This window comes from Centroberyx affinis, unplaced genomic scaffold (assembly GCF_046629955.1).
Source record: "Centroberyx affinis isolate AG114_WGS23_722 - 3 ecotype Tasmania unplaced genomic scaffold, CSIRO-AGI_Caff_v1 ptg003533l_1, whole genome shotgun sequence".
Taxonomy (NCBI): domain Eukaryota; kingdom Metazoa; phylum Chordata; class Actinopteri; order Beryciformes; family Berycidae; genus Centroberyx; species Centroberyx affinis.
In genome coordinates, this window is record NW_027281476.1 from 73378 (window position 1) to 128658 (window position 55281).

General features: G+C 42.5%; 4 protein-coding genes across 4 annotated transcripts in view; 1 reads left to right on the forward strand and 3 right to left on the reverse strand.

Moving 5' to 3' along the window:
• Positions 1-12449: 12449 nt before the first annotated feature.
• Positions 12450-15905, reverse strand: kcnj4 (potassium inwardly rectifying channel subfamily J member 4). Its single transcript, XM_071539919.1, has 3 exons — positions 15883-15905; positions 13596-14094; positions 12450-13544 (listed from the first exon to the last, which is right to left on the reverse strand). Exons 1-3 carry the CDS (start codon positions 15903-15905, stop codon positions 12450-12452), a joined length of 1617 nt encoding a protein of 538 aa, XP_071396020.1.
• A 12547-nt stretch (positions 15906-28452) lies between these two features.
• kdelr3 (KDEL endoplasmic reticulum protein retention receptor 3) lies at positions 28453-32773 on the forward strand. The gene is made up of 5 exons (XM_071539927.1): positions 28453-28842; positions 29390-29490; positions 29745-29903; positions 30228-30480; positions 31048-32773. Exons 1-5 carry the CDS (start codon positions 28752-28754, stop codon positions 31089-31091), a joined length of 648 nt encoding a protein of 215 aa, XP_071396028.1. The 5' UTR covers positions 28453-28751; the 3' UTR covers positions 31092-32773.
• A 363-nt stretch (positions 32774-33136) lies between these two features.
• LOC139661484 (GTPase IMAP family member 7-like) lies at positions 33137-35030 on the reverse strand. The gene is made up of 2 exons (XM_071539926.1): positions 34680-35030; positions 33137-34212 (listed from the first exon to the last, which is right to left on the reverse strand). The coding sequence occupies exons 1-2, from the start codon at positions 34711-34713 to the stop codon at positions 33140-33142; spliced, it is 1107 nt and encodes a 368-aa protein (XP_071396027.1). The 5' UTR covers positions 34714-35030; the 3' UTR covers positions 33137-33139.
• Positions 35031-41835: 6805 nt separating this feature from the next.
• LOC139661490 (ankyrin repeat and fibronectin type-III domain-containing protein 1) overlaps positions 41836-55281 on the reverse strand; it is a 14288-nt gene continuing 842 nt past the window's right edge. Inside the window, exons 3-18 of the mRNA XM_071539937.1 lie at positions 54750-54950; positions 52814-52927; positions 52345-52442; positions 51873-51963; positions 51055-51162; positions 50407-50506; positions 49738-49867; positions 49359-49478; positions 49003-49109; positions 48537-48651; positions 47990-48156; positions 47562-47739; positions 47173-47335; positions 46274-46440; positions 45371-45575; positions 41836-44976 (exon numbers count right to left, since the gene is read on the reverse strand). Coding sequence (XP_071396038.1) covers positions 44216-44976; positions 45371-45575; positions 46274-46440; positions 47173-47335; positions 47562-47739; positions 47990-48156; positions 48537-48651; positions 49003-49109; positions 49359-49478; positions 49738-49867; positions 50407-50506; positions 51055-51162; positions 51873-51963; positions 52345-52442; positions 52814-52927; positions 54750-54950 — 2825 coding nt within the window. The 3' untranslated portion in view covers positions 41836-44215. The remainder of the gene's footprint in view (positions 44977-45370; positions 45576-46273; positions 46441-47172; positions 47336-47561; positions 47740-47989; positions 48157-48536; positions 48652-49002; positions 49110-49358; positions 49479-49737; positions 49868-50406; positions 50507-51054; positions 51163-51872; positions 51964-52344; positions 52443-52813; positions 52928-54749; positions 54951-55281) is intronic.

Here is a 55281-nt window from a genome sequence, read left to right on the forward strand (position 1 = left end):
TCTGTTTTGTTGATTGATGTTGTGGATCGCTTGGTTTACCATGGCTGCAAACCCAATTTCCCTTAGTGGGACAATAAAGTTGAGTTGAGTTGAGTTGAGTTATCCACTTTGAAAAGCATTATTAAGCATTAAGGATAAAGTATTATTTTGTTGACCAAGGACTGAGGTTACTTATCCTTCAAAAGGTGACATACGTTGTTTTAATTTTGTGCTATCAATCATTTTGTAAGAGTAGCTGTCATTTTTTTCCTTTAGCAATAAAGTTCTTCAGTTGTAGCCTTCAGGAGTATGAATGTAATCTAATTTAAAGGCACCACAACCTATAGTGTCTTTAACTGTGAATCTACACAACTGGCCATAATAAGCCTGACTCTGTCATGTTATAACTGTGAATAATCTGTTGAGTTATACATGACCTTTGACCTCTCACACCATTTATTCAGTTTGACATCCATTATTTCTCCAGGCACAGATACATACTCTTACTGCAGCCACAGTGCCAATGTTTTCTGCTCCTATGAAGCAGTATATTTCTTGTCTTTTAAATTTTCATTCTTTACATTTTCTTCACTATTCCATTTCTATTTCTCTCTCCTTCCCTCCCTGGGTCTCCCCCACCTCTCTCTCTCTCTCTCTCTCTCTCTCTCTCTCTGTCTCTCTCTCTCTCTCTCTCTCCCCCTCTCTCTCATCACAAATATCCGAGCCCTGCTGCAGCTGTGACTGCGACAAGAGGAGAAGGGGGGAAAAGGGAGAGACGCAGGAGGAATAAGAGAAAGAGAATTCTCAATGGTGCCTTGTGTCCCTCCCAACTGTCCGCTCTCTCCCTCTTGGAGCAAAATCACTCACATATTCTTCCGAGTCCATCACCAGCCACCGCTCTCTCCATCTATCTGCGTCACCTTCCAAAGGCCACGCAGAGCGAGTGTGTGTGTGTGTGTGTTCATTGTGTTTCTATATGGCACTAAAACCCCTCACACTTATGTACGCGTATGAGCCGATTTCATGGTAAGCTTTGGAAACTCCCAAACAACCCATCCTTGTAGGAGGAGGGTACATGCTTGAGAAATGATAATTGGGCGGAATGAGAGGCGAGGGACGTGGAGATTGAGTCATTTGCAGGAAAATGCAGAAAATGATGTTCAAGAATTCAGCGGGGAACAAGGCTGTCCTTTGTTGGGATGTTTCTGCAGTATGTCTGGCTGCTGTTTGGGACACCGGCGTCACACAGCGATGATCTGCCCCGCTGAAAATGTTCAATTTTGATGACCGTCTATTGGTCTGTTTCTCCTCGTGGAGCACGGTGCCAAGACACAAGACAAAATCCTCATTAAATATCTGATTTAGCTCGACATGCTGCTGGCTGAGTCTGGTGATGTGCATGTCAGGTGCTTGTAATTGCATGGGCTGGAATATCTGCATTTCTTAGAATTTCACATCTCTACATACTATATTCTTTTATCTGCCACAAACAATAAAGGAATGAAGGAGGTTGACCAGAGGTGGAAAAAGTACATAAATATTTTACTGTAGTAGCAGTACTGCCTGCAACAGTTCAAATTTACTCAAGTCAGAGTGTGGAAATTCACTCAAGTGCAAGTAAAAGAGCAACTGATGAACAAAATACTCACCTATACTTAGTAGTTACTTTAAGTGAAAAACATCAAGATGTTGTGCTTTCTCCCCATAAAGAAAACGTCGCCCAATTTGGTCTTTGCAAATTTAATGTCTTATTATCAGCCCAAGGTTTGATAATGGTTCCCTTTCAGCTCATATCAATAGTTATACTGATTATGGGAGCTTTTTGTGGAACTAGTCAATAGGCAGACAAAGTGTTCAGTATTGTGGAATGCAGTGGCTGCAACGGGCAGTAAGTACATTTCACATGCTTTGTGCTTTCTTTCTGATCTATTTCAATTTGAATACTGTTGCTTAGTCTCCATTTTATTGGCTCTAGGGCAGAATGGGTTTTTGCACTAGGACTAGAGCTACAGTGGGTGCCATTGGTGTGTTGCACCCATAAGAACCAACTGAGGCACTTGTTGAAATGTACCACATCACAGATAAACAGATACGGGTGTTTTATATTTAGTCTTGTTATAAGCCAGTCTCTCTGTTATATGCATTTACATTTGGTTGAGGACATTTGGTTGGCATCAAAGTTGTAGACAAGGTTCATCCGCAGGGTTAGGGTTAGGGTTAGGGTTAGGGTTAGGGTTAGCCCTAACCCTGAAAAGCAGGCTTGGCTACTTCCAATTTCTGACGGTACTATGCTCTATGCACCTTTACAGAGAGATTGAAGTTGCATTCAAAGTGCTCTATATTAGGTGTCAAGCAGTGTACAAATGCTTTTTTCCATGCCAACAATGTCAGATTCTCTATGGCTGGCATCTTAAGTGTAACCGTCATTCAAGAACACTCTTTTGAAGGAAATTGCACTTTCTGTCCAATCCAGTTCTGTGCTATTAACCCTTGTGTGTCGTTTTACATTCACCATAGTGGTTTGACCTAAGCATTCCTTCCTGTGTGTTTATAGGACAGAAGCTGTTTTGACGTGAGGGGAAAAAACAGAGAGAGGAAGAGCAGGGAGAAGGGTGATGCTTCTTAGGAGGAGATATGGAGAAGGAGGAAGAAAAAAAAAAGTCACTTTCCAATCATGAGTTTTTCTCGGAACATTGAATTAAGCGGCGTGAACGGGTGGGGGCCTCGGGGGTCTGGGGGCGGCGCAAAGACGCCCGAATGAAGAGTCCGTTGTTTGATGCTGGGAGAGGGAGATGAAAGGGGAGAGGGAGATGGGGAGTTTGTCGGGCATCAGTCCCCTCTCCCATCGCCTCCTCACCCTGCGGCCCTCCCTCGCTCTGCCCATGTGAGCTGGAGTTCAAACACAGGGCCCACAGCTGCTCCCCCCCCCCCCCCCCCCCCCCCCCACACACACACACACACAGACACAGAAACACGTGTGTGGGTGAACACATAGGTGTGCACACACAAACACTTGCTCATCCAATAGGTATAGGCATACGTGCAAACATACATGCAGACATGTAAACCTGCCTATACGTGTGCTGCATATTCAAGTGTTCACATGCACACGCATGCACACACACACACACACACACACACACACACACGCAGACACGTATGCGCACCACATGTAGGTGCACACTGGTTGAACGCAGACACCAATGGAAACTCGCACAGAAAGAACACAACCTGCCAAAAAATGAAACATACTTTATGAGCTCAGGTAGACAGACCCAGCAGAGATATATACACAGACATGAAGTCAAGACACACATACTTAAACAAAGACTAAGGATCTTCCTCCCATACTAACAACAGTCAACCAAAAGACACTAGTTGGCTGCAAACGGAGCTATTGTAGAAATCCCACTTGTCCCATGCTTACTATGTTGCCATATTGCTTGGAAAATACTGCAGCACTAGTATTTGTATTGCAGGCCGTTTTGTCATTTATTTCCTAAAATGCACAAGTCACTAAAAATGAGCCACTAGTGCTTATCTTTTTGTCACTAATCACTATTCTGCCAGCTACTAGTCACTATTGTAGTAGTTGCTATATAATAGATAGGCTACTAGTTCTAATTTAATAGGTAGGCTACTAGTGGCTCATTTGGGTTTTACTAGTCACTTCCCTATTTTTATTAGTAACAGTTTAATAAGTACTAGTACTTATTTTATAGTAGATTACAGTAGCGGCTAATAACTGGCAAAATAGTGACTAGTAAATAAAACAGATACAAATAAATAAATACTATTGGCTAATTTTTAGTGACTAGTGCATTTTCAGGGAATACGGTGTGCCATACTGATGCACAGATGTGTGCAGGGTGCAGGGATTCTGCAGCAGCTTACACTGCAGCGTACATTGCTTCATTGATTGTGAATTGTGTCAGTTTGAGTAATGGCCATTTTTATTTTCGCAAAGTCTGTAATCCCATTACTTGCACACAGCATGGAGCTGACTTGCATCGACAGCAGAAATGACATCAGTGTGAATGCATTACTAAGAGTTCAAGTTAGCAGGCCCAGCAACAAAGCCGCCCTTGTAGCGGTCAGCAAGAGACGTTTGTTACTGTTCAGTGTTGTGTTTGGTCAATTCTATTTCATGTTGATCAATTGAGATAATACTATTTACTCTTCACCACATTACAATAGCCTGACTGTGGATATGTTCAGTGAGCACACTGACCTACATTACATGCCATGAATATGACCAATCCTTCATTGGATTGCATCAACATTGTAAAATCAAAATTGTAAAAAGTCCATGAATCTGACTGAACAGATTTGAAATGAAAATGGTTATCTACTGTGCAGCTGCATTTTTTTTTATTTGGCTTTCACAGAATAAATCAATTCGTTGTTCATCGTAAAATTCAAGGGAGTTTTTTAAGCAAAATTCAACAAAATGAAAAACATTCACTTCACACTCGTCACGCTCCCATGTCTAAGCTTGTCAATGATTTTTCTCTAAGTACATGTCCTAAAGCAGAATTCAACAATACATTTCAACTGATTTGAGATGGTGACGAGACACACAGGGGCATATTTCAGTTTCTTGGCTAATTTTGCCTCCCATGGTTTTGCAAGGAATAAATCAATTTCTGCCTTGGCTGCCAGTCAGCTCTCTCACTGTCTGTTAGAACAGGATGCACAGTCAAATCAGAGGGAAACACTGATGCTTTGACTCTACAGTTGAAGAAGAGCTCAGACTGCACCCTGCACAACTTCAAGCTCCACTGAAGATAATGAAAAGATATCTTGTTTAGGGCTTGGTGACAAATTGTAAAGCAAGAAGGTTTACAGAATGATTATTGCACAGACTTTTGGCTTTAGAAATGGATGAGTCCGCCTTAACCTTATCTGTACAAATCTGGTTCAAAAGAACACAGTCAAGCTTTGTAGTGACTGCAGATTTAGCTTTTTAGAGAAATTATTTTGACTAAAAATTCGGTTCACAATTGTGCATTGAGCCATACTGAATGGTCTAAGTAACCAGTTTCTAAAGACATTTTTTTGTGTTCATCTTCATTGCATTCAAAAAGCATGCAATCCTATCACAGGAAAAATGCAGAATAGATGCAGAATATGGACATTTTACAAAAGCTACCACTCTACTATTTCTACACTCTACTATTCAAACCTAAATTCTAAGCTTGAAGGGTTGAGAAATAGTTGCAGCTACAGCAGGTAGCCTGCCTCATTCTTTTCCCATCCGGCATGGTCTTCTCTGGCCAGAAATATTTTGGGAATCTGTAATCGTACACCTCTAATCCAGCAGCAGCAGAGGAGACAGGTGGAAAAGGAGCACAGGCTCAAGATGGCTGGAGAGTCTGCAGCGGGAGTTGTTACTGATGAAAGAGATGCATGGCTGAAGAGATGCTGTAAGTGAATGTGAGGATAATGTACAAGGCGTGTGAGAGAGAGGCTTAACGTTTAAACACTGGGGTGAAGCACAGCAGAAGTTGTGAAGCAGCTGATTGTTGAAGAGAGGCCAAACAAGACCTTGAGAACAGACAGAGTTTGGGATAAAGACAGAAAAGAAGAGAAGAAAACAGAAACAACAGGAAGGAGCTTGGAAAAGGGTCACGACTGTGAGGCAGAGATCACAGTGGAGGGTTTGGGGTTGGGGAAAAGATAGAAAAGAAAAGATAGAGGAAGAGGAATTAGGGTAGTGGAAATCCCGGAAGGAGAGAGATGGAGAGATGGAGAGATGGAGAGGAAGAAATGATGGAGACACACACACACTCACACACACACTCACGCACACACACATCCCATAATTAGCATGCTAACAGGCAGTTAAATGTCCGACACAAAGGCTCACTGTTGAGCCCCGGCTGCTCACTTTGGAGACAATGCACAATAGGAGTCAGTAGGAGCCCCCAAATCATCCTAATAGCCGACGCGGCCCACCACCGCGTCTTCTTTTTTATCACCCCACCGATCACACTCATTCACTCACTCACTGACGAACTAATGAAAAAGCGATAGCCTCGAGGCCCGCAGTTACCAAACAGCTTGCCCCTTCCTCCTCGTTTGCCTCTTTTCATCTTTGCACCCTCTGACAGAAATGCCTCTGCGGCGCTCCCAAGGATCAGAGGTCCGACTTGTGGGCCTCTTTGCTGTTGGATCGGGTCAGGCTGGGACGGGCCTACATGGGAAGAGCCACAGACAAAGAGACGGGGGGTTATAATGAAAGGGAGATCGAGGCAGGAGGGCCGCGACGGGCCGAAAGGGGAAGTGGCTTATTAGCCTGACAGAGGGTGATTTTAACTTGATTAAAATCTGGAGAGAGAGAAAAAGAGAGAGATGAAGGAAAATAATTTAATTACGGGGTAGGGACATGGAATGACTGAAAAGAATTGGGCATGCTTCACATGCTGATATAAGGACAGTGTCTTTTGTTGCATAGCGAAGGAAGTTACCCGCTGGTAAACACAGCTGTGAGCGGTTTCTGTCCAAAGCGCTGTCTCAGTACCGCTGATATCCTCGCCGTATCAGAGATCAGGACACGCAGCGTGCTTCCTGGCTTAACTGCAGCGCTGTATTAGAAGGGAGATCCCTGACAAGCGCTCCTGTGTGCTGCTGCGTGTTCGCCGCAGCAGCATTTCAAAGAGGCTGATGGTGCGTCAACGCTGGCGATGAGCCTGGGTTTGTCTGCGCCGGGGTTTAGCCTCGCTGACCCCTGGTCAAATTCCTCCGCGGCACAACAGGCCATCTACCGATACCTGGGAACTGTAAGGGCCTGCGTGTTCAGGAGCCGTTTTGCAGTGTAATTACTCTAAAGGAGAGGTTACAGAAATTTGTAGTTTTGTTCACTGGCTCCTGGCCAAATCCCCCTGGTAGATATTTATCCAGCCATCCTCTGAGAAAAGGTGACTTCTCTCTCAGAGATTGGGAGGCTGTTTTCATTTGAAATGTATTTGATAGTGTGGTGTTCGCAGCAAAATTGCCTAGTAGGGATCTATCTCTGAGATATGTATACATATAATTATGCATTTAACTACAGTTTCTGGCTAATAACATCTGGCCACAGGGACTACAGTTGAAAATTAGACAGTTGGCTAACAATGGCACATTTACAGGTCAATTAATGTGCACTGTCCCTGTTTATAAATAAATACATAAATGAAATAAACTTTTGATCTTTGGTTTGCAGTCAGATTCCCTTGCTCTCTCTTCTTCTGTTCATCATCTATTAAGACCAGGTGAATGCAGCTTCAGAGATTTGAAAGCCTTTATTATTTTATAGTTATTATGCAGTGCTGTGGTATTTCCAATATTTCACAGATGCAAGAAATGACTGTATATCTGCATGAATGGTATTTGGCTACGTACACACTGCAGGCTTTTCAATTCCGATTTTTTTTTTGCTCAGATCCGATTTTTTTGTTCACATTCATTTTGAAAGTGATCCATATCTGATATCAGGTTAAACGGACCTCCATCCTGAAATGACCTGCATGTGCAAATGAACAGCAACAAAAGACGTCACGTCTGGACAGTCTGGCACGGAAGCCGGCGGAATTGCAGTCCAGAAAAGACGTGTTATGCATGACCATGACCGCTCCGTTGTTCAGTCTTTCACCTCCTTGAACTTGGCGTTGAGGCTCTTCATTTCTCATTGACACTGCAGCCAGGTTCACTTGTGGCCCCGCTTGCCTACTTCTACTTGCAATTGTTTCGAACACTGGTCGATTACGATATGTCCCCTGTAGTTTTGGCTGAATGGAGGCATCGCTCCAAAAACTAATTAAATTTGCGACCTCTCCTCCCTGCCTCTCCACTGGCTGCTTGAATTGTTGTCCTCCAAGTTTTTTCTAGTCAAATGGATGCAGAGTTATGGTGGCAGCGGTCCGTCCCATGCAGAGTGACGTCAAAACCACATTTCCAAATTCTAATAGGACAGTTCAGACTGCGGTCGCATGGCCGCAGATCAGATATGTGATTTATAATGTGGTCCTAATCAGAAATGAAAATGAAAAGATCAGATTCCATGTGATTTTTTTCTTTCACATTGCACTAAAAACATCAGATTTCTGTCCCATAGGAAGGAAAAGAATTTGAACTGGGACACTTTCAGCTGCAGTGTGAACATGGCTTTAGTTCACTGGTTTCTGGTCAAATTCCTGTGTCTATTTATCATCGTCTGTCCAGATCAGGTTGTTTGTTACTTGATATTGGTCAGCAGCAGACCTAAGTAAGAGGCAGCTGTGAGGTTAGAGAAGTGAAATAGAGTGAGCAAGGCTGTCAGTTTGAATCTGGGTGGCTCGACGATCTCTGAATGTAACAGTGTGGGTGTGTGGCAGGAAGTCACTGAGAGAGGCAAGAGTGCTCAGTTTAGTTTTAATGGTTTTAATGAATAGATCAGATAGTGGAGTAGGAGGCTGTAGGGTAGAAAAATACTATGACGAAATACCTGAACATCCAAAGTTGTTTGAAAAGGCCTTGTGCTGAGTAAAAAAAAGAGTGCTCAGTTAATAGACTGTGGGTGCTTAAAGGAAAAAAAGAGGAGAAGCCTTACAGTTTTAGGGTCCATGTGATAGCTTGTTTGTCTCTTGTCATTATTATTACGTGCATTTGAAAGACAGTAGTTTGGCATAATATACCATTTCATGCTTTCAAACTATGCTATTAAGCACAACACATCGTCTCCCTGTTGCTCTTCTGCCTTGCTCCGTTTTCGTTTGGACGCAGACGATCTACCATGGTGACAAACCACAACAGATACGTGACTGTGAATCATTGCTTATTGAAGATGCCTTTGAACATCCAGAAGTCACTTGCATTATGATTTATACCACAGAGAGCTCTCTTTAATGGTCATAAAAATTAAATGCTTGCAATGTCTACAGCGCCCTTCAGTTTTTGTAGTTTATTTCCCCTCATTTGTTATCCATTGTTGCTTGAAAAGGAGTTTTCTTAAAAAATCCTTTGATAGGGCATGAAAAATCAAATCAGAAATACTACTGTGAATCTACAGGATAACATGGAGACTGCCTGAACAAACCATTACCCTTAGCTTCGTTCATACTGCAAACAACCAATAACAACTTACATAGAGGAAGGAACCTTTCTAGACTATCTGAACATATTTTTTACTGGATGTAGGAGTCAAGTGGGCACCTAGGGATAGAAGGAAGTGAGACTAAGACATGAGAATATAGACCTGAGCAAAAATATATGAGAATATGGTTGCAAATATTTGCATATGAAGGCATGACTCCTCAGACGCATGTGTATTCTCACATTTTAGTCTTATTCTAGTGTATTAACCTGTGGAAATTTGTTATAAAGATGAAAAGGAAAAAGCAGGCAACTGGTTGTGCTAATGCAGTTCTAAAAGAGTATTATTGCAAAACTTTTTTTTTTTTTTAAATAGTTCTTTGTATATAATGTAATTCTACCAATTCTGAAAGATTTTAAGCGGATAAGAGATGCAGCATAAAAAAGGCATAATACTTTTGTTCTATATGATGTGAAAATTGAATGCTCCATATCTTAAAACCTCTGAGAATGCAGATTCAACCTTATTATTCAAAGTTTATGATCTAAGTTTTAACTACAACAACATGTTGTACCTCATTTCCAGTGATGGCTGCACACTGGACCTCATGCACCACTAGAGGGAACATATGGTTCAGTGTTTCCCCTGAAGCCTGCGACGATAGAAGAAGCTTCAGAGGCATCTAGTGGCACCAGATGAGCACAGCAAACTGTGAACAGCTTCACATTCCTTAGAGGAGTTTAAAAAGCTCAAACGGTATTTTGAAAAGAGACCATTTTTGTGCTTTTTTTTCTTGCTGTTTTTTTACCAGGATGACAACAATTTCAGTTTTAACAATGACAGAAACAACCAAAATTATATAAATATTTATTTGCAACATCAAAAGGTATACAAGGAAGAATAAAGTGCTTTGTACTTTTGATTTCTTTTCAAGCTTGTTCCAATCAGGACAATAGTTTGTTCAGTGCAATTTTTTTTTGTATCTCCAAGCAGGGGGTTGAAAATCACCAAAGGTTTACAAAGCAGGAAGACTTAGCAGCAAAGAACAGATAACAAAATACTGTACCATATTACAACTTCATCTGTTACACAAAATGGCATTTACATTGGTTGTTATCCTGCGCTCAAGTTGGCTGTCCTTCTGTGCTCATGTTGATGAGTTCAGTATCAACTCCTAATAGATTTAAGAGCCAACATAAATTATGAATTATGAAAAGTGTGACTGTTATATGTTTGTCAATAGAAAACCTTTTCAGTATGCTTAATAAAGTTTTGGATATTTAGCGAATCGCAGGTTTGCACTGAAAAATTAGACAATGTAAATTTAAAAGCTATCAATATCGAATGCTCGATGCTCAGATGCCCACATTCTCACTACAATCACTTATTCTATTTCTCTCTCTCTTTCTCTCTCTCTCTCTGTCTCTCTCTCTCTCTCTCTCTCTCTCTCACACACACACACACACAGATACACACCTGCTGAAGCGATATAATCAGCAAAAACAAATTCACAAATGACAAATTATGGGAACAGGTGCAGTGGCAGAGGTACACCGTTCAGGAAGCCCGTATATATATATGAGACGAGCAAAACTACATGAAATCTAACAGGGGAAAAATCTACATATAATCCCAATTGTTGCTTTTCAACAAGTAGCATTTATACATGATACTTGGAGTTTGTTTCAGTCAACTTAGAGTACCAGATGGGTGGGGTTTGCCACATAGGGCAATACAATGAATATGGAAAGTTTAAATGAGCACAGGTATTTAGTATACCTTCTCTGTGATTGACACTTTTACGGAAATTACTTGAATTGTACCATCTGGTCGTCCCAGCATGTTGACCCAGCTCTGTTGCCCTCCCACTGGGATAGAGAGCAACTATACTTTATCTTATCTATTATACAACCAGCATAACATTCTTAGTTCACTGCAATCCACAGGATATAGCTACACAACTTTTAATTCATATAGGCTTTATCCTCACTATCCCTATTGCACGTTTCCGGAGATTGTATTCCTTGACCTGGCATTGTACTACAGACATTGCCTTCATCCCTTTGTTTCCTGTTGTGCTTTACAATGGCTTATATCTTTCTCAGTCAAAGACAACGAGTGCACTTAGGCTACATGCACCTCGGTATCCCAAATATTAACTCAGACAGCAGAGGTGCTCTGCATCACACTTTCCGACTCCAAACCTTTGGCGAACAACAACAGCACAAACATGAATCAAAGCCACTTCTCAGTCTTGTTTCTGTTATCCCTGGTGCAACCTCCACAAGAAACAAACAAACCAACAAAAAAGTTTTGAAGTGATCAATAAAGTAAACGAAAAGTCTACTTGACTTCAAATTGATTGTACAAAAAGGTGAATATTCAATAGTTTCAACGTCTCGAATCCATGGGTTACTAAATTAAATATGAATATTCAGTTCTGTTTTCAACATATTCACTCAAAACCAATTTTAAGAAGAAAAAGAAATTGGATTGGACAACATCAGACATCCTGCATTGCAGTAAATCAAGACATCTGTCAGTAGTTATTTTCAAGCTAACCTTATTCAGAAAAATACTCCTTCAGCTATATTTAATGATTGCACTTAGAATGGTCTTGTTGGTATACTGCACAGCAAAATCAAATACAGTAGTTATTCACTGATGCATACTAAAATACCTAGATGAAGGAGTTTTTATATTTTACAGGGAAACTTATGTAGCATAAATTGTCTCCTTTGATATACAGTGCATCTTAAAATTGAGCATTGCAGTCTCGAGTTCACTCTTCTTCAAAAAGGAAGAGAATTCCACCAAAATGTCTATTGCTTTCATAAAATCTCTCATTTACATTCACAGAAAAAAAGAAAAATGAAACTCTAAAATCTAATTCTAGATTAACTTGCAACTATGCTAAATATAAATACATTAATCATGTCTAAAATATGACTCAAGTTTCTGGACTTTTTTTTTCTGGTAATTTCTATTGTGCTTTCCTTTGGTTGTCAAATCATTGTCTTAGAGTCTTAATCTAAAGGGAGCCAGAAGTCTGTCAGCGCTTTCTCCGAGATCCTTTGTCATCTTACAGAGTCAGTCACGTTGTTTGTTATTGCTCTTCAATAAATGTCACCAGATGCTTTTGCCAAAAGTGATCAGGATTTAGAAAAAAATCTCTTCTTTTTCTTAACTTTTATTCCTCACGAGAAGAGGAAACGTCACACAGGCTTGAGTTCAAATGTAAAACAATACTGGCAAGGCAAAAGGGTTTCAATTTCTGTACATCTAATCCAGAGCCGAACATGCAAAGTACATAAGGGAGCAATCCCTCTTGATGACCAAGACACTGTAGGTCTGTTCATAATGAGGGATTTGTGGTGGAAGAAGAGGGACGCGGGAGACTGTACCCTCCCTCCGCTCTTTAGATCTCTGGCTCATTCTTATAGGTCACTGGATCAAGAGGGATGGTAGTCTGTAGGATGTCAAACTCCATCTGGTTATTGTCCATGTCCAGAACACACATGACGTTTTGACTGCCTGATGTCATGGTCGCAGTGTCCTGGAACATATTTTGGAAGTCTACAGAAACCGAAGTCCTCCGCTCCTCCTCCCTCTCCTTCCCCCCGATCTGAGTGGAGTCAAAGATGTCGTCCTCTTCGTCCCCGCAGCTCAGCGCCACCTCGTTCTCGTAGCAGAAGGCGCTCAGCGACCGCGGGATCAAATTGTGCGTGGATCTGGACGCAGACACGCGAGAGGTAGCGGAGGAGGGCCGGCTGGCGGCCTCGTCGAGCTCTTTGGCGCTGAGGGGGGGCGTTGACGGCACCTCGTAGGTGTTGTGGAAGCGGGCGTAGTCCACCTTGTAGCGGTCCCGGTCCTCGTAGATGACAGGCTCAAACCTGTGGCCCCAGAAGATCTCCCTGGAAAGGTAGGAGCTGCGGAACTGGGTGGTCATGGCTGTGGCCTCCACCATCCCCTCCAGGATCACCACGATCTCAAATTCGTCTGACTCCAGATCGGCTTTGCTTAATGTATACAAGGGGCTGTCTTTATCTATCTCATGGATTATAACAAGGGGGGACACCAGAAACAGCCTGTCTATGCCCTCATCGTAGCCCACATTGAGGTCCATCTGCTCCATGGGGATGAACTCACCCTCGGCCGTGACGTATGGACGTATGAGCTGGGCTCGGACGTGAGCCTCCACGATGTGGCTCTTCCGCAGGTTGCCCACCCTCCACATGAGGCACAGCTTGCCATCGCGCAGGGAAATGACAGCGTTTTTGGAGAACATGAGGGTCTGGTTCCTCTTCTTAGGCCGCGCCATCTTGGCCATGATGGTGCCAATCATGAAAGAGTCAATGATGCAGCCCACGATGGACTGGATCACCACTGTCAGTATAGCGACCGGGCACTCCTCGGTGACACAGCGCCAGCCGTAGCCGATGGTGGTCTGGGTCTCCATGGAGAACAAGAGCGCCCCAACAAAACCCTGGACATGAAGTAGACATGGCATCCTCTGTCTTTGCCCTCCTGGACCCACACCAGCTGCACTGTATCCAGTGCCCACTCCGTGCTGCATCCCCACCATCAGACCATCGCCCTTCACCGTGGGGTGCTCATCAAAGTCCCCGTGGGCCAGGGAGACAGTGTAAAAGATGATGCCGAAGAAAAGCCAGGACACCATGAAGCTGCAGCAAAAGATAAGAAACAGGTATCTCCAGCGGATGTCCACACAGGTGGTGAAGATGTCGGCCAGGTAGCGCTGCCTCTTTTCTTCCAAGTTGGTGAATACAACATTGCATTGTCCATTTTTCTTCACGAACCGGCTCCGCAGTTGGCTGGAGCCCCTTGTCAGGATCTTCCCGTTGTAGTTGTTCATCCCTCCTTGTCCCCTCGTGCTGGACGTGGCAGTGGAGGTGGCTCCTGACCTCCTGCTACTGTCTTCTGTTTCTGTGTCGCAGGCCGAATGCACTTGGATGCTGGGGGAACCGTGGCCGTTATGGAGTCCCAGGCTAGAGATCTTACGGCGTTCCTCGTCTGGTATAATGTCTGATACGATGCTGTACCTGTTAGACAGACAGAGAAAACAGCGGAGAGATTAGGTTTCAAATTAACAGCACACAAAATACATATGAACATAATAATTTACCCCTCACTTGTTTTATTTAATTTGACCAAACAGGTTTTAGCCACAGGTTATATTGATACAGAATTATATTGATACTGAACACATATTGAACAATTTAGTGACATGTTAAATGGACAACAATTTGGTTTATTAACAATATGTGATTTGATAACACTTTAGTTACAAAGTTTAACAATGAATGTGGTTATGCCTATTGGCATAACCACATTCTTATTTTATTCTTTTATTTTATTCTTTTAATTAATAGTTAATCATCATTTAAAGGTAGTAATCTATTCAAGAACTTCCCTGCCATTGAATAGATGGGGTGGGTCACCCTGCCTTAAGTAGTTACCCAACCAAAAGTACCTGATTAGTTTGAGTTGTGTTTCAATAGAGACAATAGTGAGAGATTTTAATGTTGCATGATGGTCTAAATACTGTTTCAGAGACTTTTCCACCCTCCCAAGAATAAAATTGTGAATACTTGTAATGTTATGGCATAAAAAATTCACATTTTCAAAAATATCGGTATCGGCCTTCAGCTCCTACTGTGGTCACACCCTACTGTGTACAGTATGGAAAGACCAAGAGGTATTCAGGACAGGGTGAAAAATAGGAAGAGGGTTTATTATAGTGCCCATAATCTTATTGCACCCTCTGTACTTTCCAGTGTACCGTTTAAAGGGCACAAAGTGGCTGCTCATAGACAGAGAGAGGGAGAGGGAGATAGGAAGATAATGCATGACTCATTACAGGGAACAAGGGATGTAGGGAACTAAAAAACAGCAAGCCACAGAGTTTGAAGGGGGAATTGTAAATTACTTTGGAGGTAAAAGGTATATTGATAACTCCCAATCACAAGCAATATACTCATATTGACCAAACCCTTGATCAGCTGAGTGTATTGATCACTCTCACCTGTCTCTCCTTTACATTGGAGATTAGCGGCTGGGAAGGTGAGTTCAGTTTAGCTACGTGAGAAGGATTGCTGTCATCATGGATTATAGGATTATATCTGAGTCAGTCAGTGAGACAACCCATTTTGACCAGGAAAGACGTATAGAACTGATCAGTTAACAATCTGAGAAATCATACAACCGAATGGTAACACTGTCACACTTTCATTACCTCACTGATTACTGGCAATCAGGACTTTTACTTTTACACTTTTTTATCCAATGACATATTGTTCTGTTATTTCATTGGTTTTCACAGGAGTTTTTCCTTGTTCTCATTGAAGGTGTAATGATGGAGGGTGTCGTTTTCATTTATTGTTTCATATTGTGGGCGCTATGAAGCCCTTTGAGACTGTAGCTGTGATTAAGGGCTATACAAATAAACTTGACTTGACTTAATGTATCAAGTGTGTGCAATAACATTACACTAAAGATATAGCTGGGATGGGAAACTGCGGCCAAATTATCTTAATTTCATAACAGTAAAACTTGGCTGCTTTATTTCTCATTTCTCTGTTTTTCTATGGCTAAATCAAATGTTACTGCATGTTCACAGATACAAAATGCCCTATGTTAGACAGGAAGAATAATCTGTGTATTTGAATACTGAAATTGAGGGGGATTTCAAGGCCTCCCTTGAAAGACAGATTTGAAAACTCACTGGGACCACCTAATTAAATAAAAGTAAAAAAACAGAAACAAAAGAACCACAGTTGCAATCCAGATTTATCCTAGACAGAAGGTTGCTTCCAGATTACAGGCCTTACCTGTTGGCCCTACTTGATCCCATGGCACCAGTGATCACTGGGGCTTGGGTGGGAGGCCAGACTCTGCACTCACGAGTCGCCTACTCCCAAAGAATAGGTATCTCCATGGAAGTGGTGATTGGACCACCGAGGAAACCACTGAAGATAGAGAGAGATGACAGAATCAGCAAGTATCAAATCCTATAAGATCATCATTAGATCAAAAGACAGCAAATACACCTCCAACTGTGGATTTAATCCTGGAAAGTTAGTTAGTTAGTTGATTAATTATGAATCACTGAGGCAATTCCAGCAGGGAAAGAATATTGACTTTAGACAGACACTCAAAACATGACTTTTTTAAATCTCTTTTAACCCTAATCTTTCATTGTTTATGTGTTTGGTTTTGTGTTTCTGCTCTGGTTGTTGTGTGTTGTTTTATGCTAGTAACCTATAGATGCGGATTTAAATGCAATCCTAATTTGATTCTGTGAAATATCCTGAGAAGCTGTGGCCTTGTCTGACCTTACTCTTGAGAATGGATACAGCTGTGTAGTATTGGAGGCTAAAGGATTATCTGTTCACAACGTATCACTATAGACGGAAAGCTTCATTTTATGGTCAAACAGCAGAGGTATAAAGTTGTAAAGGCTTTAATGAGCATTGCACTGAACATATAAGGGCTGAAATTGACATGATACAATGAACCTTTGTTAATTTCTCTCTATGTCTCTGTGTGGGACACATATCCTGTATGTCATGTTAGGTTACATGTATAAACTTAAATGTAGAAATGTAGAAAGTATTCACGTACACAATAAAATATAAAAACACCTTTGCTGTTGTAACTGCTCTTAGCCATCACAACTGCATCCAAGTCTATGTTTTGTACACAAGCGTTGTTATGACTTGCCACAGAATAGATGATGAGCCGATACCTCATCTTGACATTCATACAAAATAAATATTCCTGGATTTGAGCTAAATCTTTGGCTGCCAAAGAGGTTCACAGGAGCTCATATTCACACAAACTAACTAATTGTCTGTGGTTTTAACTGAACAGCATCTACTTCAGATTAGACATCAGCCTGAGTGGCTGAAGTTCTACTTCATTGTCATACCTGTATTTTTATGGAAAACATGACACATCAAAACCAGATCTAGGTCAAGTGGTATTTGCAAATAATTCTTAGCATTTGTTTTTATCAGCTTGGAGCACCAAATCAGTGTTGTTTACCACACCAGGACAGTTGGATCAGTTCAGATAGTGTTAGTTCAGCTGCCAAAGAACACTTAGCTGACTTTCAAATACTTTCTTGTTTAAAATGTCAGGCCTTATGGGAATCCCACCCATCTGGTGCTTTAGTAAACTAATACAAACCAGATCAGGTTTTTGCAAATTTTGCTAAATTTGATCCAGATCTGATCACAAATGAACACAGCTAACTCTGCCTCACTCCCTGTGAGACAGCACAAAACGAATAAACTTCTCTTCAGGATGATCTCCTGCCTTAACCAACACCATGCATGAATACAGCTCAAGGGTTTTTTATTTGTATTACATAAAATTGCCTTTCCAAAAATAAAAAAGAAAATCCGCTCACATAATCCGTGCATCATAATACCTATAATACAAATCAGCTAGTGAGTCCAAGCTGGAGGTTGTAGTAGCTGTGTGTTTATTACATTTGTGTGTATATCCAGAGGCTTTCTGTATTACAGTTACAGATACAGGCTTTGTGACTTTTGCCTGACTGCAGCAGGTTTTGTGGTGGATTCACTGCCAGATGTCAGTGTCAGCCAAGACAAACAGGGCTCCCAGCAACAACGTTGGGCTTTAGTTGTCTGTAACATGGTTTGATTTTAGCTCTACTTCTCCTGTTCTTACAGCATATACTTCAAATTCCCTTCATTTTAATTTCCCTTATTTCAGTAACATCCTTTTCATTGTAACTAAATGTGTTTTTGCCAAAGAACATCAGAAATCATCATTTCTGCTATAAAGGCAAATTGCACCTTTCAAAGATACTACTATTTAAATTGTATTTATCTGTATTTTTACTCTTTGCTGATGTCATGGTGTCACTGAGTTTGCATGACATATTTTAATCAGCTAACTTGTTTACATCACACCTACAAACTAGTACAAAATGAGATTAAAATAAATACGCCCACTAAAAGCATTCTATCCAAACTAACTCCATTTAATCAAAACGAGGGCATGTATAAATCTTTGGAAAACAGTGTTGCTTTACACTGACACTCACTCTCTTTGTCTCTCTGTCTCTCACCCTAAACTGAACAGGTGTTTCGTGAGAAAGGGTTTTTATCTATACATGAGCTATTCTTATGTATGTATCTATATACTCTACAGTATATGTGTAAATATGTGTGTATGTGCTGTATGTATGCTCATATGTTATCACTCTTATATTCTTTCTCCATACAGGTATCCTTGCTTTCAAACCAACAAGACTGCTGTGGAATAACTTCCTCTGCCCCCAAGTTGAATCTATAAAAGGAAGATGCAACCAGCCAACAATCCATCACTGATGGAGTTTCCTTTTTGGTGCAAAAGGTTTCTAACCCTCAATAAACAAGAGACCAAGAGAGACAGAGTGCAGGTACAGTGGCGGTGCTGCAGAAATGAGACATACACAATCCAAACCAGTTTGTGGTCACCAGGTAATACTGGGGACTTTCGCTGAAGCTAGTTTCCATAGGAACCCATCTCCTGTGGCATTTGGGGACAGAGTGAAGTGGAGAGAGTCACTACAGAGATGGTGGTGCAGGGGGGCTAGTGTACTGTAAGTGCTCTTATAACATGAGTCATAGAGGGAGAGATAGAGGCAGAGAAAAGAAGGGAGAGAGAGAGCAAGAGAACAAAAGAGAGAGAGAGGGAGGGAGGGAGAGAGAGAGAGAGAGAGAGAGAAAGAGAGAGAGAAAAGAGGGGGTGAGTAGAGAAAGGGGTGAAAGGGCAACAGTCCAACATCTACATTTCATTACAACTAGATTCAAAGTGAGGTGCAAGAGTTGCCACTTAGTGCAAAATTTCATTCATCTGTCAATTGCGAGACACATTACAGAGTGAGAATATAAATGGGGGGAGAGGAATATGTCTTTTTTTGTCTGTGTAGATCAGACCTAGGTCAAATCCTACTTAGGTGCCAAATGAATTTTGATTTGCCACAAAGGACATTACAATGAGAGCCAGAGGGTTTTGTCAAACATAGAGAAGCATTTAAAAATGGCATTAATTCAGTTTACATTTCTGTGACTCACAACTATCTACTATTTATTTAGCTCAGATGCGGTAAACCTACCCATCTGATATGACAAGCAGGTAGCTATTTGACGCAGGTCTTGAGGAGAGATTGTCTGGGTGGAAATAATAATAAACCTCTGTTGCACAACAGTGAAAGATCCATCATCATGTCCAGGAGGTGACTGTGTGCAGGGAGTGAGTTAGAAAGAGAGAAAGAGAGAGAAAGAGTGTGTGTGAGAGAGGTAGTGCTGTGTCTGTGTGGTTGTGAATGTCCATGCGTACAGATACGTGCCTTTGTGTGTGATTGTCTGTGTGTGTGTGTGTGTGTGTGTGTGTCTTTTACTGTATCTCTGTCTCACAAGGGGGGGGGGGGGGGGGGGGATTAAGATGAGAAAGGATCCATTTCCCATAAAGCCTCAGCAGATTTAGCATGGATAATCACCACTGATGAGGCACTATATTACATCAACCAGAAAATAGATTATATTACATTTAGTATGAATAGCAGAGAGTTATGAGTTATGTGGTTTCTGATTTGGTGTCTCAGTCTCAGGTCACAAAATACCTCTCACCCTTCTCAGTATTCCCTTCATCATTCTATCATTTTAATGAAAAAAGTCATTTTTTTTAATTCCATGTATTATACCAATAGAAGAATAATATGAGGTAGTTACTTTTTACCATTATGAATCTGCTTTGGAAATCAATGTACTATAGCTTTTCATAGCTTTTTTAATAAACATAGCTCATATTGTCAGTGTTCTAAGCCTCAAACATCTAATGGACCAATTATACAATGGGGTCATTTTTCTGTCATATGTCAGTCATATCTGGTCATTAAAAATGGAGAAATTAGCAACACCACATAAGAAAGGTTAGTATGAAAATGCCACATGCAAATTTGGGTTCAGCATTTAAAGGCAGAATGTGTTAATAGTCATATTTTTATTGTGTAACATACCGCCTTTCTTTAAAGAGAGGTACTTATGTGCAGCAATTTGTTTGCTGTCTAAAATAATAGCAATAAACGATGGTAAATCAGACCAGCCAAATGGTTCTTTGTGTAAACATTGTTATATAAACTTTGTCTATTACCAGAAGCACATATTTGCTAAGCATTTGTGATGTAATTTACCCAAGTTAAGGACTTGTTGAGTCCCTCTCACCAAAGTGATTCATGCTACAGGCCTTTGTGTTAGGATAATGGGACAGTTAGCCTACTGTATGTTTGATTTTTCATTTTTTTGTATGAAATCATATTTATGTAAATATTAATTTTAGTCTCTTTAGTCGCAATTCCTTTTTCACTGCGGTGGAATCAGGTAAATGAGATTATGATCAAGAGCAATTTTGATAATCTCATCAGATTCAGATTCATATCATTCCAGTTAAAAGGAGGTTTGAATCAGACGTTGCGCTGCACAGGTTCACTTTGGTTCCTTCTTCTCTCCTTTGTAAACTATGAGCTTGTAGTATGTAAAAACAAATCAATAAAAACTCTGGTTTCACCTCTGCTCGTCACGAGCCAACCCACAGAGAAGCTGCACCATGTCAGCCAGTGCTAAGAATTATCCCCACGCTGTCATCACATCCAGACAACCTCCGTCTTGGCTTCTGTTCACACTGTTTTCCACACGTTTTCCACTCTTGTCCTATTTTAGTCTTTGCAACAGATATTATCCATATTTCCTGGATCATCCGATAGATCAACTGAAGGGTTTTGTTCCCTAAAAACTATATATCCATGTCCAGTTTTGATTACACATTGTTGTAGATGATCCACTAAGATGTAACTGTTTCAATAAGCAAATGTCTATGATAGCTAAGTATGAGCTAACTTATACTTCAGTAGTAGTCAACAGTGAGTTTTCCGTCACATTTATTTGCATCTCATTTTGGAATTAAGCACTTCAACTGCTTTCCTCCTCAGGAATTTCAATCCGTCTCCCTGTATTGTCTGTATCTGAATGATCTGGAACAGAGGGCGTTCCAATTAGAGCTAATCATCAGCTGTTCACTAAGCAGTCTATTGACCATCTAGTCAGTCTCCATCACAGCTATTGTTTTACATCATACCTACTGGTTTGTCACAGTGGTATTGTTTAATGACCGTGTAAATAAATCGATCCAACACATTGTGTTTGACATTTTCCTGCCCAGTTTAAGTCTTTATTTATCCTAACAGTCCCGGTCGATGCTGCTCTCCTGACTGGTCCTGAAAAGGCCATTAGGGCTTTCTAAAAAAAGGACAACATCGGGACCAGAGTTACGTAATCGAGGCAAAACAAATCAATAACTTTCCCCTCCAATGTTTTAATGAAATTGCTCTTTATTTGGACTAAAAAGGTTATTTACTGTCATGGTTCCTTTATTGTTAGAGGTCAATGAAGTGTGCTATGATAACTACTTATGTTTCAACCATAATAGTATTGACCAATCAGTATTGCATGTTTTGAACTGACTGTGCATAACAACATTGTTCACACATCCAGTTTCATCCACTAGGCTTAGTTACAGAGACTGGGATCACAGCACTGTATTTAAAATATGAATTTTCCTTGTTTTCATGATCCAAGGCACACTGGGATTATTCATAATATCTATATCCCTCCTCTGTGGAGGCCTTTCATTTTCCTTTTCCAGAGATTTATTTTTAGTTTGACTGACAGAAATTATAGAAATACAAGATTGACCTCAAACAGCCCAAAGAAGAAAGGGAAGAGAAGTCATTTCTGAGCATTTAACATATCTAATCGCATTTGTTTGAACTTGATCAACAGGTGCACGACAATAACGTGACCATATAGTGTATATCTCTAAAATAGATCATGTCAACAAGCTTAATATGTTCCCAGGAAAATGCCTTTAAGCCTCACTAGAGATTTACAGTATATGACGGAGCAGTGTGACTATTCCCATGATCGCACTCGACACAGCAGTTTCCATGATGCCCATGCTTTAGTCGGTCTGACGCACTGCTTATGTTGTTATGATATCTGTGAACTCTCTGTAAACAAACCTGGAGCTGCTTTTAATGTGTGGCATTTGGAGCGAGAGCCTCATCAAATGAATTAATTCACAAACAATGAACTTCACCCATTAAAAGGGCAATTCTGTACATCTTTTGATATTGAAATACTATGATAATTGAACTGATATGATACTCACCCTGCAAGTTAGTTGCTGTGTTATGTCACTTGGCTGTAATTTGAATTCCCTTTGCACCCCCGCTTCACTTTTCAATACCCCACTCACTATTCAGGGCAAAGGTCCCATATCCTTAAGCTTCTACAGTCTGCGTTTCCCTCTTTCCCTTTTTTTTTTATTGTTTCTTTTCACTTTTCTTCTCTTGGTTTCTTCTTCATCTCATGTTCATTGTTGTATTCCTCTTGTTTCTCTCTTTTAATCCTTTATTGTCCTCCGCAGCCTCCTTCGCTGACTCCTGTGTCCTGTAATCCCTTCTCTGTGCGCGCTCGCCTCTGTGTACTCATACACCCCGGGCTGAAACTGCTGTGTCAATCTCCCCTCTGCAGAGCATGTGGGCTTGGGAGGGAGGGAGGGAGGGATGGAGGAGAGGAGAGGAAAGGAGAGGAGAGCAGAGGAGAGGAATGAAAAGAAGACAGGAGAGGGAAAATGGAGTGGAGGAAAGAAAGGAAAAGAGAGAAAAGGGAGAGGAGATAAGAGTAAAAGGGGAGGCTGTCACTTTGTCTGTGCACTCTAAGCATGTGTAGGTGTTGAGTGATGCCTGATGTGCCCATATAAGTAAATGAGAACACGCTTGACTCACGATGAGAGGAACAGTTTCTCCTCGAGGAACAACAACAGAGATGCTGCTGCAACAGGTGGAAGACGAGGAAGGTATAAGAGCTCGGAAAAAAGTGGAAAAAAACTGTGATGAAGGCGCTATCATAAGGCTACGGAATCTCCCTTTAAACATAATCCCTTTACATTGACTCCCTCACAGCGGTGCCAGGGACGGTTTCCAAGCTCTTATCGCTGGCGCTGCAGTGAGAGCCGGTCTGTCAATGCATGTTAGACTTTCAACACAATCAAAAGTCCACATCCCCTTCAGCTCCGACAGCGTCTTGTTGCCGAACTGAAGGCCAAATATCGGCTCTTCCTGTCCACGAGGGGCTCATGTTAACTCCAAGTGCTGTGAAGTTCTACCTCTGATGTTTACTTGTGAATAAAAGCGATTTTTTTTTCCCCAATGCATATTCGTGCCTGGTTCTTTCATAAATATAAGTGGCTCTTGCAATGAATTTGTAATTTTGACAGTTCTGATTGTAGTTCACAAGTGTCTCATCAGACAAGTCAAGGGCAATGAGTTCGTCCCATCCCATCTGTGATGCCACACAGATGTACAACTCCATAAGGAAGTAATTGTCAAAGGTGACTGAGTGTGTGTTCAACAGGATTTTCTGGAGATCAGTGTAGATTTCATGGTTCATAACTGGTATCACTGTAATTTCAAGTTCATCTGAAAATTCTTAAAATATTACGAGTCCACACATTCTCCCATTCATTGCCAATGCAGCTGCACCATATTAGAGTCCTGGTTCTTTGATTTCTAACTTTGGAAAAGAGATGCTCCTGCTCACAGAAACTGACCGGACTGTCCTTGACCACAGTGATAACAGAAATGAATTCTTCATTTGAGTGGCTTTCCCCTTTAATGTGAACTCCATAAGTTAGTGTACAGTGCCTGAAAAATGGGGGCGAGTGCAGGAGCGGACTTCACGACCATCTCGACATTCTCGGCATAACTTTGTGAGTTCTCACAGTCACATTGCTGGCAAATCAAGATTGACACTGCCTCATTACGCTCAATAGAAAACATCTCAAGAGACCATTTCTGGTTTAATTTAGAATTCCATCATCTAGAATACAGATGACTACATGAAATATGAAATGAGCAAAACAGTTGCTATGGAAACCGCGCCCCCCCCTCCCCCTTAGCCCCCCATCTCTCTCTCTCTCTCTCTCTCTCTCTCTCCTTCCCTCACCCTCTCCCGACTCTCCCTTCTGGTTATAAATTATAGAGCAGGGGAGACTTCTTTTCAAATCTCTCTCTCCCTCTGAATAGGAAGGTGGGTGTGCATCTGCCCATATGACAAATTCACAGAGGAGGAACGAGGGGGTGGATGGAGAGACAGCACTGTAGGTAGCAGCAAGAGCGAGGTAAGCAGGAGACAGAAACTTACAGGGAAGGAGGACGAGGAGAGACGGAGGAGGTTCCGGGGGCAAACAGGTACACTAAGAAGCACGTGTGTTGGAATTAGGCAGAGAGAACAGGATTTCTCATGACATTATGCTTTCAAACAAGTAAGGGGTTTCAGACCTGCAGGCAGTAACAATTTTAAAGAAACCTGGTTGAGTTGCGCTATTATAAGAAGTAGTGACATAATATGAATTGCACACAACAAAGAGATGCTTAAAAAAATCAAAAGGAGGGGTGATGACGAAGACTGTGGGAGTAGCTGTGGGAAATACTGGTGCCTCATTCATTGTAGCCTCATAGCCTTTGCGAATACACACATACACATACACATACACACACACACACACACACACACACACACACACACACACACACACACAGAGTAAAGAACTAGTATCACATGTGAGGGACACAGGTATGGCAGCTAACACTGGGTTAGAGGGTGAGACAGACAAATTTTGACAAAAACTATGATGGGTACAACAGGTTACCAGGGGTCGGCCAATCTAAACAGGAGACAGAGCAGAGAGATGCAGTACTATTTATCAATGTAATACCATACACAGGAAAGTTAAAATCTATACACACCAAACTGCAAGAATGTTTGAATTATTTAAGACGGAAAGTTGCCTTCCCTTGTAAAAGTTCAGGGTACAGAGAGAGCCTCTGAGAAAAACTAAGAAGTTGGTTTGGAACAGACTGCTTTGGGTCGAATTCTGATCAAAATCTACACCGAACGATAGAGGAAACATCAAACAGGTTTCCCTCTGGACGCTGCAGGTGTTGGTTATACACTGTTCCCTCTCTACCCAAACAGAACTCCAACAAACTCAACACGAGTTTAAAGGCCCAATCCTTCATGAAAAAATTATGTGTAGACCTGCTGCCCATGGAATACAAGATATTTTGTCAAATAGATAAACAGGTTTTTGATATGAAGACGGATTATAAAACAGCAAAACATAAGTATTACAGGTTGGAAGCTCTAAAACGTGTGCTGCAAAGTGTGAGTAAAATGGACCTCTCCCTGCAATACTAAACATAAACATCTTATTTTGCTCATTCTGCAAGAATCTAGGCATAGACAACCATAATAATACACAAAACAGTCCCTGCTTTCAGCTTTAACATAAAGCCCCAGAGGGCTGAACTGAGCACTGCATGATTACGAAAATGATAATACCTATTAATTACCTAAAGGCTAGTTTTAAAGATAATGACAGCCTTTCACCAGCTACAGTGTTGGCACTCTGCAGTGTTACAGCGTTAAAACAGCTTCAGTCTGCAGAGCTTCAGTCCATTTGAACAGAGTCACACACTGAACAACCGGAGATGGGCTGCGTGTGAAGTGAGAGACGGGAGGAGGGTGAGGGTCACAGACAGACGGAGAGACAGTCGGTCAGTCAGTCAGTCCGCAGCGCAGCATCCGAGGAGATGACCACGCAGACACACTCCTCAGGCTGTGTGTGTGTATAAATAGACTCTAATCAGGCCTGGGTGTCAGATTAGTTCCCATAACCTTTTGCTAGGCATACACTCATTACGGTGCATATGGGTCAGCTAAGTTACCCAGCTCTCTCCAGAGGGAATCCTCTACTGATGCTGCTCTCCGTCTGCTGCGCTACCTGTGTGTTCACCTACTTGTCTGGAAGAAACTGCCCTATGGGGGATAATAAAGCTGCATTTTGTTGCATATGTTGCTCAGTATTGTCTATCTGTGCGTGTGTATGTTTGTCTCTGTCTTCTTGCCTCCCTCTCCCTTGTCTACCAATCAATTTATCAGTCTCTCTGATGTAGCCAGTTTCAGATAATATGAAGACACCTCTGTTTCTGTTAAATAATACTCAAATATACAGTACATAACGCAATACAATATTTGAATGGGAGGGGATACTGCTTCCCTAGGTTTCGTGATAGAAAGTTGTTCCTGAATGTGTGCAACATCTCCCAATCATAAATTTGAGATAAGCTGTAAACATATTGATGAGCGCTAATGTGAACACATACAGGGTCTGTGCTAAAGACACAGTACACTCTTCATTGGAGCTGGTGCCCCCTCAGTTTTCTCAACTCTTAGTAGGCAGAAAGCATTTCCTCCGTCATGTCAGACGCCCTGTGCTCATTTTGCTCTGCAACCATCCTGCATCAAACATGAGAGTAGGATGCAGGGAAGCAGGATCCGGAACTTTGCTATGCTCAGCGAGAATCACACACCGCCTGGCGAAGAGACCAGAATTTGGTTGCAGTCGGTGGATTAAGAGGGAGGGAGGGGGAGGAGGTGGAGAAGGAGGGTATCAGATGGGAAGGGAGACACACAGCAGAGAGAAATGGGGGTGAGCGGTTTCAGGTTTTGACAGCGATTCAGACGGCAGAATCAGGAGGGAAGGGAGGTAGGTGGAGCTGAAATGTCATAAGACGTTGAAGACAGAGGGAGGTGAGTATTTTAAAACACTATGAAAAGCATGAGCACAATGTTACAAGAATTCACTTATTGTGTGAGGATGAAAATCACTCTTTTGAGCAGGTTTTTGACTGCGTGACTGTGGCCTTCAAGTTGGAGTAGTGATTTAGTCATTTTACCATCAACAGAAGACAGACATCTTTAGACTAACGCCTCATCTCAACTTCTCTTCTTTACTAGGCCACAAATAGAAACAGGTTACCAGACAGCTGGAGAAGACTCAGACCAAAACACCATATCAAGGAGAGTTGGATATGTTACCTTCAAAATACAACCTGTTACAGATTGATTATCTGTTTAGAAACATAATTCCTAATGGGATCCACTGCAATTTTCAAACTCAGCAACATAATATGATTACTTTTAGTTATTTTTGGAGCACCTGAATGTATTCCTGCAATTTGACTAGTGTCAGAACTATTATCAGACATTCAGACGTTATTTCAAGATCAGCAAACTATAGTAACTATAATCTCACAATCTAAGTCAGTGATTCGCAACCTTTTTCATATTAAGGTCCCCTAATTTAGTACACATTAGAGCCACGGACCCCCATTTGATGAGGTTTTGTCTCTTGGACCCAAATCTGAGAATATTTTCATTGTTAGATATAATTTTGTCCAGAATACCATGACTATGTGTATTGAAGGTAGAGAGATAACAGTGAAACTACGATCAAAATAGTCATTCTCTAATTGTGTTAATTTCGTGTAAATTAAATAATGGTGAAATTTAACATTATCAGTTTGCTGGGGACCCCCTGGAACCCTCTCAAGGACCCCTGGTGGTCCCCGGACCCCACGTTGAGAACCACTGATCTAAGTAAATCCATGCAAAACATGTTTCTGATCAATACAAAAAATATTAATTCATTTTATTTTCTAAAAGTATCAGTAATGTATTATTGTTACAGTAACTGTAATATATGATGCTACCATTTTGTTTTGTAGATAGATAGATAGATAGATAGATAGATAGATAGATAGACAGATAGATAGATACTCATGAGCACTAACAGGATACCACCTCGTTGAACTTTACACCAGTGGTTCATGCCAATGGTTCCCAAACTCTTATCAAATGGGGTCCGTAGTCTAATAAGGATTTATTTTGCTATCTTAACGGATATAAAGCCTTCACTGACGTTTAGCAGAGTAGCCTACTTTACCTCCTATTAAAAAGAGCAATTTACTTCCTAACTGCTGTCGCCATCTGCTGTTTTGTTTTATTAAGGCTCTATTTCTTGTTACTTGGTGGCGGATGGAGAGGATGGCCCACTAGCAAGAGGGACCAGCCCAGAATCTCTTCTAGCTGCGTCAAGCCGACCAGAGAAAGCCAAACAACACCGAAAAACAGGCGACTTTGCCTTCAAAATAAAAGCGTTAAACATGCCACTTTTGAAAATGGTTGTACCAAAAAACTCAGTGGAATTAATACATTGTTATGTGATGAAAATATCTCTAAAATAGGTGCATATTAGATGGTATTATCGTGCATTCTTGATGAAAGAGCGCATGTTCAGGTAAGGACTTTATTTTGTAAATTCCAACCGGATGTTTTTATTTTTATTCTGGCTAACTTGACACTGGTTCCTCCTCCTCCGACAGAGAAGACGGATGGATCCTGTCCGAGCTGTCAGCCACGTCACCGCCACTGAAACAACTTTTTTCTGGGACCATTGCAGCCACACTACAGGTTATATGCGGAATCGTTGGAAATTACATCGGTTCACATGCCTTTAGATGCCGAACCATCAAGAGGACTGACCGCCTTGTGTAGCTTTTAGCTTCTTTTATTTATTGTTCTTGCGATTCCGCTTTCATTTATCTAAGAAGAGCTGGAGTTTCTTGCATTTTTGGTTATACAACTCTCTCTTATATCGTGTCGACTTGTAAGCCTGAAGGTTTAAGGCGTTTTTCTTTTTGAGGCATAAAGTAAACAAAATGAACATCTTTCGTCTGGCGGGTGACGTGTCACATCTGGTGGCTATCATCATTCTGTTTATGAAGATATGGAGGTCCAAATCCTGTGCTGGTAGGCTGACACTGAGTTTAGCCTGCTGCTGATGTTAATGATTTACTCACTTATTGCATTTGCACCTTTGGCTACTGTAATTTGTTTTGGCCGTTGTCTTCAAGGCCTGTTCTTGACTTCATATGCATGCAGTTACTGTAGCTGCAACATTGTTGCGGCGGCCTTACAGAGAGCATTCACTGATGTATTGAATTGTATTTTCTGTGGATATCAGTCACACGAGTGCATTGGGATGGATGGAGGGGTTTTTGCATAATGCTCAGTAGTTCTGCACGAGCTGAGCTACGTGGCAAAGTGACGTTTAACACTGGTATCTGCTGCCTGTTCCGCTACTCTAATAGTCAACCTACGTCTTTGAAGCAAATTAAATATCCTGTGCAGTTGCCTTCTTTAGTGCTTTTAAATCAGTGCTATTAAGTCATAAATGTATGAGGGTGTGTGGTAAAGCTAACATCTATCAGTCTGTCAGGACCCCACCTGTCCAGGGGAGCTGTGCATGAGCTCATTTGAAAGAGTCTGATTAAACCTATCTTTGTTTTTTCTGCAGGCATCTCTGGGAAGTCTCAGGTGCTGTTTGCACTGGTCTTCACCACCAGGTACCTGGACCTGTTCACTGTCTTCATCTCTGTCTACAACACAGTTATGAAGGTGAGTGTGTAGACCCATCACACACACACACACACACACACACACACACACACACTAGCTAATCCAAACAGACAGTTGTTCACACCTTCACACACGCAGAGTAAATATGCACAGCAGGCAGCAGTTAGACCTAAAGCCACTGACATGCGTCTCTTGCTTGTACACACAACAGAAGAGTATTTCTATTCCGTCACAGCCAGTATTTTTATATTCTCTCTCTCTCTCTCTCTCTCTCTCTCTCTCTCCACTCTCAGGTGGTGTTCCTGGCTCTGGCCTACGCTACCGTCTACCTGATCTACATGCGCTTTAGGAACACCTTCGACTCGGAGAACGACTCGTTCCGTGTGGAGTTCCTGCTGGTGCCCGTCGTCGGGCTGTCCTTCCTGGAGAACTACGCTTTCACCCCGCTGGAGGTAAACATTATACCAGAGTCTCTTTTACTACAGGATGGGACGCCAAAATGGGTCGCCGGCCTACTTCTGGTGGGCCCACATGACAAGAGTACTGTTATCTTCTAATGAGGATGGATCCCGTGGTGAGATTAAATTTAGTACATTTGTGTGCAGGGCTGGAAAAGACTAAAAATATCTGTATTATGTGATCACTTTGGCTTGAAGAATATGCAACTTTTGACATGCACTTTGCTTTTTTGCATCTGTGGTTGCTCTGGTTATATCGTAAAGATGGAGCTTCTGTCAGTAGAGCTTATGCGTCTCGTTCCCATCGATTCCACCCAGATCCTGTGGACCTTCTCCATCTTCCTGGAGGCGGTGGCCATAATGCCCCAGCTCTTCATGATCACCAAGACCGGCGAGGCGGAGTCCATCACCACCCACTACCTGTTCTTCCTGGGTCTGTACCGAGCGCTCTACCTGGCCAACTGGGTGTGGCGTTACCACACCGAGGGCTTCTTCGACCAGATCGCCGTGGTGTCCGGCGTGGTGCAGACCATCTTCTACTGCGACTTCTTCTACCTTTACGTCACGAGGGGTGAGTAGATTAAACGTATTGTATGTATCTATGCTCAGTATTTCGGGTTCAGTTGGTCGCATTGAATTTATGTGTTTTAATATTTTAGATGTATTTCCTGCTGTAACAGGATATTAGGGCGGGACATAACACAGGGAGGGATCATTCAAAACTCTGAACCAATGGGATATCAGTCTGGGAGAGAAAGGCAGTTTTATTTGATGGAGAGGCGGAGGGATTGTTAAAAAATCTGTGATGGTTTTGTTGGTTGGAGTTTTTATTTACGCCTACTGGTGCAGCATGAGGTCACCATTAAAGATGTTTTCCAGGATGTAAAAGTAATGGCAGTTCACTTTATGGGGACTTTAAAGCTGATTACTTATAAAATGTGTTTAATTGGATGGGGTTTTATTATTTTTTAGGATAGTCACCTCAAACTTAATAGGTTTGTGGGTCATTCCAGCAGCCTGAGTAACCTAGCAGTTGACTCAGACTGTGTTTCCTTCAGTTAATTTCTCTTTGAGTTTTGGGTTTTAATACCTAAGTCTTTTCTCATACCTGCCTCTGTTCTCCTCTGCCTGTCTGCAGTGCTTCGGGGAAGTGGAAAGATGGGCCTGCCAATGCCCGTTTAAAAAGAGCCTGTGCCATGCAGCTACCATTCTGTGCCTGCTACAGTTCAGCAATTGAACACATACATTGCCCTTCAACTGTATTTAGCAATGGGACTGATGGTCTGACATCACTGTGTAGACCAAGATGAGTACACCCCTAGAAGATGACATTCTGTATGATTGGTGCTGTGTGTGTGTGTGTGTGTCTGTGTATTTGCGTGTGCGTAGTGGTCAAAACTTTGTGATGTATAGTATGTTTGGGGTTTTTCCCATAAGATGCAAAAGTGACATTGGAATCGTGTCCCTGATGTGCATGTGGAGCTTAAATTCAGGCAACTGAGTAATACTATGGGAATTGTGCGTTTGTTTTTTCTTTACTTTCCCTCATAGAAGCTGAGATAGACTGTCGCTCTAGAGACACCCGAATGCAGTTTCCATACTAAATGTTAGAATGTTCGATCCACAAAACATGTAGCCTAAATGTGGTTGGTTGAAGCATATTGTACAACACTCAGGTAGTCTCGAGTGCATAGCTAGTCTTATTGTTATTGTAACTTTAGTTTCAATATTTTAAAGGATGCAGTGATTCCTATATTAAGGCTGTAGGAGTTCCCAGAGTTACACATCAGGGGTTCCTACACTTTTGCAGTCCAGGACCCAAATTTCACTAACTCAAGCTTTCCCAATGACTGAAAGAGTAATGATGGATATTCTAGTATGTTCTGGTTGTTGTATGTTCATGTGGGAACCCACCAAATATAAGGCCTGTAGCAACTAATAATGTCACATCGGCCGGATAATGTAAAAATGTGTCAAAATGTAACGGAGTGTCCCATCAAATGGGTCAAAATGTAATCTAATGTAATGTAACCTGTTACTGTAATAAATTGATGGATAATGTAATTATTAGTACTTTTATAAGGGGTGTAACATTTTTAACTAATGTCATAGTAATATATATTATTTGTTGGTTAAAATATGTTACACCCCTTATGAGGTAGTGATTGCTGGTTACTGTATTAATGTGATGTTATAATATTATCTGGGAATTTATTACAGTAACAGGATTTATTACATTTTCATCGCATTTAGAGGGACATCTTACTATATTTTGACAAGTTATTACATTATTAGATATTACATCATCAACTTGTACAAGGCCCTTGAGTGACTTTGGGTCATGTTCCTTAGCTTTAGAAAACGCTCACAGAATATATAAATTGTAAATTTGTAACTCTGGGTCTGCCCAGAAGTCTGTGTCTTCCTGTTTGGTTCTGTAATGTTACAGACACTCTATGGCAATCGTATTCTATTATCTGCAAACAAAGTTTTCTCCCTTAATGCCAAGTATGTTACTGTTTTGTACTTCATCTGTCTTTTCTATTTCAATGTATTTCTTCTATGGGAGCAAAAAGGGCTAAACATTTTGTCGTGTCATAAGTGAAGCCAAAGATGGAACAGATAAATGCTGCAGAGATACAGTAAAAGAAATGTTCTGCACTAAATATCATTCACTTCCTCTCCCAGCCTTTCTTTCATGGGCCGTTACCTTAAGCTAACTGTCTTGTGTCAGGGCAAAATGGGAAAGTGGTATATCACTATCTTGATCTTATGTAATAGACTAACACATTTTTTGGCACACATTTACAAATGTGGTACATATGTTGAATTGCACAGCATTTTAATGACATGAACTTTATTATTACATGTGAATTGTGTAAATACAAGGCGTGGTTATGTTCTTTGTTGGTGATCCAGATGTATTGCGACACACCAGGATGTTAACCTTTCTTCAGTGCACACACACACACACACATTCTCCATAATATGGTCAGAGTGTATCAAAGTGCTAGGTACCAAGGTGCTATTCCTAGTACCTCCTAGTGCCATTTGAGTCAGGCAAATGTATGATGTATATTGGAGAAATAACACAGTTAGTGAGTCATCATTGAACCAATCCTACTTTACACGTCCTCACCTATAAAAGTGTAAAGGCCACAGGCCCCAGTAAGTAACTATTTCCTGATTGTCAAAACTTAAGTGAACACAGTCACACTCTCAAGTATGCCTCAGTGTAGTAGAGACTTGCGGTGTTTGTATAAGACCTTGCTTCCTTCCCTCATGGCCCCGCCCACCACTTTAGCAGCTGAAGTGATTGACAGCGGCGTGGCAGCCAGAGCGGCCGCCTTCTCCACCACCTTCACCTTCTTCACGGCCTTCCCTTTCCCTTTGTCTTTCCCCATGATCCCCGCCCCCTCCGCTGCCCCCTTCCCGAGCGCAGTCACCAACTCGCACCAGAAAAGCTTCTCTCCGCTCTTCTTAGCAGCCTCCTCCTCCCGCCTCCTCTCCTCCTCTTCCCTCTTGCTCCTCCTCTCGAACTCCGGGCCCCGCTCCTCGCTCTCCTCTGCCTCCTTCTGAAGGGACGCGACCTCGTCTCCTCTTTCTCCCAGAATCCTCTCCTGTGCCTCTCTGATGGCCCTCTCGGCTTCCTTGAACATTTCATGGCTGTAGCAAGCGCCTCTGTTCTCCGCCACCATCTTGTCTACCTTCTCCAAGAGTTGGGCGACCTGCTGCGAGCGCTCCGTTGTCTTGTCCCGTCCGCTACGGCCGTCACTGTTATCCAAGACGTGGCACCCTCCCTGGCAGCTGCTGACGAACTCCGACAACTCATCGCTCTCCTCCAGGAAGTCCTTGATGCGTCTGTCCCGCAGCTGGTCCCCCGAGGTGAAAAGGACCATGGTGAACCTGGTGGCTCCAGGCCCGAACGTAGCCTTGATCCACTGCAGGGCGTCCCGCTCCTCCTGGGTGAACCTGCCGGGCCGGAGGGTCAGCAAGAAGGCGTGGGGTCCCGGAGAGCACAGGGCGACGCATCGTCCCACCTCTGTCGTCACCTCCTGAGGGGAGAGACGCGTGTTGAAGAACCCCGGGGTGTCAATCACAGAGAGGCTTCGCCCGTCTACTGTCCCGGTCTGCCTCTCGCACTGCGTGGTGACGGAGCCGGGGGAGACGTCGACCCGGAAGGCGTTCCGGCCCAGGATGGTGTTGCCTGAGGAGCTCCTGCCTGTGCCCGTCTTCCCCACCAGGACAATCCTCAGGGGGTCACAGGTGCTGGGCTCCGCTGTAGGAGGTGATGCTTCACAGACTGTGGGGCACCATACAGTTATACATGTACAATAGTTATACACCATACAGTTATACATGTAGGCTATATTATAGTAGTAGTAGTAGTAGTAGTAGTAGTAGTAGGCCTACCTGTAGTAGTAGTAGCAGTAGTTGCAGTAGTATCTAGCATAATTGTAGCCAATATTACTTATAATCTATTTTAATTTGCTGATAAGGAACATAATTTTAGGGTCCACTCATATTTTAAGGAAAATCACATTAGGGTGAAATTATACTGTTTAATTCAGCAATTTCAGGAGGGATTTGATTCCATAACTGTGGACTGCTGAGAAATGCCAATGCACTCCTGCCTCGACTAGCAAGACTTAGGTAGCCTATATGAATCAATGACATCGATTGGTTTCAGCCTTGATACTACAGTAGATGGACACAACGCTGTCCTATGGCCCCGCCAGTGTAATTTTCAGTGTCCCGTTGCCAACATACCTTCAGCTGACGCGGCACATTCCGATGACGCCATCCTCCAAACAGGGAAACTACGTTTTATAGTATAATGGTTATTCGGTAGCCGAAATTATAGGACAAAGATGCCGTATGGTATCGTTTTGTCAGTATCTTCGCTGTGCTGAAATGGTCTTCTGCCCACCTTTGCGAAATCTTTCATTCCCTTTCCACCGGACAGCAGACAGGACGCATCAGTGCCGCTGCAGCTCGTCGTGTCGGATGAAGAGGGGCGCTCCTGTCCAACACGGCGACCCCTACGCATTTAACTCCATGGCATTATAAAAACAAATCTTAATTTACCAATGGTGACCACTAGTTCGTTATTTTAACTGAATTACTTGCAGTTTTGCACTTCCATAAGACAATCTATCTCAAGGTAAGAAGTTAAAATATCCCCCCCCCCAAAAAAAAAAAAAAAAAAGGTTAAAAAGAAACAATAAAACAGCCTGCGTGGTATGGAAGCATATAGTTAACAAATGCTATCCACATTATAAAATGAGAATTCAGTCACACAATAGCATTTTTCCAACTATGTATTTATTTGGATCAAAATTAAAATTCTAAAGTTTCATGTAGCCTACCAGTATGCACACTGAGGCCTAATATTAAAATATTAATACAAATTTAATTTTCAAATAAATCCAGCACTTTATGGTTAACAATATTCAAATGTTAATTCAAATGTAAAAATTCAAAAGCAATAAAACCTTTTTAATTTTTTTTTTTTTCATTTATGTGTGCAACATTTAAGTCAATTAAAATACAACCTATACATTTTACTTTTTGAAATTCCATACCTTTCCACACTGTCTGTAGAGATTGGATATTTACTGCACATTGATTTATAGCTTTGAGTACAGGTTTGGTTGACACTGTGTGTTTTTGCCATCATTGATGTACAAAGTCTCTCTCAGGGGCTATTTGCAGTGTGCTGATAAATGTACAGACTTATATCACATTTGCTCATTATTTTTTTCAGAAACATATATCATGATAGAAATCCAATATGGCTGCAGGCTAATGAAGGACACCTAGCTACTGGCCCTGTAAATAACCAATCACATCACACTTCACTCTCTGTGTCCCTGTGTCTCTCACTCTCTACCTGATGATCTTTCTATCTCACTCTCTGTCTAAAGCAATGAATGTTGCATTCAGTGGGAGTCTTATACTGAAAATGTATTTTGTTCACGTTAGTAATGAAATACAGTAAAAGTCATTAGGGTCTTGTGAATTCAGCACACAGGGATCCACCAAGCAGCTCTTATTTCAATAAAACATCAGCTTTTGTAACTGGTTTGCATGTAATTCCTTTGTTGTGTGTGTGTTTAAATGTTCCAACTTCTAGCACATTGAAAGCAAATGTGTTCATTAACCCCCCATGCTGGTTGTTAATGAACTCCTTATATAAAAGCCATCTAGAAGCTCTGAAGCCTCAGGACAAGAAACAAATTCTGTGACTAGATGAGCTTACTGAAATACTTTGAAAGGAGAGAGAAGGGAGGAGCAGAGAGACAGGGGAGAAAGAGAGGCGTGAAGCCGTAATGAAGAGAGGGAAAGAGAGGGAGATGGAGGAGGAAGAAAGGAGACAAGTCCAGATGAAAAAGAAATTAGACAAGTACATCACGAGTCCACAAATTGGGAGAATTTCCCAGCTGGATGTTGAGGTGATTAGGACACATGTGAGAGAACATGTAGAGAGCTTTTGAACCATATTTTCCTCTTAATTAACCAAACAGCGTTTTTTTCTATTAAGATGAAGATGGTCAAGATGGCCCATAACATGCTGTGAACACGGTCCAGCTCAACATCCCTCTGGCGTTTGCAGACCACCCGCACTCTCTCTTTAAAGAGATTTTTCCAGACTCCAAATTTGAGGAGATGTATGCTTCAACTAGGTCAAAACCCAATGGAGTCATTAATGAAGTTGTTGCCCCATATTTAATGGAGGAGCTGGTGAAGAATCCGCATAGTCAGACATTCACTCCGGCTGGGTCAAACGATAGCGCACATGCTCAAAACAGATTCACCTGCTAAATATTTTTTTTATACTAATTTCAAATATATACTATATGTCTCACAGTGCAATCATTTTAAATAAGCCTCTCACATATAGGCTACATAAGATATTGGAGCAAAAGTAAAACACTCTGGTTGACTCCAAGACCCAAAAAGAAGCCGCCAAATGGGATTTAAGCAAATAAACAAGCAAATAGTAAACATGTTGTCCCCCACCAGTGATGTAGTTCCACCCTTGGGTCAGTCAGTGATTGCTGAAATATGAGTGAAATTGTATAAGCATTTTCATATGGGACAATGAAAGGACAGATTGACCATATATTTCTGTTGCCTACTCTCCTCAGAATTAGGCTTACAAGTTATATCTTGAAATGTAGTAACTGTAATTGTCCTGTTTTTACTCAATACAGTACAAAATATAAGAACTACAATACGCAATAAATACAATCTGTAGGCTACATTACACAATGTACACTACAATACAATTTATAATACAATATACAATAACATACAACACCAGGAGCGTGAGTGTTATGAATAATATAAATGCTAAATGATAAGTGATATATGGTATTGCACAGTAGGTAAGTGGTAATATGATATAAGTAGTCAACACTGACGGCACAGTGGTAGTGCAGTGATGATGCAATAACAGTACAACAGTCCAACAACTGTACAATAACTACAGTGTCTTGTGGTTAGAAGTTTGCCCAAAAATTCTCCATTGACTCTCACTTCAACACATCAACCCAGTCTGATGTCTCCAAGTGTGTAGCGTGTGTAGACTATTATGTTACCTATGATAACTTTAACTGTATTGCTTTACCACTGAGTCCCCATTCATTGTCCCCCACATTGTATAACTTTAACTGTATGACCTGCTTTACCACTGAGTCCCCATTCATTGTCAATGCCGCCCCCCTAGTGGCAAAAAGTCAACATTACAGTGTGACTAACTAACGAACGAACGAACGAACGGACGGAGACTGATCCATAGTCAATTAAGACAATTAAGAGAGGGAACACTGCCCCTGAATGCTCCCCTGATGTGACTTATTGTAGATGTGGAATCCAAATAAATCTAAAAAAAACAACATCTACAAGATCAAATTTGGACTCACTTGGCTGAAGGATAGCAAGTGCCACAAAAATGTTAAAAGTTTACACTTTTCCTAATTTCTGTTATATTTCTCTTACATTGGGATGATGCGATTTGAAACAGCAAAACAGCAAACTCATGTGCGATTCAGTTTTGAAAGTGTTTGAATGTAATACGGTGCCACACAGTATGCAAGTGTTATGTGCTGACTGCAGTGGAAGATACAGTATGTGCTTTACATTCTGTTCCTTAAGGTTTCTTTGGCAATTCTTTTGGTAATCAGAGGGATGTATTTTTTTATTTTTTATTTTTTCACATTTTATTCTGTATTTTATTATAGTATATATGTGGGCAAACCTGCTGTAGGATATTGGAGTGATGTCACTAAGCATGAAGATCTCAGCCATTGGATTCCGTCATAAAGCAAAATGTTCCAGAACTCAAGAGACACTGAAATGTTTGTCATTCTACATCCAACTTTCTGCGTGAATGATAGTGACTCTACCTTCTAACTTCAAATACTTTGATCCCTAAACTACATTACATGTCCAATTTGGCTCTTTATCATCCAGGTATGTACATTTTAATGGATAACTATAAAAATGTTTTCTATTTTTTAGATTTGTTTTGTTTTTTGTAGCCAAACTAAGGAACACAGACTGTCTTAGATCAAGCAATCTTTTTAAATGTATTTATCATAAGAGAATATTGATTATTACTTTAGACAAACTTTGAAGACTTACACTTACTTGGAGTAAATGTGACTTTACTGTAGTATTTTTCAATTTACCAAAATAAGTGTGTGCTTTTGTGTCCACAGCTGGTGCTTCTCCCCAAGCCTCCTTCTCTCCTCATACTCTGGGGTGAGGGGGAAGTTTTCTGGGAAACGTAGCCTTCAAGTGCTGAAATGGAGAATCTAGACTCGTCCACTGAGGACAAACTTCCCTCTCAGGGTGAGTCTCCTGTTGATTACTCAGAGAAATCAGAGGAAAATAGAATCTCCTGTGAGAAACGGTTAGGAGTAAAGCAGACAGCAACTACAAGCTTCTGCCTGCCCCAGGCAAACACCAGCTCCTTTACAGGCCAGACCTTTAATCAGGTAAGTGACAGCGTTGTGTCAAATCCAGTGACCAACCAGTTAGCAGGGGGCAACATCTGTCCAGCTGACCAGTTGACTGAGTGTTTTGCTTCATGGCACGTCACACAGCAAGCGTACACTGCTGGTTACTATTCACCAACGACCGACCTCGCCTTAAATGAAGACTGTAGACCCATGGAGGTTGACACAACACACTTTAGCCAGTCGTATGATGGCTGTGTGCCTTCCGAGGTTGACCAACCACACTTTCGCCAGTCATATGATGGTTGTGTTCCCACCGAGGTTGACCAACCACAGTTCAGCCTGTGGTATGATGGTTGTGCGCCCACAGAGGTTTACCCAGCACAATTTTACACGTCGTATGATGGCTGTGTGCCCACCGAGGTTGAGCCACCACAGTTTATCCAGTCATATGATATCCAGTCAAGCCTGTGGTATGATGCTTGTGTGCCTGCAGAGGTTGAACCACAGCTTAGCCTTTCATATGATGACTGTGTGCCCTTTGAGGTTGAGCGACCACAGTTTAGCCAGTCCTATGATGGCTGCATGCCCACAGAGGTTGACCAACCACAGTTGAGCCTGTGGTATGATGGCTGTGCACCCATGGAGGTTTACCCACCACAAGTTTACATGTCGTACGATGGCTGTGTGCCCACTGAGGTTGACCAACCACAGTCAAGCCTGTGGTATGATGGTTGTGTGCCTGTGGAGGTTGAACCACAATTTAGCCAATCATATGATGGCTGCACGGCCACACAGATTGAACCACAGTTTCACCAGTCATATGACAGCTGTGTCCCCACAGAGGCTGACCCACCCCAGCTTAGCCTGTCGCACGATGGCTGTGTGCCCACAAAGACTGACCCACCCCAGCTTAGCCTGTCGCACGATGGCTGTGTATCCACAGAGACTGACCCACCCCAGGTTAGCCTGTCGCACGATGGCTGCATGCCCACAGAGGTTGAACCACAGTTTCGTCAGTCGTATGATGGCTGTGTGCCCACCGAGGTTGAGCCACCACAGTTTTGCCAGTCATATGATATCCAGTCAAGGCTGTGGTATGATGGTTGTGTGCTTGCGGAGGTTGAACCACAGCTTAGCCTTTCATATGATGGCTATGTGCCTGCAGAGGTTGAACCACAGTTTAGCCAATTGTATGATGGCTGCACGGCCACACAGATTGAACCACAGTTTCACCAGTCATATGACAGCTGTGTGCCCATGGACATTGACCCACCACATCTTAGCCTGTCACATGATGGCTGTATGCCCACAGAGGTTGAACCACAGTTTCGTCAGTCATATGATGGCTATGTGCCCACGGTGGTTGAGTCACCATAGTTTATCCAGGCATATGATGGCTGTGTGCCCTCTGAGGTTGACTAACCACAGTTTCACCGGTCATATGATGGTTGTGTGACCACCGAGGTTGAGCCACTACAGTTTCGCCAGGCGTATGATGGCTGTGTGCCCTCCGAGTTTGAACAAACACAGTCGAGCCTGTAGTATGATGGTTGTGCGCCCACGGAAGTTTACCCACCACACGTTTACATGTCATATGATGGCTGTGTGCCCACTGAGGTTAACCTACCACAGTTGAACCTGTGGTACGATGGTTGTGTGCCCACGGAGGTTTACCGGCTGTGTGTCCACGGAGGCTGACCCGTCCCAGCTTAGCCCGTCGCACATTGGCTGTGTGCCCTCTGAGGTTGACTAACCACAGTTTCACCAGTCATATGATGGTTGTGTGACCACCAAGGTTGAGCCACTACAATTTTGCCTATCATATGATAGCTGCATGTCCACAGAGATTGAACCACAGTTTAGCCAGTCGTATGATGGTTGTGTGCCCTCCGAGGTTGAACAAACACAGTCGAGCCTGTGGTATGATGGTTGTGTGCCTGCGGAGGTTGAACCACAGTTTAATCAATCGTATGATAGCTGCGTGCCCATGGACGTTGACCCACCACACCTTAGTCCGTCATATGATGGCTGTGTGCCCATGGAGGTTTACCCACCACAGTTAAGACAGTTGCGTGATGGCTATATGCCCACGAGTTTGACCAAGCACAGCGTATTAGCCCGTCGCATGATGACTGTGTGTCCGCCAAGGCTGACCTGCCCCAGCTTAGCCTGTCGCACGTTGGCTGTGTGTCCACCGAGGCTGACCCGCCCCAGCTTAGCCTGACACACGTTGGCTGTGTGTCCACCGAGGCTGACCCGCCCCAGCTTAGCCCGTCGCAGGATGGCTGTGTGTCCACAAAGACTTGCCCATCAGAGTGCAATCAGATGACCATTGAGACCCAGCGGAGGCAGACCCACAAGGGGCACTAATTTACTACAGCTAATTATTACTGTATCCACACTGCTATCCTTTCATGTCAATGACATAAATAAAAAGCAAACTAAATTCTTGTGTCATCTCCTAATTAGTAACTCCTTGATGTTCGGCAGAACTGGCACTACATTAAATAGAATTTTAATACATCACTCTGCATATCCATCAAGAAAAGAACATAATCACTACAAATCACACCTACTGTATGTAAGCTACAGCTAGCCCATGCAGTGGCAAGCAAATAGGCAGGAGCAAAAAATAGCTTCCAAAACTGCCAAAACATTAGAATTAGAAAGAAATATTAAAATTAGAGTTTTGTTCCATTTGGTAATCTCCAACATGTCACCATGTTCAGAGTTTCTGTGTCATAAGGGTGAGATTTCATAAATGTGGGAATCTACTGAACTCCTGTGAAATCCTGCAGTCTGTCCTGTGTAACGTCACTGTCTTGTGCTAAAATGTTATGCGCATGGTTTTTGTTCCTCTTCTTGCACACAAAGAAGAACGAAGAAAAACAGGAAATGCTAATGCCCACACACACGAATGACACATGGAATGCAAAAAGCCGTATGTTAAAACCTCACAAGTCTTTAATGAAATGTTTAACCAAATCAGTTCTGGCACTTCTCAACCCCTCTAACAATGTGACAGATTGTGAGCTTGGAAATTTAAGGTTCTATCTGACTTCATTAAAATTGAGTTATCCACATATTCATGATCATTGTTTTTTTTTACAAAGAACCTTTTGGTGTTAAATATTTAAGATAGAAAGTACATAACATACGTTTTGCCAGCTGGTATGTCAAACCTTTTATGCTCAATATCTCAGAACTGCACTCTGCCCAGATAGAACCTTATAATTCCAAGTTTATCACTGGTATTGTGTGTGTGTGTGTGTGTGTGTGTGTGTTTGGGCAGGGTGGGGTCTGGTATAGCATGATGGCTTCAGGGTGTTTGGCCCCAAAATAAATTGCATGAATACAACATCCACAACACAGAAGGTCTTTGAAAAAGGACAAATTGATCAGTTTTCAAAATCATCAGTATTAATCGGCAATGCCAAGATCTTTACCAGGATTCTATTCTAGGATGACATACATTGATTTTTGCCTCAAAAAGTGGATTTACTGTGCACCTTAATGTTCACTCAAGTATTCATTCTATCCCCCTTACCAAACAAATATTACATTTCCCTAATAATTATGCAACTATGTACCTATGCAGGAGTTTTGGAAGAAATCCCAAAATACGTTATCAAAGAAAGTTTTGTGAAAACAGCTATAGATTGACTATCTCATTCATTGTGATGTGAAAGGCAAAACGATTCTACTCTATTCTATTCTATTGATCTATGAGAGCACACAGTGTGCAGTATTTTTATGAACATCATAATTTCATGAAAACAGTTGCCTGGAGTACAACATTTCATTTCAAAATGACAGGTTTAAGGTTTGTGGCACACAAGTACTCTGTCATCAGATATCAGACCTGTAGATTTAGGTTTAGGCAACTCAGGCCCATTACCAGAGTCTGAAGACAGAGAGTAAACAGGATTCTTACACAATTTGCTACTCAAATTCCATGACCTCTCCAGCACCATTCCATGATACGTTGTGCAATTCATATGACCCTAATTTGCCATCATCTATGTTCAAATGTTACCATTTTTGATGAAAAGTTGATGTGAATGTCCCAGGTCTTGTTCTGTCAAGATATAACGTGTGACTTATGTAATGAAGACATTTCTTATGGGCTATGATTCCTTCAGAAACATTTACCAATCAGCAAGCTTGATTTTAACACTTGACCAGTTGAGAAAACAAAAAAAAAAAACACATTTTCATAACATTTCCAAAACTTTTTAAACACATATCATGTTCCATAACCTTTTCAGACCTGGAATACAAAATTCCAAATTTCAATTGTCCATGGTTTTATGTGGCTAGGATCGCTGAGTATGCTACCAAGTTCCATCAGGCAAATAAATGAAACTGTTGAACAATTTTTGAAACAATGCCTGCAAATAGACATTTTTGGTGAAGGATCATTTGTGAAAAGACCTTCATGACTGAAAGTTGACCTTTCTGACTTTGGGTTTCTTACCACCCTCACATTTCCTGGTGTCTTTCTTATCGGAAAATGATACTGTGCTGATTAAGTGATCAGATTCCTCTTTTTTAAGTGGAGCCTGGGCACCCAGAGCAAAACTGGCAAACTGGTTACCTACCCTGCCCCCCCACCTAAGCATGCCACTGATATAGGCTATTACTGCACAATCAACAGGATTATAAGTCTAGCTACTGTTTTTAAATGTCAAAAGTGCACACAGGTAGAGTAAACCAAAACACAACCACAACTATTAAGCAATATATAATTTATATACGTATAATAGCCTTGCAAAGACTGCAAATGCTGGCATGCAGAAAACTGCAGAAATCTCGATATACCAGAGGTGATCTATACATTTAATGAGTTCCTTACTAGTTCCCAAAGATAAATGGAAATGTTCCCTATAGCTTTGTACTGTAGTGACTAGTGGATTTTCAAGTCATAAGACCTGCTACTCTAGCTTAGGTTTTCCACACAAGACGCTCTCATGCACTGAACCCCAGATCATGGAAAAAATTCATTGCAGCCCCAGAAATGCGCAAAGGAAAGAAATCAGTCTGTTTTTGATGTTTTTTTCATTTCCCATGTCCATCATTAGATCGCCTGTGATCTTGAGGTGGGTGAAATTGCCCCTGCAGTAGATACCGATCTGTTGTCAGTTTGAATTTTCTCCACTAATGGTTAATGTTAGATTTGGCAGTGTGACACTTATCTGTAGTCAGGTGTCAGGGGCGATGTCACTCCTGAGCCAAGGATGGGTAGCAGTCCACTGCAGCCTACAGGTTCCTTTTAATTTGACATTTAAGTTGGCTAAGAACACACAAGTTAGAAGTAGGCTAGGACTTGAGAAGATATCAGGATGAACTGTGAGAGGGTCTGACCCACTCCACCTGGTTTCTCACTGGAAAACACTTGTTGGGAACCTGCGTCTCTGCATCTTCTGGAGGTAAGTCCCAGTGTACAGCAGGCATGACGGTAGCAGTGGCACTCACCATGTTAACAGGGGCAGATGTGTCTTGACCCAGTAAAACCATATTCTCACAGAGTCTCTCTCCCAGATTGAGCTCTGGCATCAAGGTGCTGCTGTCGCTGTTGGAGTGTGGCAGACTCTCGGCTCCATTGATCAAGTCTGATTTCCCTAAATCGAAGAAAGTGCTGTTTTCACCAATCCCCAGCCCAAAGCTCTCTAGCATCTCCATTACTGATGGTGTCTTTGGGTCACTTGGAGTCTCCTCCTCTATAAGGCTCAGTGTGGGCAAGATGTCCACCAACTCTGCCATCTCCATTGGCCGGATCACCTCACTGATGCTGGGAGGAAATTCCTGTTCCTCGCTGTAAGTCTCCTGCACAACCATACCGTCATATCCCACTTCCAGCTGGCCAACGGTGGCAGGCTCCATTCCTGATTGGATTGAAGTGCATTCGCATCCCAATTCTGATTGGCCAATGGTGGTCAAGTCCACAGTGGACTGGGCGGAGATGTCGACGGGGTAGCCTCCCTTAGCTACGCCTTCCATCAACACGATATCGCCCTCTTCAGGGGCGACCAGGACACCTGCTGGAGCAGAAACCTCCACGCTGACCACATTTGCCGGAGTCACACTGACTAAGCTCTCTGAAAGAAAAAGGGGAGAAAAAAAAAAGAAGTTGAAAAGGAGAAGTTAGAATCTTTATCTTAAAATACGTTGCTCAGTGTTCCTTGGTACAGTAGCAGTTCTTCTGAATGTGGAACACAAACTTGAATAGGCCTTGAGAGATTAGAATAGGGATAATGCAGTTTTTCGTGGCATAGATAGACACAGAGAGGGGAGAGTTAGACAAAAAAGTTCCCTGCTTGTAGATTTCATTCTTTATATACAGTATATATCAGTGGTAGATCAAAAAAATGTACTTTTAGATCACTGGAGAGTGAAATCTACTCTTTTACATATTTGGCTGTCTATTTATCTGTATAATGGTAAGAATTAAAAGCTTAATAGGTCTAAAGTGAGACATGTACATCATTGTACCTGCAACGGCTCTCTGTGCTTGCAGCCGATGGGGCCACGTCAGTCTGGCAGTCAGACTCTCCTCCTCTTCCTCACCATCAGGGCACGGAGGTGGATCTCCTCCCATCACCAGGCCCAGTGGCACCGCCCCCACCCACTGCTTAGACCGAACACACTGTAGACAGTCCATAATCCAGCGGGAGTCCCGCCACACCACATCGAGGCGCTAAAGGCACAGGGAAACAGGATTTATAATGTGTATAGAGGCAACAGAACCAGGATGATTCTACTGTTTCCAAAATTATTTAAAGCTAAACAAAACGTTCTCCTGGTGGTTTGTCTTCAAAGGTCACATCTTTTGAGTTTTCATACTCTTTTGGATCAGCCTAGTGCAATGTATCAATACAATGCAATGGAACTTGAATCTCTGTGGGTAGGTTTTTATGCAATTCATTATGTTTACCTTTCATATTGATTTCCTGTCCTTACCCATGAGGCTGTTACATCTTACATTTTAGGCATCTAGCTGATGCTCTTATCCAGAGAGACTTACAATGAGTGCAACAGTAAAGGTCAGAGCTATAGTGTCCTGACAATATTCCTGTGACCATATAATGATCACGCAAGAAAGAAGTGCTAGGAAAAGAAGCAACATAAGAGCTCAGGAGAAAGATAGAGGGGATTTTTTAATTGCAGTTAGAGTGAGTAGAGGAGAGGGGGAAGATTCAGTAGGGAGAAGGTGATGAGAGTTTTCAGCCAGTAACGGAATATGGGGAGTGACTCTGCTATTCTGACTGAAGTAGGAATGCCATTCCACCATCGGAGAACCAGAAGGGAGAAGACCAGGTGGAGCGACGATCTCTAATTGTGCCACAAGCTCTCCTCTTAAATACTCCGCCTTCTTGACTGCTTTCATGATCTTACCTGTGACAGCTGGCTGACGTGGTTCAGGCGCTCTCGGCCCTCTTGCACCTCCTTGGCATCCAAGGCCTCCCGCAGAGCCTGCTGGGCCAGGTGAGTGTCCAGCTCCAGCCTCACCCAGGTCTGGCAGTACTGGGACAGGAAGTCTCGCTCGTACGTCCAGAAGTGAACTGGTGCGCGGCGAGCCAAGGTCGAGAAGGAAAGACAAAAATCAGCGTGCCTCAAAGCTAAGAGAAAAACCCTCTGCCTCAGAACTCATTAGCACACTTTATCACACCTTGCGCGAGGGAATTGTCAAGATGGGTCAAAGGGAGCGATAGATACGAGAACAAAAACAAATCGTAACATGCGGATGAAAAGGAGGATCAAAGGCATAAGTAGACAAGAAAAAATAATCTTCAAAAGACCAAAAGATCAGAAACCTCAGTGTGGCTTATGCACAGTTCATTTTCCAACCAATCTGACGCTGCTTGGTCAGAATGCATTACACAGATTAGGGTTTGTTTGTTTTTAACATTCTGTTCTTCTATTCTTTTGAAAATGAGCCACGTTTATTGATCTTAAGACATGTATGGCATACCTAATGAAATGTGCTGTTTCATACAAAAGGAGACTCCTTTCATCCTGTTCTCATGTGGTGCTAATGTTTTCAACTTCAAAGGACTCTGGGGATGCCATACAATTCTTGGTAAAATAAGATTATCCTAACTTCACGAATTTAAGTTCCCAGAATTACAGTTTGCCGAAGGATGAATTACTTTTTTAATTACCTCTTGACATCTCTTCTTTTTGAATTTACAGGTGTGGACGCTGTACGAATTATAGTTTTTACACACTTGCCCAAGAGGAACTGCTTGGAAAGAACAGATCCAGGTTGTACTACTATAGTCCTACAGACTTACCCAACTCAAAGATCTGCAGGGGCATGGTGAAGCCAGCCTCCTTGGTCCCCACCAGAGGCCAGTAGCTGGAGCTGAAGTCCTCACTGGGAGGCAGCAGCAGCAGCATGGACACCTTGTCTCCAAACTGCAGCAGCTCGCGGGTGTACACACCATACTGATACGCCTACCAGAGGCAGAGAAATAGCAGTACAGCAGACCAATCTTGCCATGTGTGATAATGTAATGTAATGCAAGTCATATGTTGGACTGTAAGAATGCCATCCAGTATAATGGTAAAAGAGTAATACAGACTAACAAAGCAGGTTCAAAATAGTCTGGTAGATTTTAGTTACTGATAACTGGTTGTGAATGAATAGGAGTCTGAGGCGACGGTGTGAATCCATCTTTACCCTGTAGAGGGGGATGTTGAGCTTTGTCAGGAGATGAGTGACTGCTGCCCTCAGAGACCTGACGAACTCCACCAGCCCGCTGCTCTCCATCGAGCTCTCGTCCTCGCCGCTCAACAGGTTCGGAGCGCTGCCATTGGCTGTGGTGAAAACGTGACTCTGTAGCCACGCCCACTCGTCTCTGTCACACAATGAGGACCCAGTCACCACAAATCAGACTGATCTCAACAATCAGTGAGACGGGACCTATGCATTACGCCGTTAATAAAACTTCCACATTGTTGTAAATAGAATAAATAACAGTTTTTGGACTGTCACTCCTGAGACCTTTATGATAAAAATCAAGGTTTAAAAAATGTATAATAATAAAAGTATGCTGAATCTGAAAACATAGTAGTATATAAGTATTTCACTGGGTTAAACTGTGTTACCTGGACACATGAGGGTTGTGGCGGACCCGTGTATGGCAGAGGAGGTTGGGCAGCCTCTGGGGCACCAGGACCCTGATCTGCTCTACAGAGCTGCACAGTTTCAGGATGCCCACATACAGACCCGGCTGCGCCCACTGGATGCTGTGCCTGTGGAAGGACAACTTCTCCTGGGGAAGGGAGACAAAGAGAGACAGAGAGTTTGAGAGATGCTACTGGAAGCTAATGTTTTAATGAATTTCATTTGCTGTGTCTCATTTTGTTTTAATTTGGTTAGCTCGTTTTGTTCTGGTCGGGCTAGCTAAATTGATTCAAATGCATTTTAGGATTATTTGAGTTGCACAGGGGAGAAAAACACGGTTCGATAAACAAGTCGGGAAAACTCAATACACTCAATCACTATACACTCAGTGCTACATGCAATTCGGTTGCACATAGCTGCTGCTAAGTAAGTGTGTCCATGGTGTTAGACTTTCTCTCTCTCTCACTCTCTCTCTTTCTTTCTTTCTTTCTTTCTCTCTCTCTCAAACACACACACACACAGGTTCACCTTGAGTTGCTCATTGAGTGTGTCCATGGCAGTGGGCTCTGGCAGTAGAGGAGTTCTGCTGCGGTTCTTTTCCAGGCGGGCCAGGGGCAGCCAGTGGAGCGGAGGGTCAGGAGGACTTGGAGTGGAGCAGAAAACTCAATGAAAAAGAGAAAAGCAGCCACACAGTGGAAAAATGTCTTTGATTCATTTATATAACACCAACAACCCAACCGCAGCGGGCTGGATTTCCATCATGGTGCATATGTAGATGTTCATTGTCTCATATGAGAGCTGAGTGTCTGCTAGAAATCTAGTCTGCTAGATTTTGACCATGTTCGCTTCATTGTGAGTCGAAGGGACATGATCGTAGGCAGCAGAGTGGCACTGTGATGCCTTGTGCTCTGACCTCTCTGTGGAGGGGCGGCATGCAAAATTTCTCCTCCAGGGATCAATAGAGCGTAACAAAAGACACTTTCTCAGTTCTAACCTGGGAGGGTTGGGGCAGTTCTTCACGGTCACTAGCAGGACGTTGCCCTGCCGGTCCTTCAGAGGCTCATAGTACACCTGGCCCAGGTCCACTGTCCCCAGGGACGACTGGAGGCAGAGGAAGAAGGGAAAGGTAAAATAGAAACAAGAGAATGAATAAACATGAGGATATTAGGGATTACAGTAATGCAATGAAAGACAGAGTGGAGTAAACAGGCAGGGAGCCTGACAAGAGTGGGGGCGGTGGGGTGGTGGTGAGAAGAGTTGGAGGAAGAAGAGATGTAAAGAGGTAATTAAAAAAGTAATTAACCCATTCTGACGCTTTCTACCAGAAGAGTAAGCTGCTTAACTTCCTACCTGCAGCTGGGAAACAGCTCTTAAAATGTTGTGTCTGTTCTGGAGGAGGGAGGAGGAAGAGGAGTGAGCGGAGCAGAGGGCCTGCTGGAGCCACGGCACCTGTTGCCATGCACAGGACAACTACAGGGAAACAGGCCATAATGTGAAACTGCAATGCACATGTGAGTCATACAGCCTTCATTATGAATATTTTGTTTATAGACTGGATATGTAAAATAACAAAACATTTCCAGTTGTTTGCATATAAAGAAAATTCACTGCCTGTATTGACTGAATTCAAAGTGAATTTACAGGGTATCAACAGCATATATGAACCAAATCAGATATATAGTATGTCAATATCTGTATAATTAACATATATGTTTGATTGGCAGTTAACCTTGGCAAACCAAAGGAAGTCCTGGGTGATGGAGGTGGAGCAGCACTGGATCTCCACCAATGGGAGTTGATCTTCCGCTGTCACCAGGATGTTTTCCTTGTGGTAGAACAAAGTTGCCAGGTACACACCTCTAAGGAGATTCAGAGGGATAAAATAAACAGAAAATACAGATGAAATCAATGATTCTATAACATGAAAGTAGAGTATGAAACAAGTTTTTCCATTTCATTAACTGTTTCAATGGTGCTGTTATCACTTAATGATTTAAAATAACGATTAACCATTATTTCAAGTTGCATAAATTATGTTTGTGTCTATAATCAAAAAGTATTTTCCCTGAAATAGCTGTGTGACTATTTTATGGCAACACCGTGCTTCACATTCATACAGTTACACACATTCCCACCCAGGAGCTTCCCAGTGCAACCACTGTTCTCTATTGTGGTCTACTGGAGCGGATGGGGCAGCGGGAAGCATTCGATCTGAACGCTTCCCCTAACCTCGAGGCTACCGCAGCTTTAATGTGACTACTGTTCTTTTTCAATAACCGTAACAGATAAGAGTTAGGAATTGTTTGTACTCTCGACTGCTGTAATCACATTGCATTTAATCCGGTACTCCCCACACCCTGGAGGCACGGTGGGACAGGTAAGACAGATGGAGCGCTACCTCTGTAGGAGACGAACAAACTTGGTGGCTGACTGGAACAGTTGTTTGATGCCTCGAGACACAGACAGACGCTTGCTTGGGCTCTGGGGCTTAGAGCTCTCTGTGGAGCGGAAGAGAGGAGGATCAGACAGGATGAGAATCGCTTCATCTGCCAAAGTAGATCCACCGTGCATGCACAGGATATTTGACTAGGTGAATTTGGTGAAAGTGTTTTCTCTATCATGAACAGAAATGATACATACAGTACATGCCGGTGATATAAAATAGAGCAAAGTATGAATAAAATCTAAGGGTCTTTGGTGAAAGGAGCAATGCCATATCAATCTTACATAACGTAGCTGTTGTAAAGACAGCAGCTTTATGTCTCACATACAGTAAAGTCAATAAGGATGTTTTTATGCTACTTCATGTTCATTATGTTTTCTGTCAAATTGTCAAAGCACTTATTTCAGAATCAGAATCTCTTTTAATTGGCAAGCAAAACTAGTGAATAAGGACAAAATCCTAGCAAATAAAAGCAATTCTGATTGTGATTCTCAAATAAAATATACATAACATTGACTTTATGTGATGTTTTGCAGGGACTCACACACATATGCTTGCCTCACAACAACTGCTGTATGTCAGATTACTATGACAGTGTGTTACCTATGCAGTATCCCCTGTAATGTGGTTCCCTGGTCTGCTCCAGCAGTTTCCTCACTAGGCCCTCCTGGTTCCTTAACTGCGACTTCACACCGATGCACTCTCTCCAACCTGCAGAAGGAACGGGGAGAAAAACACTGCATCACTTGCCTTTTTTTTTTTTTTTTTTATCTAATTAGAGAAAATCATTCAGACATCAAGATCTAATTTCCAGGCGAGTCCTGAGTGCTGCAGTTCCCCATCCTGGTGATTAGCAGGCAAGAACGGCTGCATGAGAAACCATCTGTGTGCCGTGACTCTGAAAGTTTCAGTGCTGAATCATTCTGAGCTGTTAAAACTCGGTCTCCTTGTTATTTAAATCTAGCTCTAATTTCTAAATCTAATTTCACTGTAATATCCTACTGAAAGTTCAACACCATTAGCTGAATATTTGTATCTATGGTTATATTCTGATTATATGTTTGCCTTTGTTCTCCATTTTTCTAATCATTATGACATTTTTGCGTTATTGGACTGTATAACATAGAGAACGGCAGCAAAGATTGGAGGGAGAAAGAAGGAATGGACACGCAACAAAGACTATGAGGCAAATTCAAAGTCACAACGGCATGAGAACACGGCCCATTGAGCCACAAAGACACTCTTTAATTCTCCACATTTTAATAATTCACTAATCGACAAGCCATGAGTGGATTTCGCTTCTTTCACATCGAGGTCTAAGTCACCCGAGTCATTTCATTACACGGGCACAGGGAGAGAAAGAATGGAGCCTCCTGGAGATAAGTCTACATTCATCACAGCTTGCAGTTCGGCATACTCACTGGAGGGGGCAGCACTGACTGGAGTAGAGCACTGCGGCGGGCCCCATCCCTTCACGTTGTAGGCGCTCACCCTCACAAAGTAATGCACTCCCTGCGTTTGGAGAAGCATCACACCGCCACATTATCACCACGCATTAACCTCATGAACAGCCCCATTCCAGAGCAAAGGAATCACATACAGCCCTCATTATTAATTCATCTGGTTAAATGAAACAGTTCAACAGGCTGAGTGTTTTCCTGTGGGAAGTGGCTCAGTGCAGAAGATGATGGGGCGAGGGACAAATAGTGTGTAAGTTGTGTGTGTGTGTGTGTGTGTCTGTGTCTGTGTTAGCGGTTGTTTCTACATGTGTATGTCCTTTTAGGTGTTTGCTTCCATGTGCTGTGTTGCTCCTTGCTCTCCTTTGTGTGTGTGTGTGTGTGTACCTGTGTGTGTGTGTTCATTTACAATGGCGTGTGCAGGTGTGCGTCTTACATTTGTGAGCCCTGTGATGCTGTGGGAAGGGCTCTTGGTGTCAGTAACTTGGGCTGAGCCGAGGATGCGTTTGAAGCTGGCGGAGGTGCTCCACTCCACTGTGAACAGAAGACGATCCCACTGACAGATTATTGCCTGGCTTTGCTCAAAACCCCGCTGAGAGAACTAAGGATTTGGTGTGTTTACAGTTTCTGGAACTTGTGCAGCTGTGAGCAGTGTGAAGCAAAGTGACAAGTAAAGTCAAATAAAAATAGGGATTTTAAACCTGCCAGCACGATTGATGTATGAGACATATTTCTACCGAATCAATAAATTAGAAATCCTTCCATTAATTCATTCATCCATCATGCATCCATCCACATTTCCATCACACCCGCCTTTAACCCATCCATTCATTCACCCCCGTCTCCATCCTTCTATTCTTCCACCAGTCCATTATGTATTAAAAGTCTTTTCATACACCGCCCACCTCTGTAGCGAGTGATTAGCCCTGTGGTGTCGCTGTCTGTCTCTTTGATCGCCACAAACAGAGAGGAGGTGCTGGTCACCAGTATGGACACAAGACTGGGCTGGCCAGGGAGATCTGGTGGAAATATGATCAAAGGTTCAAGGTTAAAAGAAGTTACTCTTGGCCACTGACAAAAACCTAACTTTAGCTCTAAACCTAACCAACCGACCCAATCTGGGCAGCAGGTTGGCTGGTAGCGGTTAGAGTCACTTCCCATTGACCAGAGGTCCTGGGTTAAAGTCCATATCCACCCAAAACACTGAATGTGAACCAGCTCCAGGGTTGCTGTTCTATAGCTCTGACCTGCCTGTGGAGGGGGGGAGCGACTGGAAAGACAGTTTCCCTACAAGGATCAATAAAGTATCACAATATTATTATTACATTAGTAACCTCGGCGCTGGCCCCATGAATGATGAATTTGTGCAGTGTGATCGAACGTTAGTCTGGTCTTCTCTTCATTGATTCTAGCCCAAGGGGTTTTACAGCCTTCTCAGCCTGGGCTGTGACCCAAAGTGAATAGATTAAGTCCTGTCTTAAGCCCCAGGACCAAAACATACATTTATGTTTCTCATTTTAAGCATTTAGCTGACACTGTTATCCAGGGAGACTTTCGCTGAACGGAAAAGTTAGAAGCACCCAAAAAAAAGGTGAGAAAAAGTCAGTTACAATACTGCTTTGACCACAGAAAAATCATGGAGGGAGAGGTTTGCAGCCTATGACAGAAGATGGGGAGTGACTTTGCTGTTCTGACTGGAGCGGGAAGGTCATTCCACCGCTGGGGAGCCACGAGGGAGAAGAGTTGACACCAAATGGAGCGATGACCAGGTGAAGGAGAGCCAAAAGGCCAGTAATGGCAGAATTTGATATGAGCACCCACAGGCAGCCAGATGGGGGGAGTGTAGGTGGAGAGTGACATGGGCGAATTTGGAAAGGTTGAGGACGGAGGGGCTGGAGGGAGTGTTTTGGGAGTGTTTTAGGCTAGGAGTCTGGAGGGGAAATGACTAAAGCCTGAGCAGGGTGGTGGGCTGAATCTCTGGTGAGGAAGGATCTGATTTGACAGATTTTGAAATGTGCAAAACTGCAGGATCTGGTTGTGGCGAGAATGTGGGCCTCGCATCACAGTCAGTTGTCTGTCACCAATATTCTCTGCAGGCTGAGCAGGCGTCACTGTGGTCTTGTCATTACTGATGGAGAGGTTTTGTAGAAGACAGGATTTTCCAGGCAACAAAAGAAGCTCAGTCTTGTTGAGACTGAGTTTGAGATGGTGGGCAGAGGACAGAAAAGAATACATGAATAAGAGTATTCTTACCATGTGGGCGCTGTAAAGAAACAGGCCTGTGACCTATCTGCTATATCAGACCTTATAACCAATCCTGAAACTACTGGGTGCTATGTGGAGATTTCATTGAGACATAATGATATAAACCAATATCTACACAAGTGGGCAAGCTGTGTTGCTGTTTTCACCTCTCTCTAAAGCTTGTTGTCAAATTCCGCTCCGGAACGAAGCTCCTCCCATTCAGTAGCTTTTCTTTTTTTAAAAACTAGCTTGGCTCCTCCCTAGCGGTTTAAAAGTGGCGCTCACCCCCTCCCATTCCTGAAAAAAAAGTCTCGTAATGGCGGAATCGATGAAGCGAGCGAGTAAACTTGTTAAACTAGTAAACTTGCTACCTACATGTTACCTTCAGCGGAAGACAGTTCTGGAAAAGTGAACTGGTAACCGACAAGACTTAGCTTAGCTATTAGCATTTATCCTTCCATTTGCCCTTGGTAGGCCTCCGTAGTGCAGTGGCTTTGCTGTGTGTTATTTACAAATGTGTTGCAGTTTCTGTCGCCCTCTAGTGGTCAGAAAAATGGCTTACTGCAGCTTTAAGAAATGCTACACATGACCACTGACCTGTGTTGTGGAAGTTCTCCCTCATCCTGCAGTACAGCTGCTGCCTGAGGCTCCAGAGGCGGACTTGTCTCTGGGCGTCGGCCTGAGCCTGAGGCCCCGCCCCCGCCTTCCTCAACAGCTCCTCCTTCCTCTCCTCCACCCGTTTGCCTGCCAGCGCCACCAGAGCATCCAGCTTCAATGCCCACTCTGCCGGTCGGCACACTGAGAGGAAATATGGTAGAGAGAGAGAGAGAGAGAGAGAGAGAGAGAAATGGAAAGAATCCGAGTGGGATTTGCATTGCATTATTTACGAAGAGATAAAGGAGATCCACACAGCAGCATTTTAAAGCCATCCACTCCCATTAGAATCAACTTTTAAGAACTAAATACAACTTTCGTGGAAACGTACAAATCCATTTCAGACTGCTTGTTTTACACATTTTGCGCAACACAACTTCAAGAGCCAAGGAGATTAATCCATCATTCTCTCGCAATCTCTTTTATTTTTACACTTCACACGCAGCCTTATTTGACTTATAAGACGTCAGACTCA

Coding starts and splice junctions, on each gene's coding strand:
- kcnj4 (XM_071539919.1), bottom strand. CDS start 15,905: ATGGGATCAAGTAGGGCCAACAG. Junction 14,095..15,882: donor GGATCAAGTAGGGCCAACAG/GTAAGGCCTGTA, acceptor TCTGTCTAACAG/GTACAGCATCGTATCAGACA. Junction 13,545..13,595: donor TGGTGGGGATGCAGCACGGA/GTGGGCACTGGA, acceptor GGGCAAAGACAG/AGGATGCCATGTCTACTTCA.
- kdelr3 (XM_071539927.1), top strand. CDS start 28,752: ATGAACATCTTTCGTCTGGCGGGTGACGTGTCACATCTGGTGGCTATC. Junction 28,843..29,389: donor GAGGTCCAAATCCTGTGCTG/GTAGGCTGACAC, acceptor TTTTTTCTGCAG/GCATCTCTGGGAAGTCTCAG. Junction 29,904..30,227: donor ACGCTTTCACCCCGCTGGAG/GTAAACATTATA, acceptor GATTCCACCCAG/ATCCTGTGGACCTTCTCCAT.
- LOC139661484 (XM_071539926.1), bottom strand. CDS start 34,713: ATGGCGTCATCGGAATGTGCCGCGTCAGCTGAAG. Junction 34,213..34,679: donor ATGTGCCGCGTCAGCTGAAG/GTATGTTGGCAA, acceptor GGTGCCCCACAG/TCTGTGAAGCATCACCTCCT.